The sequence below is a fragment of the Myotis nattereri genome, assembly GCF_964212035.1.
Source record: "Myotis nattereri genome assembly, chromosome: 1".
NCBI lineage: Eukaryota > Metazoa > Chordata > Mammalia > Chiroptera > Vespertilionidae > Myotis > Myotis nattereri.
The window spans coordinates 1,519,395-1,586,045 of NC_138075.1; the positions used below are offsets into that span (position 1 = coordinate 1,519,395).

At 68.0% G+C, this 66,651-nt stretch overlaps 2 protein-coding genes across 3 annotated transcripts; both read left to right on the plus strand.

The window, feature by feature from the left end:
* Positions 1-9,695: 9,695 nt before the first annotated feature.
* On the plus strand, positions 9,696-15,831 carry NUDT14 (nudix hydrolase 14). The gene is made up of 5 exons (XM_081097645.1): positions 9,696-9,855; positions 11,980-12,023; positions 12,515-12,579; positions 12,915-13,152; positions 15,519-15,831. Exons 1-5 carry the CDS (start codon positions 9,775-9,777, stop codon positions 15,757-15,759), a joined length of 669 nt encoding a protein of 222 aa, XP_080953771.1. The 5' UTR covers positions 9,696-9,774; the 3' UTR covers positions 15,760-15,831.
* Positions 15,832-20,604: 4,773 nt separating this feature from the next.
* JAG2 (jagged canonical Notch ligand 2) lies at positions 20,605-44,171 on the plus strand (the record flags this gene model as incomplete). Of its 2 annotated transcripts, XM_081097649.1 has the most annotated exons (26): positions 20,605-20,670; positions 20,854-21,210; positions 29,502-29,559; positions 30,767-31,018; positions 31,152-31,212; positions 34,570-34,700; positions 34,841-34,960; positions 35,149-35,262; positions 35,456-35,569; positions 35,729-35,842; positions 35,918-35,964; positions 36,044-36,214; positions 37,016-37,166; positions 37,262-37,408; positions 37,491-37,604; positions 37,799-37,912; positions 37,991-38,104; positions 38,263-38,379; positions 38,834-38,861; positions 38,942-39,027; positions 40,106-40,219; positions 40,326-40,441; positions 40,899-41,147; positions 41,793-41,924; positions 42,481-42,637; positions 42,908-44,171. In XM_081097649.1, 26 exons carry the CDS (start codon positions 20,605-20,607, stop codon positions 43,381-43,383), a joined length of 3,720 nt encoding a protein of 1,239 aa, XP_080953775.1. In that variant the 3' UTR covers positions 43,384-44,171. The 2 variants fall into 2 exon arrangements, with proteins under 2 accessions (XP_080953775.1, XP_080953776.1); XM_081097650.1 differs by lacking the exon at positions 35,729-35,842.
* Between the last annotated feature and the right edge of the window lie 22,480 nt (positions 44,172-66,651).

Here is a 66,651-nt window from a genome sequence, read left to right on the forward strand (position 1 = left end):
TTCTCCCCGACTCGGCCTTATGCCTGGGATGCTCGCTCCTCCCCTGAGAAACCTAACAGTGTCACCTCCTCCAAGAAGCCTTCCTTGCCCACTAGCGCTCCCTGGCCGGTCAGCCCTCCCTGTACCATCTGTCCGGGGGGAGGCGCCCACCAGGCCAGGGGCTTGTTGAGGGCACGGCCTGCTGGCTGGTGCCAGGGGTCCCGTCTGTCGTGTCGCGCTGAGCCCCCCCTTCCCGTGCAGCGAGCCCGACTCCCCGACTGTGCGCGCCGGGCAGGCCTGGGGGCGGGGCCAGATGGAGGGGCGGGGCGGCCGCCCGGCGAGCTCCCGGATTGGTCCCCTCGGCCGCCTCCTGGGGGCGGGGCCGCAGCCTCCAGCGGCGGGTCCGGGCGCAGCGCGCGGGGTCTTATCTGCGCGGGCAGCTGGCGGCCCGTCCGTGCGCGAGCGCCCCGGCCCAATTCAATGGCCATTGTCCGCCGGCCCCTTTGTTCGGGAGGCGGCCACTTCCTGCGGGGCCGGGCGGGCCGGGCGGGCGGAAACGCTCCGAGCCGAGGCCGCCCCGGCCTAGGGTCAGAGGCAGCGGCACCTCCCGGGGCGCCCTGGGCCGGGGCCGGGCGGGGCGCGAAGCTGGGCCAGCGCAGCCGCTCCTCTGGTCAGTCTGCCATCCGGAGCGGGCGCCCGGGCCGTGCCCTCCTGGGGAACCCGGGTGGGCATCCCCCCTGGAGCCCGAGGGCCCCTCCCAGCCTGCCCGCTGCCCCCGGCCCCCGGCAGAGTGACGGCAGCATCGGCGGGGCTCCGCCCCGGGATGGACACACCGGCTGCCTCCGCACAGGACGGGGAGCCCACTCGGATCCCGCTGGGACGCAGGGCTGGGGCAGGGTGGGCGTGAGGGCACAGCCCCAGGTGCTCCCCCCTGGCCGGCCTCCGGTCCCTCCCTCCCCGCTGGGCACGGCCTGGCAGTGCTGCCCTCCATGGCGTCCCTGTCCCTCGTCCCCTCTGCGCGTGCGTCACCTCAGCGCAGCGCTGTGGACAGGCCTCAGCCACGTGCTCATTCACAGGCGCGGTGCGTGGGGAATGGGATCCACGCACCGTGGCTCGCCGAACCCGCGGGCTCCCTGCCCACGGCGCCCCGGCCCTTCCCTGTGCCCGCCTCTCCGGCGGCTCCCACCCCGCAAAGCCCTCCCGCCTCAATCCAACCTGATCAGAAACACCACCGGGGGCAGCAAGTGGCGGGGCTTCATCCGGGCGTTGGCAACAAAGGGCTGGGGAAGACTGGGGGCCCCTGAGGAGAGCTGGGCACCCCAGGAATTAAATGCTGCCAAGGCGCCGCCTGAGGTCCAGGAGCACGGGGAGAGCCGTGCCCGGACCCCGGGCTGTGTGCCCGCAGGTGGGGGCTGCTGGCGTGGCTGTCACTAGAAGGGTTTGTGAGACAAAACGAGGTGGGGGGGGGGCACCAGCACAGCACGGAGCGCAGCAGGCCCTTTGCCAAGGGCAGCGAGTGTTGAAGGGCCGGGCACCTGGGGGCGAGGGAGCCACGCCATCCTGGCACCTTGGCCTGAGGGTCTGAAGGCCAGAAGGCCCAGGAGAGGTGGGGCCTGAACCTGAACTAATCTGCGAGGCCAAGCGGGGACTCGATGTAGAAGAGATTCGGGGGAAACACCTGTGAAGAATCAAAGGGGAGCCCCAGTCCCCTTCCGGGGTACCTGCCCTGGGAAAGCGGGGGGGGGGGGGGGAAAGGGGGGGGGAGAGGCAGGAGGCTGGGGGGAAGGGGCCGAGCGAGGTGCACCCCTCCTGCTCCGGCGCAGCTGGCACTGAGGCCTTGGCGGTCCGCGGGCAGCAGCTGGCCTCCGTCGGGCGGCTGTGGCAGCCCGTGTCCAGCAGAGCCTCACGCTGGTGTCAGGGACGCCCCAGGAGAGGGGCACGTTTCCCCAAAGCAGGTAGTTGGCACCATCATCTCCATGGCACGCGGCCCCCACAAGGGCAGGGGTGGGGCGGGCGATGCAGGGCTGAGACCCTGAGCTGCAGGGCAGGGGTGGTCTGGCCATGGTGAGGTTTTGGTGTGGGGGTGACAGAAGTCGCGGGAGTAGGCAGGAGGGTGGTCAGCCGGGGGCCTCACCCAGGAGAGACCAGGGTCCGTGGCAGAAGGGAGGGGCGGTGGCCGTCTCCTCCTGGGTCACGTGAGCCCCTCCCCAGGTTGACGACAGATGAGATGGGAGTCTGGCTGACAGGCTGAGTCCTGAGGGTCTCGGGAGAGGTTCTGGGGAGTGTGTGGAGGTAGAAAGCGATGGGGCGGTCAGCATCCTGGTCATCTCCCCGAAGGGAGCTCAGGGTGAGCCTGGCCCTGCAGCTGCCCCTCCAGGCCCCACAGTGGGGATCAGGGGTCAGGGCTCCTCCACTGAGGCCCCGCCCTCACACCTCTGGGTCAGCGGGAAAGGCCGGAGGGGTGCCCTCAGGGTCCCCCTGCTACCACCGGGCAAGTGCACACCCCTGGCAGGTCACATGTCCCCTGGCGCTGGGTCTGACCACCTGGGCCACCAGGACCTGCTAGTGGGCACCTAGCACCTTCTGACCGGACTCCTGCGTGGTGGCCCTCGTAGGCCGCACTGTTCCGCCTCCCCATCCCCAGGGAACGCCCCCCGCGACTCCCTGCTCGCGTGCGGAAGGAGACCCAGGGAGTGCGTCTACCTGCAAGGCCCCGTGGCCTGCCCGCAGCACAGCCCCTGGTCCGAGCCCCAAGGGTGCCCTCACCTCGGGGAGCAGAGGTCACTGGCCACTTTGACCCCAGACCCCCGGCTCTAGAGAAGCTCTCCTTCTCCCCGCACCCTCCCCCACCCTCAGCCCTCGGCTGGGAGCCCACAGGCCCCCTCCCAGCCCGGGCCCCTCTGCAGGTGCTGAAGTGGGAGGAGGTCAGTGGCCGAGGCTGGGGCTGGGGCGGACCTGCCCGCCCTGGGGCCCGCCCTGGCGGACTTGGCCGGCAGCTCCTCTTTGTGGGAGGTCTCGGCGTGATTCACTCCTCAGGCCCCGCACAAACGCAGGAAACCGCCATTCTGTGAAACGCTATTTTCTCCCACCGAGGGGAAGGCTGTCACACGCAGGGCATTGTTCCCGGCCGCTTTCCGGGAGGGCCGGGCCTGTGATGGGCTGTGCGCTCCTGGGGCTCCTGGCTGAGCTGTTTCCCTTCGAGACCCAGGGGCGCCTGGAGGTTGGGAACTGGGACCTGGGTCGAGCCACCAGCCCCAGGGTGACCGGGCAGCCACGCCCACCGGCACGCGTCTCAGGAGCCGGCCTCTGCCTTGTGTTGGGGCCCGAGTGAGGCCGCAGCTGGCCTCAGCAGCCACTCGCAGCTCTCTGGCTGCCCCGGACCTGGAGGGGCTGTCCTGCACCCCACTCTCCCCCCTCCCTCCCCAGGAGGGTCACCCTAACCCACTCTGCACTCCCTCCGACCTGGCCAGGGGACTCCCAGCAATGGGCCTGCTGCTGCCCTGCTGCCCCAGCTCAGCCTGGCTCTGGCCTGCGTGTGCCCATCTGTCCCGGGGGCACCCTGCCCCGGGGGGGAGACAGGGCTAGGCTGGGCAGGAAGTCTAGCCTATGTTGGGCCTGGCAGCAATGGACGCAAACCAGTACTCCGCTGTCACAACACAAGCTTACAACAGTCGGACACGCAGTGCTGACAATAAAAGATGGAGAACTGTTAGCCAAAGGAAAGCTGGGTAGTCATTTTGCTAAACAAGAAAGATTTAAAAATAATAGCATCACGTCTAGCCGGTTCGGCTCAGTGGACAGAGCGTTGGCCTGTGGCCTGAAGGGTCCTCGGTTTGATTCCAGTTAAGGGCACATGCCCAGGTTACGTGCGGCTTGATCCCCAGTAGGGGGCATGCAGGGGGCAACCAATCGATGATTCTCATCATTGGTGTTTCTTTCTCTCTCCCTCTCTCTGAAATCAATAAAAACATATTTAAAGAAATAACAGCATCATGACGAACAAAGAGGGGCACCAGTACTTTGACATGAACAGCAGATGACAAATGTAACATACACGCAACAAAACACAGCCTCAGGGGACAGCATGGTGACAGCCGCCAGCCGACCCCCAGACACCAAGAGCTCAGACGGGGACAGGCCGTCTGGATGAGGCAACAGACGGACAGACCAGACGCGTCCTTTTCTCCAAATAGGACGTTCTCCAGATCAATGCTGGGGGACCCCAAAGAGGCCTCCCCATGGCCTGCGATGGAGGCAGCCACACGGGGGGTGGGGGGGAGGGGGTAGGGAGGGCGGAGCAGACAACAAAGCAATGCCTACCACCAGCTGGGGGAACGTGCTGTGACTGCCAACCAGGAATTCCAGCCCTGGCTGGTTTGGTTCAGTAGATAGCGCGTCGGCCTGCGGACCGAAGGGTCCCGGATTGGGTTCCAGTCAAGGGCCCGGGCACAGGCCCCAGCAGGGGCCGTGCAGGAGGCAGCCCATCAGTGATTCTCGCTCATCATTGATGTTCTCTCTCTCTCCCCCACTCCCTTCCTCTCTGAAATAAAAAATATATTTTAAAACAAAACAACATGTTTCTAGAAAGAAAGAAAGAAAGAAAGAAAGAAAGAAAGAAAGAAAGAAAGAAAGAAAGAAAAAGAAAGAAAGAAGAATCCTACACCCAGCCCAGCAGCCTTCATGTGTGAGGGTGGAGCAAAGACCTGCCCAGCCAGGCCAGGTGTTACAGGGTACCTCCCAGGCACATGGCCTCCAGCGTGCGACGTCTGACGCAGGGGCCAGGGGAGGGGAGGCGGCTGCAGGGCAGCTCTGCCTCTGGGGGCCAGCATCCCGATTAGACCGTGTGGCACAGCGATGGCACCTCCGGAGCAGCCGAGAGGCGGCTTCCCTGGGCGTGTCTGCTGTGACCGGCTCCTGACCGGTGGTTAGAAGCAGAAACGCAGAACGCTGCCAGGTGCCCGGACGGGGGGGGGGGGGGGGGGGGGGCTTGGATGTCCCTCCCCACGACGGCCACAGAACGGCCCCTGGGAACCCCGAGGGAGGCTGAGGCCGGCCCTCGGCCCTGGGATCTCTCAGCCCCCCTTCTCCTGGAGCTCAGCTGAGCAGTTTGTCAAAACTAAAGGGGATGTCGCTGGGGTACCCCGAGTATGAAAAAGAACAGAGGGTCCAGGAGATGGTTCTCGGCGCCTGGAGGGAGCGCCCTCGGGGGGAGCAGCCCTGTCCCCCCCCCCCGCTCCCTGCATCCCCCCAGGGCCCCAGAAATGTGCTGCATCATGACCTGGCTCCCGAGCATCTGCTTTACTGATCTCACAGAATATCTGTGTGTGTGTGTGTGTGTGTGTGTGACTGATGTCAGGGAGGGAGGGAGAGGGGGAGAGACACATCAATCATGAGAGAGAATCATGGATCGGCTGCCTCCTCACGCCTCCCTGGGGATGGAGCCCACAGCCCAGGCCTGTGCCCTGTCCGGGAACCGAACCCTGACCTCCTGGCTCACAGGTCGAGGCTCAGCCCGAGCCCCGCGGCCGGGCCGTTATGCTTTACGCCCCAGGCTCCTCCGCACGGAAAACACGTCTCACATTTAAGCGGCTGAGAACCTGGGGCTCCTCCACCCTGGCAGCGGCTCGGCGGGACCCGAGGGGCGTCGGACAGCATCGCCACAGCAGCAGAACAGCACACATGTACACGCGTGCACACACCCACCTGGGCACACACATGCACACGTCCTCGCCCCTCCCAGGGTGTGCACCCAGGACCTCAGCCACGCCGGCGGGCGCTTTCTGTGAGCACGCACACTTTGCAGCAGGTTAAGTGCGTTCTGGCCTGGCTGGTGTGGCTCAGTGGGTGAGCGTCGGCCTATGAACCAGGTCACGGTTCCATTCCTGGCTGGGGCACACGCCTGGGTTTCGGGCTCCATCCTGTGTGGGGCGGGCAGGAGGCAGCCGATCCATAATTCTCTCGAAGCGCGTTCTACTCACACTTCCTTTTGCGTGGTTTTAACCATCACTTTTTTCTCCTTTCCTTCTGTGGTGGATGATTTTATGTCAGCCAGGATGGGCGAGGCCCAGGTGCCCTGATATCTGGGGGGGGGGCACAATTCTGGGGGTGCCTGAGGACATTCTGGATGAGGCTAGCCTGTTCTCTGCCTGATGTCCCAGCTCCCCGAGGGCAGACATGGGGCCACTCGGCCGCCACGGCCACGTGAGTCGGAGCAGGAACTGGCACAGGGCGCTGGGGCCGGAGAGGAAGCCTGAGAGCTGCCCCCTGGCCCCTGCTGGTCTGGGGTCCTCAGCGAGACCGGAGCGTGGAGCAGGGTCAGTGGACACGCCGTCCGTGCGGCCAGGCAGAGGCACTGACGGGCCCCGATGCTGGGCGCAGCGGCCGCAGTGGCCTCCGTTTCCCCGCCTGTCACGTCAGAAACTCCCTGACCTGCAGCCTCACCTGTGGACCGCCTGTCGCCCCGTCGGGGGAATGGCCGAGCGCTGGAGGCGGCCAATGGCCACCTGCCCAGGCTGCTGCCACCCTCCCCTCCCACCGCGTCCTCACCCCTTACACAGAAAAGGGCGGTGGCAGCCAGCGGGAGCCTCCTGGGTGCCCTGCCAGCACCTGCCCCCTCCTGTGGGGTGTCCTCCCAGCGCCCCTGTGTCCCTGACCCGCCCGAGGCCCCCACTCGCCTGGACCCTCTGACATGAATCTGTCAGCTGCTCCTGGGTTTACACCCTGATCCCCGGAACCTTCGGCGTCGACGTGACCAAGTACAGGCCCTGCGGGGGGGGGGTGCTGGGGGGCAGCCCTGTGGCCTCCTCGTCAGGCCTCCGCCTGGCGGCCTCCACAGCCCCCACGGTGCCAGGTCAGGGGTGGCTTTTCGAGGCCCCGTGGCCCCTCGGCCCCTGGCCCCAGTTCCAACCCGCCCGGATGCACTGGACACTCAAGAAAAACGGTGAGACTCACGTCTCGCTGGAGGAACTCACCCACCCCCACCCCGAGGTCCGCAGCAGCCCGGCCTGGCCCGGCGCTGGCGGGTGGGGACGCCGTGGGCGGCCACAGGCAGCATGGAGGCTCCTGAACAGCCTCACGGGGCCACTGTCATTTTTTAAAAAATTGAACTGACGTCCACAGAACACGAACCCTTTACCGTGTACAGTGGCATTTAGCACACGCCTAACGGTGTGTAACCACCACGACGTAGTTCCAGAACATTCTTTCACCCGAAAGGAAGCCCTGCCCTCACCGAGCAGCCCCTGCCCTCCTCCCACCCCGCCCCTGGCACCTCTGACCGGCGCGGTCTGCCCATCCTGCAATTCACATGCGTGCCCGCCGCTTCCCGGCAGCCACGGCGTTCACCCATGTTGTGGCGAGTGCGGTGTCACTCCTCGCAGGTGCCGCACGTCCCGTGTGTGACCGGCCAGTGTGCCATCACCTGCCGACGGACACGCGGTTTCGGCTGCTGTGAAAGGGCTGCGGGTGCAGCCTCGGTTCTGAGTCTGTCTCCCAGTCGGTGGGGTTCCGTGGGGCATCTGAGGGCCTGCTTCCCGCGGGGGGTGGGGGGGCACCTTGCTGGCAGGTCGCAGGCACGTAAATCCCGCAACCCACACTGCCAGCCCTCGGCTTGTGTTACTATGACAACGCTACTTCCCCGCACGTGACGAAAGCGAGGCTCCCTGGAGCGGCTTCCTGGGGCCCGGCCACCGTGGCTCCGTGGGTGAGCGCCGACCTGTGAACCAGGAGGTCACGGTTCCATTCCTGGTCGGGGCACATGCCTGGGTTACGGGCTCCATCCCCAGTGGGGGGCGTGCAGGAGGCAGCCGATCCATGATTCTCTCTCATTGATGTTTCTCTCTCTCCCTTCCTCTCTGAAACCAATAAAATATCAGTATGTATAAAAGCCCAAGCGACCAACCAACTGTTCGACCGCTCGCCTGGTAGCCATGACGTGCAATGACCACCAGGGGGCAGACGCTCAACCAGCAGAGGAGGGAGCGCAATTCCTCGTGGAATCGGCTGTGGGTTAGGTTGCTGCTGGGGCACGGTCGCCCCGATCTGCTTCACCCGCACTCCAGACCCAGGGAGGAGGGAGCCGGTGGGTGTCCAGGTCCCGGAGGCTGGGCCTGCAGGAGGGGTCTCGCAATCTGGTACCCTCGGGGGATGTCCAAGAGCCGGTTTTGGCCCAATCCTCCCAGGCCAGGCCGAGGGACCCCACGGGTGCATGAATCCATGTACCAGGCCTCAGTGTATACAGACACACCTACATATATCTACACACACAAGCGAGGTGCCCTGGGGCGGCCCAGCAGGCAGGAGCACCCGGCCCTGTGCAGGAGGAAGAGGCGAGCGGGCTCTCTCTCCAGACCCCAGGACACCAGGGCGAGGCTGGGAGCAGGGAGTCCGACAACCCCCAGCACCACGCCTCCCAGTGCCCGGCCTTGTGAAGTCCCCTCCCCCGGACCCTGGGTGGCCAGGGCTTTCTGCGACTCACAGGACACAGGGGGACAGGACACTGCTTGCCTTCCCAGGCCGGGCTACGGGCTGGCCCAAGGCCGTGTGCTGAGACCGCCATGCTGTGGGGCAGCCCACGCCAGCCACACGGGAGAGGCCACACAGCGACACGCCCAGCCAGCCGGCTGCCAGCCACGAAGCGGAGGCCCCGACCCGGGCGAAGAGGCCAAGCTGCCGTGCATCCCACGGAGCCTGCGGAATACTCCAGCCCCAGCTGCCCTGACCCCCCCTCCCCGCTGCAGAGGAAGGCGAGAGCTGCGGCCGGGCCAGGGCCCCACTCCGGACCGGAGAGGGCCGTCAATGGCGCTCCGAGCCGCGGGATTCTGGGCGGCAATAGTAACATGGGGACAGCTTTCAAGGCCCCATGGCCAGCCCCACCTGGGCGTCCCTCCTGGGGCCATAGGTCCCCACCGCACCCCTGGCAGCAGCGCCTGGGGGGGCGAGGCCACACTTGGAGGGGGTCCTTGGGATGCACGTGCGGAAGGGGGGGCCCTGCAGCCCAGAGGGCTTCTGGGGGCGGGGATGGCCGCTGGGAGGAGGGACAAGCCCAGGGCCGGCGCCGCTGCAGCACCTGCCACCAGGGCGGGTGGCCCGCGGCCCAGGCCAGGGACCCGGAGGGGAGGCCGAGCTCTCCCTTCCCTCCTCCCCGAGCCTGCGCTTTTCAATGTTTCTTATTGGTTCGGAGAGGAAGGGAGGGAGAGAGACTTCGACCGTGAGAATCATGGGGGGCCGGCTGCCTCCAGCACGCCCCCCACTGGGGGGTCTGGTGGGCACCCCAGGCGCGTGCCCGACCCGCAATCCAACGTGACCTCCGGCTCCAACCCCGGAGCCACGCCGGCCGGGCACGGCCTTCTCGCCTCCCGGCCACGAGGTTCCCAGGAGGTGTCCACGCGCCGCCCCGCGGCGACCCCCGCGCTCTCCCTCCCGCAGGTCCGCCACTGCCCCCTTCAGGGCCCGTCGGTGCCTCCCGGGGCTGCCCCCTCCACCACCCCCGGCCCCCGGACGACCCATCACGGGACGGCGGCCGGCCCTCGGGGGAGGCACCGCTCGGCTCCTCCCGGCAGAACCGCGCGCGGCGCCGCTCTCCCCGCCCCGTCCCGGGCCCCGAGCGTCCGCGATCGCTCCTCGGGCGCGTCCTCTCCGGCCCGCCCCGCCCGCACCCTCCGCGCGCCACTCGCCGAGCGCACCCCGCCCCGCGCCAACTGCGCATGCCCAGAGCGGCGTCACGCGCCCGCCGGTCCGCCCGCTCCTGCCCCGCGCGCACCCGCTGCGGCCGCCGCGCCCCGGCTCCCCGCGGCCATGGAGCGTATCGAGGGGGCGGCCGTGGCCCGGTGCGCAGCCTCGCCCTACCTGCAGCCGTTCACGCTGCACTACCGCCAGGTGAGCCGCCCGCCGCCGCTCCCGCCCGTCCCTTCCGCGGCGCGGAGCCCCGCCCACTCCCCGCGCGAGCCCCGCCCACTCCCCGCGCGAGCCCCGCCCACCGCGCGGAGCCCCGCCCCCCGGCCTCGCGGTTGGCTCCGGCTCCCGGGCCGCGTGCGTGCCGGGCCAGGGCGGGCCCCGCAGGGCACCTCCGGCCCCCTTTGCGGCGGGACTGCGGGCTCCTCCGAGATCACCGAGCGCTTCCCGGAGACGGTGGTTCCCCGGGAGGAGGAGCCGGGAGGAGGGAGCGGAGGCGGGGCGGGTGGCGAGCCTCGTGGGCTTCCTCCCGCGCACGCCCCCGAGTCTCACCCGCGGGGCCCACGCCGCCTCCTGGGCAGGTGGAAACAGGTCACCAGGAAACCTGTCGGGAGCGCGGGCCGCCGCCCCCTCTCCTTGTCCAGCGGGTGGCCGCCTCCGGCCGTCTCTCAGGACCTGCTCTGTCCGCTCGGGCCCCCACCCTTTCCTTGCAGCTCCACCTGCCCCGGGGGGCTGCCCGCTGCAGGCCCTTCACATGGAGACGGCCCTGCCCCCCGCCCTCTCAGCACAGTGACCCCGGAACCCCCCACCAAACCCCCTGGAGCCCAGCCTGAGAGAGGCCCCTGCACCCCACTTTCCCTGGGGCCCCAGGATACACCCTCGTTGGCAGCCCTAGCCTGGGGCAGGCGGGCAAGGCAGTCGAGGGGCAGTGTGGGAACGTGGAGGTCGCTGCCCCCTCTGACGTCTGCTGGGCAGGGGCCTGATGGCTGCTCAGCCCCTGGGCTGGGGCTCTGCGTGTCGGGCACATGCCTGCTGGGCCGTGGCTGCAGCCCCTCCCACCTCCCGTGAAGGGGGACAGCTCGGTGGGCACCTGCTGCGACATCCCCCTGGTGGGTGCTGGCGACCAGACTGACCTGAGGCACCGCTGAGCTGGGCACAGGCTGGGGGCCAGGGCCATCGGGCGGGCAGCGCATGACACCCAGAGCTCCTGTAGCCTTTGGTGGTTAGCTACCCTGGCCAGGGAGTGCTGTGGACAGACAGACGGACCAGAGACGGGGCACCCCTGGGGTCCGACGGGGAGAGGATTGTGTCTGGGCCTCAGAAGAGGAGCCAGGTTGGGGCAGCCTCAGACCCTCCCCTGCACCCCCCCCCCCCCGGCTGGACCTGAAGGTCTGGCAGACGTTTTGATCCTGAGCCGAGGGTCTCAGACTTGCACGGGACACGCACGGCGGGAGCAGTGGGCACAGCAGGCACAGGCACAGGGCAGGCCCTCCCTGGAGCCGGCGTGGGTGGCTGGCTGGCTCCAAGTGGCGGGTGGCAGGCAGGCCCGGGCTTGCTCCTGGGGGCAGTGCCCGAGGACGGCCTCCCGGGCAGCCGGCCGCACACAGGGCCCCGGGCCTCCCTGCCCTTTGGGAACCGAGGCTGCCACCACCCTCCCAGGGCACCTCTGCCTCCCGCCAGCACAGACCCAGGCCCGACACTGCTGGGACCACCTGTGGCCCTGCCTGTGAGCCCCCCTCTGCCTGTGAGGACCCCCTGCCTGTGAGGCCCCCTCTGCCTGTGAGGACCCCCTGCCTGTGAGGCCCCCGTGCTTGGAATGCCCTTTCCTCATCTCGGTGTGGCGTCACCTCCTCCAGGAATTTCTCAGGAAACTGTCCCTTGGCGCCCTGCCCCAGGACGGGCACTCACTGTGTTTCTCGTGTCAGGACCATGTCCATGTCGTGGCTGGACAGACCCCGGGGTGGGGCCAGCAGTTCACTGGGGCCTCTGGGCTGACCCAGTGACTGGGGGGCTGGTGATGGGCAGTCACAGGGCAGGGCCCCGAGTGCCCAGGTCCAGCCTCATCCACAGGGATGCCATGGGGAGGTGCTGGGCCAGGTGAATGTCCATTTCACCTGCTGGTGTCCAGCTGGCAGGATTCTGGATGCCTTCTTCCCTCCGCCTGCTAGAACCCCATAGTGCCTGTTCTGCCTGCTCCCAGCAGGCTCAGCCCAGACCCTGCCCACACTGCCTCCTGCTTCAGGGTGCTTCCCAGGGTCCTGGCAGCCCTTGGGGCAGGGTGCCCAGGTTTGGGGGGGGGCACCCTCATCGCCACCCTGCCTCTTTCAGAATGGCACCCAGAAGTCGTGGGACTTCATGAAGACGCACGACAGGTGAGGGCCCAGCCCAGGCTCCTCTGACGCCCGGGGGCACCCTGCCTCTGCATCTGTGTGTCCCCCACGCACATCCCCACTCCCCCTGCTCTGCAGGTCACCCCAGGGGGACGGGGAGAAGCTGTCTGGGTGGCTGGCCCCTGACCCCTGGGGTGTGGGCTCCACAGTGACCTGGCCACAGGAGTGTGGTCAGCAGGCAGCCGGCCAGCACGGACCACATGTCCTGTCAGTCACCCGGCTCCCAACTTCCAAACATGCCTTCCCCACCCCACTGCCCCTCCTGCCAGAGCTCCTAGCCTGACTTTGACCCTAGCAGCTCTGGCCCTGCCTGGGCCTCGCTCTCCCCATCTGAGCAAGGGCCCCATTTTCCCAGGCTGCCGGGGAGAGGAGGGCGGCTGGGAATGCTGGGAACAGGGCCCCCAGGGCGGTGAGATGAGGAGTGCTTCTGTGCTGAGCTCGATCCCCCCCCCCCCCCCCCCCCCCGCCCGCAGTGTGACCATTCTCCTGTTCAACTCTTCCCGGAGGAGCCTGGTGCTGGTGAAGCAGTTTCGGCCGGGTGAGGGCGGCCCGTGAGGCCGGGGCGGCCCGTGAGGCCGGGTGAGGGCGGCCCGTGAGGCCGGGGCGGCCCGTGAGGCCGGGTGAGGGCGGCCCGTGAGGCCGGGGCGGCCCGTGAGGCCGGGTGAGGGCGGCCCGTGAGGCCGGGTGAGGGCGGCCCGTGAGGTGGGGTGAGGGCGGCCCGTGAGGTGGGGTGAGGCCCCGGGGCGGGGAGCGGGCCCCTGTGCTCCGAGGGTTAGAACGCAGATGTGGGGAGGGGTCCAGGGGAAACGGATACCTGGTGAGGCAGCCAGCCGCCCTGTGGCCGTGACCATGGTCTGCCCTCCCCCCCGCCAGCCGTGTACATGAGCGAGGTGGAGCGCCGCTTCCCAGGGTCCCTGGCGGCTGTGGACGCCGACAGGCCGCGGGTGCTGCCGGAGGCACTGCCGGGCTCGGCGGGCGTGATGTACGAGCTGTGCGCCGGCATCGTGGACCAGCCGGGGCTGTCGCTGGAGGAGGTGGCCTGCAAGGAGGCCTGGGAGGAGTGTGGCTACCGCCTGGCCCCGGCCGACCTGCGCCGCGTCGCCACCTACAAGTGAGTGGGCCGGCCGGACCCGCAGGGCCAGCGAGGGGTGCCGGCTGCAGCCCTGCCCCGGGGAGGGCGCCGGCCGCCTTGGGCAGTGAGCGCCCCGTCCTCGGGGGTATGCAAGCGGGGCAGCGCCTCCTCCTTGTTTTCACCGTGGGGCTGGGGAAGGTTGGAGGGAACCCACCCAGGTCGTGATCCAGGCCGGAACCTGGGGTCTGGGAGCTGGTTCTGGGGCAGGCTGGGCCCATGCGCCTGCCCTGCGGCCCCCAGCCCTGTGGGGCGGGCTGTGGCAGCTGCTGCGGACAGATGCCTCCACTTCCTGTGGGATTAAGAATGGGGCCCTGGGGGTGGGGGTGAGTCACAGATCTGCTCTGACAGGGGCTCAGGGATGAGGGAAAGGCTGTGTCCTGGGCAGGGGGACGAGGTGTGGCCTGGACGCTGGACTTCAGGGCCAGCCCCGCCAACGTCCAGATGCCCCCCCATCGCCCACATCCCATGAGGCCCACCGCTGGGGCCATCTTTGCAGGAAAGGATGTTGGGGGGATGCCCACCCCTGCCCGGGGCCCACTGCGACGGTCCGGACCTCAGGGGAGTCTAGGGCAGGAGCGCCTCAGTGCCCTGCACCCACTGAGCTGGGCGCCTTCTCCGGAGGCAGGGGCTGCACCCCTAGGGCCCTGTCTCCCAGCCCAGCCCGGGGCACACAGTGGTGGGCTGGGCCCCCCGACCCAGCTTCAGCGGCCCCCAGGCCTCCTTGGGGTAGGAGGTGAGCCACAGGGTCCTTCCTTGTTCAATGGGTTGAGGCTTTCCACGCCGAGGGCTGGACATCTGGGTGTGAGGGGCCTCTGACCATGCTCTGCAGTGTCCTCCGTGGGGCCCGCCCGCAGCTACGTGTCCCCTGAGCCTGCTGGGGACCGGGAGACGCCAAGGGCCTGCCCTGGGGTAGGGGCTGGTTTGGGAGGTGGGCAAGGAGGAAGGCAGGTGGGGGTCCTGGCAGAAGGGCTTCACATGCGGGGCCTCTGGGCTATGCCCGATCCCCAGGGTGCTGGGGAGCCATGGAAGGTTGTGGACAGTGAGCAGCCTGCTCAGACTTGCATTTTGGAGCCGAGGGGGGCTGTGGGGAGCAGGATTGCGGTGGGGCTGGAGTGCAGGTCAGGCCGTTGTCCCTGTGGGCCTCGCGGGGCAGAACAGACAGCAGGGCCCGGTGTGGAGCTGGGCCACTTGCCTGCAGTCCCAGGTGACAAGTCCCAGGCCTTCGCCTGAGGTCAGGGGCTGCGGAATGAGTGAGGGAGGGCGGAGGCGGTGCCCGGCCTGGCTGGGCATGTTCAGAGGCCACGCCCGTCTCTTCAGCGCCGGAGGAAGCAGACTGGAAACCCCACAGACGGGCTTCCATCAAAGGCAGCCCGTGCCGCCGGCGGAAACAGGCCGTCAGGAAGGGTCTGAGGGAGATAAGGGGATGGAGGGCAGAGGAAGCAGCTGGGCGAGGTCAGTGAGGGGCCCTCCTGGAGGTGGGGCGTGAAGGCCGCAGTCCCGCTCCCTCCCCGTGTGCCGGGCGTCTCCCAGGGCAGCCGCCGCCGACCTGGGTCCCCCTGACTCCCCAGGCATCCCCCCTTGGTTCCCTTCTCCCCCTGCTTGCCATTATGGGCTTGCGATCCAGACTGGCCCGTGCACCGCCCTGTCCTCGCAGCCAGCAGTCCCTACGCTGCCCACTCCTGCTCCCCACCAGCCGGTCAGGCCACTGCCCTCGGCGCTGGTCTCCCTCCGGGGGACCGTACCCCCTTCTGACCGCCACCCATTGCGAATGGAGCCCTCATGCTCTCAGGTCGAGGGCCCTTGGGCATGGGATTGGGCTGCCTCTGCACCTGCTGCCCCCAGCGTGGTGTCCTGCAGGTGACGGTGGGAAGCCCCCCAGCCCACGCCCCGCGGGCAGCTGGTGTGGCCCTGCTGGCAGCCAACCGGCATCCCTGGGGGGAGGCGTCAGCAGCCTGGGCGGGGCGCTGGGGGTTACGTCCACCGGGAAGGAGGCCCTGGCTGAGGGCCCGGTGTGAACAGGCAGGGAGGGCGGTGCCCCCGACAGTGAGTAGCTGCAGCCCCCTCATCTCACGTCTGCGCCCCTCAGAGCCTCGGCTGCTGTGGTCGGGTGGCCAGTCTCCTGTCTACCCCGGGGCTCAGACCCCCTTCCCAGCTCACGGCTGCGGCGTGTGACCCGGACCCTGTTGGCCTGGACCAGGGCCAGCTCCTCGGGTGGCGCAGGTCCTGGCCGCGTGGCCCTCACAGCTCGGTGGCTTGCTGTCTTCCTTCCACCAGGGCCGGGCGGGTGCGGAGCGGAGAGGGCCGGGGCTGCTCTGTGGCTCAGCCTGCTCTGTCTCGACCCACAGGGCTGGCGTGGGACTGACCGGCTCCAGCCAGACCATGTTCTATGCGGAGGTGACAGACGCCCAGAGGGGTGGCCCGGGTGGGGGCCTGGCCGAGGAAGGTGAGCTCATTGAGGTCGTGCACCTGCCCCTGGGGGGCGCCCAGGCCTTCTCGGACAACCCGGACGTCCCCAAGACCCTCGGCGTCATCTTTGGGATCTCCTGGTTCCTGCATTGTGTGGGCCCCGGCCTGGGTCTCCTGTGACCCCCGAGGGGGTCTGGAGCCAGGCCGGTCCTGGCCCCCACCTGCAGCCCAATAAAGGCTCCTGTGGCTCCAGCTGTGTCCACTGGCTCCGAGCTGTGACCGGGGGAGGCCCGGAGACGGGGGGCTCTCCAGAAGCCTGGGCTGCGGCTATGCCAAAGGGCAGGCCAGGCCGGGTGGGAGGTGGGTACACACGCAGGGAGGGCAGCTCAGTGGGCCTGGGGATGGGCCCCCTGGGCACCAGGCCAGGGAGTGAGCTGGGACCTCCGGGGTGGTGGCTGAGCCGGCCTCAGTCAGGAGGGGGGCAGAACTGTGGGTTGTGCATTCCAGGGGGCACACACTCCCTATTCCTGGAGAAGTGAGGTCCCCCACCCCATGGCCTGGGCTGGCACCCCCAGAGCCCGTGTCCCCTGGGCCACAGGAGTATGGCGCCATCTCCCTCCACCTGCAGCCTATGTGTGTGGCCTCGAGCACTGGGGGTCACAGGTGGGCTCGCTGCCCACTTACCAGCACCCAGGAGCCCGCTGTGGGCATGTGTGCTGGTCACCATGGTCACAGGCATCAGCCGGGGATGGGGCCCCACCTGAGGGTGGTGACCTGGTCTGGCCCTTCCCTAGAGCCCCCACACCCTCTGGTCAGCCCCTGGGGTGTTGCCCTGGGGACAGGTCGGGACAGCCGGCGTCATGAGCCCCTGACCTGGGAAAGGCAAGGAATCCAGGGGTGCTGTCCCCACAGGAGGGCGGGTCTGGGGACCAGGGTGGCCAGGAGCGTTGCCATAGGCCCCAGTGTTTCCGGGCTGGGCCCTGGGCTGCAGCTGGGTGATGTGGGGGCGGGACATGCTGCCTTGGGCTCCTGCTGGGCCCACCTGCCCTTGTGTGCTTGCCCTGCCCCTCCCAGGCCGACTCCAGGCAGGCGGTGTGGGGGTGCATGTCACGGAGCCTAGCAGAGCAGCACAGCCCAGGCCTGCATTTGAGGCCCAATCGACCCACCCCAGCAGCACACCTATATGCAAATGCCGGCCACGACCCAGGTGGGGCCTCCTGGGAGCCCAGCCAGGTGAGTGCCAAGCTGCTAGGGAGGGGCCTGAGGGTGTGTGGTGTGTCCAAGGGGCCAGCAGGGCTGGGCAACTGTGGGGTCCAGGGCGCTGCAGCTCCAGTCTGTCCAGAGGAGACCCCAGTGGGCTGCCCTAGGCCTCGCTCATCTAAGAACTGTCCCAGGGCAGGAGCTGTGCCCTGCCCCGCCTGCCTGATGCCCACCCGACTGCTCACGGCTCTGGGCCGCCTGCCGCACTGTCTGGGAGGGGCGTCCGGCAGGGTCTGGGCTCTCAGGGCCCTGGGGCATGTGCTGAGCCCCCGACTGCAGGGTGGGGTAGAGGGCAGGGTCTCTGGACTGGAGTGCAGCCCCGCCCCTCGCTGCAGCCTGGGGCCGGTCAGCCGGCTCTCCACGGAGCCTAATGGAACTGGCATCGATTTCCCGGCACTGGGTGGGGGGGGGCTGTAACCGGAAACCCCCCTCCCTGGCGCTATATTTAGCACCGCAAAGCGGGCGGAAGCACAGCTCACTCCTGAACGCAGCAGGCTCTGTCCAAATCCTGGGCAGTCCGCACCCCGGCCGGGCCGGAAGCCCCCTGGCCAGGCTGAGTGGCCCCCAGACTATCCGTGCCGTGTCCAGCACAAGCGGAGCACTTGCCCAGGGCACACCCGGGAGAACCCCTGGGGCTGGGGCTGGAGCTCAGAGCGGGAGCCCCAGGCTAGGGGGCCAGTGGAACTAGGATCTGAGGGGTGCTGTGGCTCAGTGGACCCCAGGACAATCATGGTGGCCTTTCTGGAAGAGGCAAGGCAGCCTGGCCCGGCAAGGGTGGAGGCAGGCGCCCTCACCACCCCTAGATGTGCAGCCCTCTGGCCCAAGGCTGCAGCAATCCCTGCAGGGACCCCTCAGAGGAAGGGTTCTTGTCTCCTAGCAACCGCCAGTGTGGGGGTGTGTCCCCTTGCCCCGGGGAGAGGCCACCTTCCCTGACTTGAACCTCTTGAGCACCATTAGGTCTGGGCCGTGGCTCCTAGGAGGCAGGAGGGGCTTCTGGGCCCCTAGGATGGGACCCAGGGCAGGGAGGCAGGTGTCCAGGGTCTGCCGTCCCCAGCTGCCCTGGCCACAGGGACCTCGGTCAGGCTCCCAAAGGGTGTGGAGGGAGGCCCTGGGCCAGGCCACTGTCTACGTCGCTTTGCAGGGCGGGCAGGGGCTCCCGGACCCCGAGGGAGGCGGCGTCTCCTGACGGGTTGAGCTTGGATCCTGAGATGCAGGGTGCGGCCACCCCTGGTGCCTCTGGCTGAGACAGCAGCTTCCAGTTTTTAAAAATATATTTTTATTGATTTCAGAGAGGAAGGGAGAGAGCGCAATGATGAGAGAGAATCACTGATCGGCTGCCTCCTGCCAGCCCCACAACCCGGGCATGTGCCCTGACTGGGAATTGAATTGTGACCTCCTGGGTCACAGGTCAATGCTCAACCACTGAGCCATGCTGGCTGGGCTTTAAAAAAATTTTTTTTTCTTTTTTTTTTCTTTAGAGACAGGAGCTTCTGGATGGGGGTGCAGCCGAGGCCGCCTTCCCTCCCCCAGCTGGCCTGAGCAGCCCCAGGTGCGTGAGGGAGGCGCACGCTGGAATTCCCCGGTCCTCAGTCCCTCCAGCTCCAGGCCCCGCCTGGCCACTGGCCACCTTCCCCTCTCACTTGCCCTGTGACAGTGGCCACCTATGGCCCCCCTGCCGGACCTCACCCCTGCCACCCCTCCCCCGCAGCCAGGGATCCTTGTGAAAATGTAAGTCACAGCGTGGAGCCCAACCCAGCTCAGCTGCCTTCTGTGACTTCCCGTTGGTCTTAGCAGGAAGACCGCAGTCCGAGAGGCCCAGCTCAGCCTGGCGCCCACCCCCTCCCCAGCCTCCCCTGCGCCGCTCACCCCTCTGCCTCGGCCGTTGGCTCTCACAGGCCCTCACTGGCCCCAGGGCCACTGCACGGACCATCCCGGCTGCTCACCCGGCTGACCCCCTGTCGTCTTGGGCTCCTCCCTGGGTTGCCCGCCTTAAGTCTACCCCTGCCCGGAGACCCTGAGGGTGGGCAGGGACTGTCTGCCTTGTTCAGTGCGTGACAGTGTGGGCAGAGGTGCCCAGGGCCTCGGTGGGTAGCGGGCCAGTGGCATGAGCAGGATGGAGCCTCGGAACCCTGGAAGTGGGGTCTCCTCTCCCCTCCAGGCCAGAGCGGAGTCAGACCTCCACAGGGAACCCCCACCCCTGCAGGGAGAAAGGGGTGCCCTGAACACGGTGTGGAGGCTCTTGTGAGGAGGGGTCTTTGTGTGTGGAGGTGCCTGGCTGTGTCCTGCCCCTTCCAGCCGGCAGAGGGGCTCAGGTTAGGGATGGCCACATGCACCTGAGGCCTGGGCTCTGGACAGGGCTGCTCAATGGGCAGCGAGACGGGTAGGGCGGCATTCATCCCCGAGGCACAGGGCCATTGGGTTAGTGCCTGTCCCCCGAGTTCCTCCTGCCAGCCCGGCCCTGAACCAGTTCCTGCAGAGCCCTCTTCCTCCAGGGCCTTCCAAGCCCCTCACTGTGCCAATGGCTAGCTCCCGGCAGCGGCCGCACCCCCGGCACCCAGCCCAGGGCCGGGGCAGATCTGCTGGAGGGTCCGTTACTGTGGGAGTCAGGCCGGAAGACCCCTGTGGAACATGTCGTGACCCCCGACAGCCACCCCCGGCAGCCGGACGATCGCCAGTCCTGGGGGGCCCTGCTGGGTGGAGGGGAGGCGGTGCCTGGAGACCAGGAGCTCTTGGTGATGGCTCCCTGGAGGTGTGGCAGCAGGTGGGGCGAGGGCTGGCGACCAGGACGGCAGGAGGAGCCTCTGGGGGGGGCCCTAGCCTGGTCCAAGCTCGGCCCGGCCCCGGCCCTCCCCAAATGTGTGGTGGCGACCCGTGTGCCGGCGCGAGCGGCACACGCAGCCTCCGGCTGGGAGCGCTGGTTGCCTGGCTGCCCCACCCGCGAGTCGGGGGGCGGGGAGGGCCCGGGCGTCGGCGGGGAGCAGCGCCCCCTGCGGCCGGCACGGAGCGGTGGGAGCGGCTCCGAGAGGGGACCCTCCCTGCGAAGGGGGAGCGCAGTCGGTGGGGCCCGGCTCCGGCCCCAGGCCGCGCCCGCCGCGCGTGGGGGCCTCGCCCTGGTTTGTGCCGGAGGTGGCCTCTCCCCGGGGATTCGGAGGAGCGCGCGGCGGCGCATGATGGGAGGGGACCGGGCGGCGACCTCAGGGGGCGCCCGGCACTCGGCAGGGCGCGGGCGGGCAGAGGGCGCCGGGCGGCGCGGGTCCCCGCTCGCCGGGATCGGCCGCCGAAGCGTCGGCGACGAAACCCCCGCGGCCTCGGCTTCCCGGGAGGCGCGCGCCGGACCGGGCGCTGGCAGGAGGCGCCCTCCGCCGCCTTTAAAGCTCCGGCGCCCCCGGCCCCCCGGCCCCACCCCGCGGCGCGGCCCCGCCCCCTCATGCATATGCAGGTGCGCGGGTGACGAATGGGCGAGCGAGCTGTCAGTCTCGTCCCGAACTTGTTGGCTGCGGGCGCTCGGAGCCGAGGCCGGGACCCGCTGCCGCCGCCGCCGCCGCCGCCGGGAGGGAGCCGGGCCGGGTGGAGCGCCGCCGCCTGCGAGCCCGAGCCCGCCGCTCCTGCGCGCTCGCCGCCGCCCGGGCCCGCGCGGCGCCGCCTCGACCCCGCCCGCCGCCGCCGCCGCCGCCGCTGCCGCTCGGAGGGCGCGCGGGCGCTGGGAGGCCGAGCTGGGCCGGACGCGCAGGGGTGGCGGCGGCGGCGCGCGGGGTCGAGGCGGCGATGCGGGAGCGGGGCCGGGGGCGCCTGCCCCGGCGGCTGCTGCTGCTGCTGGCGCTCTGCGTGCAGGTGAGCCGTGGGGTGCGGACGGGGCGCACCGGACGGTCCCTCGGGGCCGGGCGGCACCGCCTGTGGGCGCCGCGGCTCGGAAGCCCCGGGGCTGCGCGCGGCGGGGCTCGCTGCGGGTGGGGGCGGGGCGCCGCCCGCCGACCCCGGCCCGCGCCTCGCGCGCTCGCTCTGCCTTATTTTTAGGCGGCGCGGCCCATGGGCTATTTCGAGCTGCGGGTGAGCGCGCTGCGGAACGCGAACGGGGAGCTGCTGAGCGGCGCCTGCTGCGACGGCGACGGCCGCGGCCGGACCGCGCGCGCGGGGGGCTGCGGCCACGACGAGTGCGACACGTACGTGCGCGTGTGCCTCAAGGAGTACCAGGCCAAGGTGACGCCCACGGGACCCTGCAGCTACGGCCACGGAGCCACGCCCGTGCTGGGAGGCAACTCCTTCTACCTGCCGCCGGCGGGTGCCACGGGGGACCGGGTGCGTGCGCGAGCGCGGGCCGGCGGCGACCAGGACCCGGCCCTCGTCGTCATCCCCTTCCAGTTCGCCTGGCCGGTACGTGCGCCCCCACCCTGGGCCCCAACTCTCTCCTGCCGGCCCCCACCCTGCCCGCCGATCCTCCCGCACCTGCGGCCCCGGCCCCGCGTGCGGCCGCGCGCACCCAGACGGGGCGCGCCGGGCAGGGGGCGCCAGACGGCGGGCAGATCCCCGGCGCGTGCTCCGTGGGGCCGGGTCCGCGCCCCACCACGTGGGCGCGCGGGGGTCTCGGCGAGGGTGGGGTGGCGGCGGCCCGCGTGCTCGGCGGCCCGCGGCGTGTGCCTGCGTCGTCCTGCGCGTGTCTGTCTGGGTGGGGAAGCGCCGCGAGGCGCCCTGGGGCCCGGCAGGCCGCGGAGGCATGTGCACCGCGCGTGCTGGGGCTGGTCTGGGGCAGGCCCCGGCGGAGCCGCCCTGGGCCCGCAGCCAGTCTGCGCTCGCCCTGCTGTTTCCTGGATGCCCCGGGATGGGGTGGGGATGGGGGTTGGGGGCTGGGCTCAGGAGGGCTTGATTCGTGTGTGTAGGCTGCAGCCCCTGCTGCTGGCCCAGGGCCCCCCCCCCCACCACCACCTTCACCCCAGGGGAAGAAGTAGGGGCCCTGGAGCCGTGACTCTGTGGCCCCGTCTGTGGTGGCTTCTTGTTTTCGTTCTCTGGGTGGGGGCATGGAGGTTGGGCTGGAGCCCTGGACCTGGGTGCGCCAGGAGGGATGTGGGCTGCCCCCGGCCGTGGTGCACGAGGGCTGGGACAGATGGACGGGGGCTCTCTGACGGGGTGTGGGTGGCCAGGCCAGGCCTCCAGGTGGCTGATGTGTTCTGTTTCAGAACCAAGGCCTGGGCTGGCACCCAAGGGTCCCTGTGCTGCAGTGCTGGACCTGGGTGGGGCAGGATCCCAGTGCGCAGGGTCAGCAGCCGCTGGGGTGGGCCTGGGAGTGGGGAGTCGCTGGAGCGGGGCTCCAGGCTGTGATCGAGGGGCCCAGCCTTCTGACCCAGGACTTCCCACTGGACCAGCTGTCTGGAAGTACCAGGAATGTGCCCACCTGGTGCCCCAGTGGGCGCTGGGAGTCGAGGCCAGGCCCGTCGAGGTTGGGCTCGTAGGCTGCCCCCCAAGAGTCCTGTGCTGGCATTTTCCTCCAACCTCCGGCCAGGCAGCCTCCCCCTCTGGCCGCCCACCTGGTAGGGAGGCTGTCCCTGGCCCCCCCGCCACAGTCCTGCCCCGTTGAGCCCGGCTGATTCTGGGTTCGCCTTTGACCCCAGCGCCTCAGGAGAATGCGCCCCTGAGATGGATAGCTGGGGCAGGCCGGGCGGGCCCTGGAGGGCCCCGGAGGGCCCGGGGCAGTTCCGATAAGCCCGCCCTCTCGCCCCCACATCGGCGCAGCAGGCAGGTCTGAGCAGGGCCGCAGCCTGTCATCTGCACTTGGGGCCCAGCCAGGGCGGCTTCGGATCGCTACCTGAGGATGTGTTTTCTGCCTGAGTTGGCAGCCGTGGCGCGGGGGCAGGGAGGCCTCAGAGGAATGCGGCGGGCCAGCACGTGTCCCTCGTGGCTTTTGGGCCCACCGGCCGGCCAGGCCTGGGATGGGACGGGCAGGCCCTCGGCTCCCAGGGAGCCCTGGGTGCTGGGCTCTGGGTCTCAGGCAGGTCCCCTCTTCCCGCTTGCAGCTAGTCCCCCCCCCCCCATGTCCCAGGAGGGGCCGAGTGGCCGGCCCCAGTGGGGGAGCAGGGCCATGGGGCAGTGCGCGTTGGGGCCCTCCTGCCTCCCCTCCCAGCACAGTGTGGCTGCCACCCCTGGCGTGGAGCGGGTGGTGATGCCAGCGCCCCGGTATTTCCGCTCCGCGGCCACGGGGCCTCAGCTCGCGGCGGGTCCCGCTCTGTCCTGTGAGCTGGGGCACGTCTGGCACCCAGGGCACCCCCGGGGGCGCGTTGCTGTGACTGCAGGAAGCGGAGGATGTGCCTGGGCCCAGCCTCGGGGGCTTTGGCTGGAGCCAGCGTGGACTTTCGGGGTCCCTGGGGTAGGAACATGAGGAGGGCCTTGGATGGCTGGAGGTGGAACGTGGGCCCCCAAGGAATCCGGGGAGCCGCCCCCAGGGCCCCGGCCAGTCCCCCAGGCCAGTCCGGTGGCTGGGTGTCTGCTGGCTGCACCGTGGTTCCAGGTGGGCCTCAGGCTCAGCTTCCGAGAGGCTGGGCCGGGGCCGGGATGTGGGAGGTGGAGGCAGCCTAGGTGTGAGGACGCCCCTGCTCTCCTGACCACACCCCACAGGTGCCCCTCCTGCACTGGCCTCCCAGAGGTCGGGGCCACCCGTTGCCCAGAGCTGGGCTGTGGCTGGCAGGTGGAGGCGGTGTGTGCCCATGTGTGTGCATGTGTGTGCCCATGTGTGTGTGCATGTGTGTGCACAGGCTCCCCGGGGCTGGCAGGGCCGATGGGTGGTGGACTCAGAGGCGTTGGCTGATGGAGGTACAAGGTGGCAGCCAGGCCCCACCGAGTGGGAGTGAGGGGGCTGTCTGCTGCCTGGCTGGAGGCTGTGCCCGCCCACCTGGGCACAGCTGCGGGTCGCTTGTGGCAGGCAAAACTGAGAGGTAGGGACTGCGGAGGTGGGCATAGGCCCCCTGCGTGTTATGGGGGGCCTGGGGCTGACCCTGTTTCTGACAGCGCAGCCAACCTGAGGCCCTCAGACACGGCAGCTTCGGGGACCCCCAGCCCCGCTCCCCGCCTGTCTTGTCTCTTCTCTCCCCTTCAGGCTGCCCAGCAAGAGGCCGGAGTCCCTAGGGGGCCATCTCGTGCTCAGGGGTGTGTGTGTGGGGGGGGGTGGCCTGTCAAAGCCACGTGTCCCAGATGGGAGGTCTGGGGGGATGAGGCCCAGGGTCCGGCCACATGGCATCCAGTTATCCAGGGGCTTGGCAGCTGCACGAGCCCCCAGCCCACTGGCCAGGCCGAGGCCTGCGCCTCGCACCTGTGCTGCCCTCGGTGGAGACAGCATCCTCCTCCCTGTGCTCCCTGCCCCCCAGGGAGCTGGGGGCTGGGGCTGGTGGAGCCCTGGCTCCCTCCTCACCCCACTCCGCCCCACTCCCCTCCTGGGGCCTGTGTGTACCCCGGGCCCCTGCTTCCCTCCGACGCCTTCCCACCAGGAGTCCTGCTTGGGTGGGGCTTGGCCAAGTGGGGCCACTGGGTGGGCTTGGAAACGGCCGGGGCTTTGTCTCTTGCCCTGAGGGTTGGGGAGCCAGGCTGCAGCGGACAGGGCAGAGGTCCCTGCAGTGTTGAGGCCGGGGCTTCGTGGAAGAGACTGTGGCTCTCAGGGACCGTCTCAGGCTCTGGGGGGCAGATTGGGTCAATAAGAGGGTTCTTGGGGAGCCAGGTCAGGGCCTGAGGTGGAAGATGGTGATGGGGAGACAAGTATCTCTAATCTCCAGGCCCAAGCCAGGGTCCTCACCCCCAGACTTCTCCATCTCTAAGGTCCCAGGTGAGCCAGGGTCCCCATCTCTCAGATCCTAGGTGAGCAGGGTATCCATCCTGAAAACTCAGGTGAGCCGGGTCCCCATCCTCCTCCCCAGGTGAGCTGGGTGTGACTAGGATCAGCCAGTCTTGGCGGCAGCCGTCTCACAAGGCCTGTCGGCAGAGGTCCTGGGGGACCTGGGCTGCTGGCCCTCTTCACACAGGGCCCTGAGGGTGGGGTGGGTGGGACCCCGGCTGGTCTCTGGTGTGGAGTGTGGGCCTGTGGTCCATCCCTCCTGCCATCTCTCAGGTCCCACGCCTTGTGGGAGGCGCCCCTCCTCCCCCCTCCCCCTCCCCCTCCTCCTCTCCCCTCTTCCCCCTCCCCCTCCCCCTCCCCCTCGGTGACAATGGCGGCAGAGGCCCAGGCCTCTCCAAGCTCGGGTTTCAGGAAATGTATCTGTGCTTGGAGCTCCTGGCACCGCAGACACCAGCTCCGCTTTGTGGGGGGCCGGATGGCCGATGGGGACGGTGCAGGAACTAAGCCAGGCTGGGGCGTGGGCCTGGGCAGTGGGCTGACGGCTGTGCTTGTGCTGGGCCTTCCCCGTGTGGGATGCCTTGGCCTGTGGGGTGGGGCACAGGTATGGGGAGTCCTGAGCCCTGGGGTGGGGTGTGTGCACCTGGTCCTGTGTCTGGTGCCATTTCCACGTCTTTGACCTGCTGCCCCGTCATTGTCTGATGGTCAGATGAAGGGTTTGGACCTGGCCTTGGGGGTCAGGGTCGGGAGGAGGCGATGGACGGTGGGGTGAGGGTCTGCCCGTGCAGTGCGGGCGGGTCCTGGCGGGCTTGCTGTAGGAGGAGCTGTAGCCCAGCCTTTGGGGACTAAGGCCAGGGCCCCCCAAACCTGGGGGGAGCACCAGGGTCCCTCCGCCTGCTTGCTAGGCCGCCCGCCCCACCCAGCCCGTCCTGGGGCAACGGGCCCCCTCGAGCCCTGCCCAGGCCCGTGGACTCTGTGGGCTGACAGCCCTGCCCCTGCGGCCGGAGGCAGAAGCGCAGGGATGACAGGCCGCCGCCGCCGAGGGGAAACTGAGTCCTGGGAGCCGCCGGGGGAGGAGCGGGCCCAGCACGGCGGGCGGCTCAGATTCTCGGGGTGGCTTCCTGCTGTGCAGGTGCAGGAGCCCAGCTGGCGAGCGGCGGCCCTGAGGGCGGGCGGGCGCACGTCCCTGCGGGAGCAGGTAACCGGAGCCCGGGCTCCAAGAAGGTGGCGGTAACCCTACCTGAGTGGGTGGCGTGGGGTTTCCTGGGAGCCGGGAGGAGCTCCCTGCCCGCCGGTGCCCAGGTGGGGAGGCGGCAGCTGCTCTGAGGGCGGGCGGTCCGGCCCGGCCTCCTGCTCTGCGGTGGGCTGGCCGGTAGTGGCCACAGGCCCCCTGGCCCGGCCTCCTGCTCCCAGCAGTGCCCACCCTGGTGGTCTCAGGCCCCCGCAGCCGCTCACTCTGCTCTGTGTTGGCACCAACGTTGGCTCTGGCATGGCAGTCTGGCCCCGTGTCCCTGCTGCGCTCCCTCGCCCTCTGCAGCCCTGGGCCCAGCGGAAACTGTGGGCCCTGCCCTGACACCCCCCCTGGAGCCCCACTGGCTCATCTGTCCACCGGGGCAGAGGCTGTGGTCCCCGTGCAGAGCGAGTCTTCTGCAGGCTCCATGTGGGAAGGAGGGGAGGGAGGGAGAGAGGAGGAACAAGTGGGTGAGTGAGTGAGTAAAGGAAGAAACGAATGAGCAATGAATGAATGAGTGAGTGAACGAATGAATGAACGAATACGTGAAACCAGCGAAGCTTGGAAGAAGCTGGGCTCCAGCTGCCACCAGGAGTGGGATGGCCGGGGAGGCGGCCTGCGGGTGGCATCTGTGCCAGGGAGGGCTCTGTGTGTGCACAGGGCTGTGGACGGACCTGCTGGGCTGGCTGTGAGGAGGGCAGGAGCTGGGGGAGCCCCGAGAGGGCTCCCCATATGAGGAGGTGCGGACAGAGCGGGTCTATGGGTGCCTGGGGATGGGGGTGTGCGGGCCCTTGTGCTGAGGCGGCCCTTGGAGGAGGTGGGCAGGCTGGGCCCGGCTTCCTCTGGAGGAGGGTGGGGGCAGGGAATGGTTCTAACGGAGATTCAAGAGGTGGGACGCATCTGGGGACTTCCATGTGGCCGCGGCGGCAGGAAGTGGCCTAGAGGGCAGACGAGGGCTCCCAGTTTCAGCCCATGCTTTCTGGGTGGGTGCGGGCCCCAGGGGCAGCCGGTGGGTGTGAGGTCCTGGGGATCATCGGGGGTCCCGGGGCAGCGCTGGTGGTGATGGGACTCACGGCAGGAGCAGGGGTGCGAATGAGGGAAGGAGGGCAGCGTCTTGTGGGGGGAGGAGAGGGTCCCCAAGGGCCAGCCTTGGGCGTCCAGAGGCAGTGGGTGTGGTTGGTTGTGGCAGATGCCCATGGCAGGGAGGGGGACCAGGTGGGGTGGTGCTGGGCCTGGGGGTCTGCAGGAGGCTGCTGAATGGTGGGAGCAGCCTGGGAGTTGGTGAGAGCGGCCTGGGAGGTGGGAGCAGCCTGGGTGGTGGGAACGGCCTGGGAGGTGGTGGGAGCGGCCTGGGAGGTGGGAACGGCCTGGGTGGTGGGAACGGCCTGGGAGGTGGGAACGGCCTGGGTGGTGGGAACGGCCTGGGTGGTGGGAGCGGCCTGGGAGGTGAGAGCGGCCTGGGTGGTGGGAACGGCCTGGGAGGTGGGAACGGCCTGGGAGGTGGTGGGAATGGCCTGGGAGGTGGTGGGAACGGCCTGGGAGGTGGGAATGGCTTGGGAGGTGGTGGGAGCGGCCTGGGAGGTGGGAAGGGCCTGGGAGGTGGTGGGAACGGCCTGGGAGGTGGTGGGAGCGGCCTGGGAGGTGGTGGGAACGGCTTGGGAGGTGGTGGGAGCGGCCTGGGAGGTGGGAACGGCTTGGGAGGTGGTGGGAGCGGCCTGGGAGGTGGGAATGGCCTGGGAGGTGGGAGCGGCCTGGGAGGTGGGAACGGCCTGGGAGGTGGTGGGAACGGCTTGGGAGGTGGTGGGAGCGGCCTGGGAGGTGGGAACAGCCTGGGAGGTGGTGGGAGCAGCCTGGGAGGTGGGAGCAGCCTGGGAGGTGGAGCAGCCTGGGAGGTGGGAACAGCCTGGGAGGTGGGAACAGCCTGGATGGTGGGAGCAGCCTGGGAGGTGGGAGCAGCCTGGGAGGTGGAACAGCCTGGGAGGTGGGAACAGCCTGGATGGTGGGAGCAGCCTGGGAGGTGGGAGCAGCCTGGGAGGTGGGAACGGCCTGGGAGGTGGTGGGAGCAGCCTGGGAGGTGGGAGCAGCCTGGGAGGTGGAGCAGCCTGGGAGGTGGGAACAGCCTGGGAGGTGGGAACAGCCTGGATGGTGGGAGCAGCCTGGGAGGTGGGAGCAGCCTGGGAGGTGGAACAGCCTGGGAGGTGGGAGCAGCCTGGGAGGTGGGAGCAGCCTGGGAGGTGGAGCAGCCTGGGAGGTGGGAACAGCCTGGATGGTGGGAGCAGCCTGGGAGGTGGAGCAGCCTGGGAGGTGGGAACAGCCTGGATGGTGGGAGCAGCCTGGGAGGTGGGAGCAGCCTGGGAGGTGGAGCAGCCTGGGAGGTGGGAACAGCCTGGATGGTGGGAACAGCCTGGATGGTGGGAGCAGCCTGGGAGGTGGGAGCATCCTGGGAGGTGGGAACAGCCTGGACGGTAGGAGCAGCCTGGGAGGTGGGAACAGCCTGGGAGGTGGGAACAGCCTGGATGGTGGGAGCAGCCTGGGAGGTGGGAGCAGCCTGGATGGTGGGAGCAGCCTGGGAGGTGGGAGCATCCTGGGAGGTGGGAGCAGCCTGGGAGGTGGGAGCATCCTGGGAGGTGGGAACAGCCTGGATGGTAGGAGCAGCCTGGGAGGTGGGAGCAGCCTGGGTGGTGGTAGCGGCCTGGGTGGGCCTGGGTCCTTGGCGGTGGGTGGGTCCCCAGCACAGCCAGACTGCAGGGTGGGGGACGGGAGGAGTCTGGCCTCTGCACTGCAGGGTCCCCTTGGGTGGCCTGTGGCCCCCCAGCCTGGGTGGCTCCAGGGTCTGGTGGGGCCAAGTGATATGGATGGGGAACCACAGAGGTACCCCAGGGGAGGCCAAGTCCCGCCCCTCCTGGGAGGCTTGTGCCTGTGAGTGACAAGGCTCTGGTTACCGCTGCAGAGGGGTGGGTCCAGGGGTGACGCAGTGCTGTCACCCCATCACATAGCCGGGGGCGTGAGGACCAGATGGTCCTGGGAGTGGGTGGGGCGGTGACCATGGCTGAGCCGCACCAGGGCTCCCTGGGCCGCCTTCTCCCGCCGGTGCAGCCCCGGCCCTCGCTGCCTGGTCGTCTTGGTGAGGCCGCGGCGGCAGTGGGCTGCTCACTGCACCTGCCGTGGCCTGGGAGGGGCGGCCCGGAGCTGGGGCCCCGCGTCCTGGCCAGGGCCCCCGGGGACCCCTCGGGTGGGCTGGCGGCAGGACCTCAGCTTCCTCCTGAGCAGTGCTCGGCCCCTCCCATCCCAGGCCCTGGTGGGGGTGGGGGCCCTGTTTCCGCTGCTCCAGCCCCTGCTCCCTGCTGCCCGGCCGAGGGAGCCAGGACCCTAGGCCCCCTGAGCCTGCGTCTGGGAGCAGCCGCCCTCCTGCCCGCGGTGGCCTGTGGTCGGCTGAGATGTGGGGGGGTTGGTGGGGGGTTCCAGCAAGGGCGCTGGGCGGGGGTTCTCGGTCGGTGGGAAGCCCTGACAGACCCCGAGGGCGGAGTTGGGGCTCAGGCGAGGGGGTGGCAGGGCAGGTCCGTGTTCGCACAGCGCAGGCCGCGCGCGGGGCTGGGTCCCTGACTGCCCCTCCTGTGTCCGTAGCGCTCCTTCACCCTCATCGTGGAGGCCTGGGACTGGGACAACCAGACCACCCCGGATGGTGAGTTCCCGCCGCCAGGCCGGGGCAGGGGTGGCAGGGTGGGAGGTGGCGGCGCCAACCGCAGGGGCGACCTCCCAGCTGCAGAGGTGGGTGTGGCCAGGCCCTCGCCCTCCGTGGCGGGGAGGAGGCCCCGGTGCCAGGAGGCGCTCCTGCCCGCGGACTCGGAGCCCTGTGTCCCTTTTCACCCGGCTGCCAGGAGCCCTGCCGCGTGGTGACCGCAGACATGTGCACGCACTGCCCCCTCCCCCCTCGGCGTCACCGGTGTTCTCCTGGTGGGTGGTGTTCTGGGGGCCGTGTCAGTGGCATAGAGGAGGGGGGCGCCCCGGGAGGCTCTCTAGCTCTGTGGCCCCCTCTCTGCCTATCTGACCTGGAACAGGGGGCCCGGTGGCCCTCTCCCCGAGATGCCCCGAGCGGGCTGGCCTGTGCTTGTCCTGCGGGGCCCTGTGTGCAGGGCAGAGCGGTTTCTCCCAGGCAGATGGGAAGCACCACGGGCAGCAGCAGCAGCTGCACATGCAAAGGCCCTGGGGCCAGCGGGAGCGGATGTGTTCAGGGAGCAGCCCCAGCCCTGCCTGGCAGAGGGGAGGCGGTGAGGTCACGGGGCCGGAGGCAGGTCATGGAGGCGTTGAGCCCCATCCCAAGCCAATCAGAAGCGTAGGGGAGGGTCCCACGGTCCCTGTGCCCGTGGTTGCCGCTCATGCCCCCCCCCCCCCGGCCCCCTATGCAGTGGTTGTTTGAGGCGAGGCCTGGCTGTCCGGTGCTGGGTCGGAAAGAAGGTGCTTTCAGATGGGCAGTAGATGCCTGGCCAGCGTGGCTCAGTGCTTGAGCGTCGACCTACGAATCAGGAGGTCACAGTTCAATTCCCACTCAGGGCACAGGCCCAGGTTGTGGGCTTGATCCCCAGTGTGGGGTGTGCAGGAGGCAGCCAATCAATGATTTCTTTAATCGTTGTCCCTCTCTCCCTCTCCCTTCCTCTCTGAAATCAATAAAAATGCATTTTAGAAAAAGATGGGCGGCAGGGTGTGCCTGCAGTGGGGCTGAGCCCCAGCGATCGCAGGGGCCAGGGGTGGACCCCTGCTGGGTCGGGGCACTGGCATAGGAGGGGCCGTCAGCGTGGGCACCGGTGGGGGCGCCCCCACCTTCCTGCCCCGTCTGCATTGGGGGTGGAGCAGGAGCCGGTGTGGCCCCACTGACTCTGCGCCCCCCCAAGAGGAGCTGCTGATCGAGCGGGTGTCGCACGCGGGGATGGTCAACCCCGAGGACCGTTGGGAGAGCCTGCGCTTCAGCGGCCACGTGGTGCAGCTGGAGCTGCAGGTGCGCGTGCGCTGCGCCGAGCACTACTACAGCCCCACCTGCAACAAGTTCTGCCGGCCCCGCAACGACTTCTTCGGCCACCACACCTGCGACCAGTACGGCAACAAGGCCTGCATGGACGGCTGGATGGGCCCCGAGTGCAAGGAAGGTGCGGGCGCCGCGGAGGGGTGGGGGGGCAGGGCCAGGGGGTGCCGGGAGGGGAGGGGAGGGGCGGGGGGGGGGCTGGCGGTGGCCCGGCAGGCACTGCCGCTGCCACAGGCTCTCTGCCCTTTCTGTTGCAGCCGTGTGTAAACAAGGCTGCAACCTGCTCCACGGGGGCTGCTCCGTGCCCGGGGAGTGCAGGTGAGTGCCGACCTGCCCCTTCACCCCGTCTGGATTCGCACTCCTGCCTCAGCAGAGGGTGGGGGCGCCTACTGTGCGCAGGGCCGTGCTGGGCATCGGGATGTGGGCCCTGCCCCTGGGCAGCTGACAGTGCAGGGGAGACGCTGTCAGAGCCTGGGGTGTGGAGGGCCTGCAGGGACAGCGTGGCAGGGACAGTGTGGCAGGGGCGGGAGGGTGGCAGGGCCATTCCATGTAGCGTGGCCAGGGCAGTCCTGTCCGAGGGCGCAGGCCTGGAGACCGGAGCCACCTGAGGATGGGGGTCCCCAGCACAGGAGAAGCGGGGGGCCTGGGGTTGGAGCTCCTGGGTGGGGGCCGGGGCCGGGGCAGCAACCACAGGCAGGACCCACGGGAAGAGCGGTCGCTGGAGGCTCAGAGCTGGGCCAGGGGCAGGGAAGGACCCGGCCGTTGCAGGAAGAGCCGGTGGGAGGCCGCTGCAGGGCCGGGGCCGGGGCCGGGGTGACCCAGCAGAAGGGCGAGGGGGGCGGCTCCTGCAGATATGGCGGGTGGATTTGATGTTGGGGTGAGAGGAGAAGTGGGAGGTCAAGGAGGACCCCCACTTCCCAGCCTTGGCAGAGCGTTGGAGCTGCCACGAATGAGGCGGGAGGAGCCGGGCGCGGGAGCGGGGAGACAGATCTGGTCGGAGGGTAGCATCTGCCTGCCCAGGGCATGTCTCCAAAGCAGCCCCTCAGGTTTCCGTCGTGGGGTGGCTCATGGGGGGCAGTCCTGGCCCGCGACACGCATGGCGCTGCGGCAGGCGGTGGGATGCCCTGGGTGGGACACGCATGGGCGCTGTGCAGGCCGTGGGAAGCCCTGGGTGGGACACGCATGGGCGCTGTGCAGGCCGTGGGAAGCCCTGGGCGGGACACGCGTGGGCGCTGTGCAGGCGGTGGGAAGCCCTGGGCGGGACACGCATGGGCGCTGTGCAGGCGGTGGGAAGCCCTGGGCGGGACACGCATGGGCGCTGTGCAGGCGGTGGGAAGCCCTGGGCGGGACACGCATGGGCGCTGTGCAGGCGGTGGGAAGCCCTGGGCGGGACACGCATGGGCGCTGTGCAGGCGGTGGGCAGCCCTGGGCGGGGGCGGATGGCAAGGAGGCAGAGCGCCCGGGCCTCCTGCGGAAGGTGTGCCGCGGGGAGAAGCCACGGCCAGGGCGGCCAGGTGTGGACATGGGGGTCCTGAAGGGGCGGGGGATGGTGGGAGAGACCCTAGTGGGGGGCGGGGAGCAGTGGGGGCAGTTTGTGGGGCGGAGAAGCAGGAGGGGGCGGCGCGAGGGCCCGGCCAGGGTGTGAGCAGCGAGGAGGCCGGTGGCCTGGGAGCCGGCGGGCCAGGCGGGGCTGTCGCCCTCGGGAGGGGCTGCGGGGGCAGGGGTGCTCGGCCCGGCCCGGAATCCCCCGCGTCCCCAGCCCTCCCTGCGGGTGGGCTTGCCTCCCTGTGTGTTTTTCAGACGAGAGCACTGAGCCGTTAAGTCACTTCCCCAGCGTCACACAGGAATGAGTGTGGACAGGAGGGCAGGTGTGGGAGCCAGGAAGGGGGTGACCCCGCTGCTTGTCGTGTGGTGGCTCTGGCCCCGGGGAAGGGCAGGGCAGGGCTTCCCCCAGCCGGCCCCTCACTGCAGGATTTCAGACACGTCCCGTGGGCCTCAAGGTGCGGGGACACTGCAGGGGCGAGAGGGCACCCGGTGGGGGCCTGGCCCAGGCGGGTCCGTGTCTCAGGCGGGAGGGGGTGAGGCCGTCCGGCTGTCCAGGGCGAGGCCTGCCTGCTGACTGTGGTGGCCAGGAGCCTGGGTTCTCTGGGTCCCAGCCTGCACACCCTGCTTAGCCCCGCCCTGTCCGTGCACAGCCTCGATGCCCAGCGCTGTGGCCTGGGTGGCTGGCCGTGACTGAGGGGCGAGCGGGGAGGAAGGTGGGAGGGAGCTGGTCTGCCCCACCCTCCCTGCTGACGTGGGCTGTGCAGGAAGCTGCGGGGCGGGACTCCTGGGGACAGGGGCCTGAAGGGCCGCATGGGGGTAGGTGAGCCCCCACCCACCCCACAGCCTGTGGGTGAGGCCCAGCTGCCGGTGGCTCAGGTTTCATCGAGGACACCCCCACCGGATGCTGCGGAGATGGCCCTGCCTTCCTGCCGCCTCCTCCCTGGCCCCTGGAGCCCTGGGCAGGGAAGCTGGGCGGGGGGGGGGGGGGGGTGGCCTGTGGAGGCCGCCCCACCCAGGGCTCCGCACGCCCGGGGACCCGCCCAAGCTCGGGCACCTGGAGGGTCCGGGTGGGGGTCCACGGCCCACACCACATGACCCCTCTGGGCACCCGGTCTGGGTGGTGGCGCCCCTCTCACCGGCCTCAGCCTCCCTGTCCCTGTGCCCCCGGGGCGGGCAGTGTCCCCTCTGGATGGCCGCGGGCTGGGGGCAGCCCAGGAAGGGCCGTGGCTCCTTCCTTGTCCAAAAATAAATTCACGTGGCGGTGCCGGCATGGGAGTGACACGGCTGATGTCACTCCTGCCCGCAGGCCCTTAGGTTCTGGGAAGGGGCCCCGGGGTCCTGGTCAGGGCCTGGAGGGCCTCGGGGCGTCTGACGGCTGTGTCCCGGTCAGACCAGTGCTGGGCCCGGGGCGGGGCGGGGCGGCCTGGTGAGGCTACACGCTGGCCGGTCCCTCCCGCGTGCTGGCTGCCTGCCCTCCGCCTGCACCTTCCCAGAGGGGATGCCGCCCACAGCAGGGCAGGGCCGGGCCTGGGGTCGTGGCCTTGGAGCCAGAGGTCCCTCCGTGACGTCGGCCAGGGAGCAGGTGGCTTCCTGGGTCAGGCCTGAGTCTGGCCCCTGGACGGCCAGGGGGCCTGGCACCCCCTGTGAGCTGGACCCTCCGTGGGGCTCTGTTGGGAGAGAAATGACTGCCCTTGGGTTCCAGGCGAGGTCGCGAGCTGTGCCCCGAGCACACAGCTGGGGCCGGCAGGAGCCCTGGTCCTCACCCGCTGGCCCGCGAGGCCGGGTGCCCTGTGGGGTGCGGCTGAGTCGGCGCTCGTTCCCGGGGTCCCGGCCGGGCTTCCCTTCCCGGCGCCTGCTCTTGGGGCCCCGCTCAGGGGTAGGTCCCAGAATAGCTCGGGCAGGAGTGACTGGACAGCTGCGCCCACTGTCCTGGCCAGCGGCCGGGAGCGCCTGGGACGGGGCTGCTGGCGGCTGTCACCCCCGCTGGCCCCGGGCCTGCTCCAGATCAGAGGCCGGATGCCAGCCCTGGCGGCGGCCCCTGTGACCACCTGGGTCCCTGCGCCACCCACAGCAGCCACCGCTCCTGGGCCACCCCACCCACCGGGCCCCGGGCCCCTTGGACTCCCCCAGGTGCAGCTACGGCTGGCAGGGGCGGTTCTGCGATGAGTGCGTCCCGTACCCCGGCTGCGTGCACGGCAGCTGCGTGGAGCCCTGGCAGTGCAACTGCGAGACCAACTGGGGCGGCCTGCTCTGCAACAAAGGTGGCGGCGGGTGGGTGGTGGGTGGGCAGGGTGGCGGGCAGGGCAGTGGGCGGTGGGCGGTGGGCAGGCCTGGGGTTCGCCGTGGCCGGGAGGGTGCAGAGCCAGGGGCGCCTGCTCTGAGCGCCCGCCCTGCTCCCCAGACCTGAACTACTGCGGCAGCCACCACCCGTGCACCAACGGGGGCACGTGCATCAACGCGGAGCCGGACCAGTACCACTGCGTCTGCCCTGCCGGCTACTCGGGCAAGAACTGCGAGCGGGGTAGGTGGGCTCGGCCTGGCCCGGCTGGAGTTCCGGAGCCCGTGAGGCCCAGCGCTCCGGCCTCCTCCTGCCCTGGACACACCTGTACCCCGCCCTGGAGCCTGGGGGTTCGAGGGGAGCCCTGTGGAAAGGTGGGGCCCTGGGCCGTCACGCCCACCGCCCACCGCCGCCTCCGGTTCCCAATGCAGCTGAGCACGCCTGCGCCTCCAACCCCTGTGCCAACGGGGGCTCCTGCCACGAGGTGCCCTCTGGCTTCGAGTGCCGCTGCCCGTCCGGCTGGAGTGGACCCACCTGCGCGCTGGGTGAGCGCCCGCGGGAGGCTGCAGGGGACTGCAGCCGGCGCCTGAGGGGTGTGGAGGGGGCACTCAGGGGAGGGGCTGCGGCTGCCACGTCCACCCATGTGGCTGTGGGCTTTGCGGCCAGGGGAGCAGGACAGGAAGCCCCGGGCCTGCCTCCCGCGCCGCCCACACGCCTGCCCGCCCCGTCCCTCCACAGACATCGACGAGTGTGCCTCCAACCCGTGCGCGGCGGGTGGCACCTGCGTGGACCAGGTGGACGGCTTCGAGTGCCTCTGCCCCCAGCAGTGGGTGGGGGCCACCTGCCGGCTGGGTAAGGCCGCGGGGCACGTGTGTGCATGGACCGCGGGCTGTGCGTTCGGCTGCTGGTGCTGCTGGGGCTGCTGTGGCTGCTGTGGCTGCTGTGGCTGCGGGGGGCAGGCTCGGGGGCGGCGGGGCCAGGCCCCATGGCGCCCTCTTGTCTCGTCCGCAGACGCCAATGAGTGTGAAGGGAAGCCGTGCCTTAACGCTTTTTCTTGCAAAAACCTGATTGGTGGCTATTACTGTGATTGCATCCCGGGCTGGAAGGGGAGCGACTGCCACATCAGTCAGTACGGGTGGCAGGGGCGGCGGGGCGGGCAGGCGGCTCCCGGGCCCCTGTGACCGCTCCTCTGTCCCCCAGACATCGACGACTGCCGAGGGCAGTGTCAGCACGGCGGCACCTGCAAGGTAAGGGGTGGCCGCGGCCCTGCCCCCGGGGAGGCGTGGGGGGCGGTGCCCGCGGGAGCTCACCCTGCCGCCCGGTCAGGACCTGGTGAACGGCTACCAGTGCGTGTGCCCGCGGGGCTTCGGCGGCCGGCACTGCGAGCTCGCGCTGGACGAGTGCGCCAGCAGCCCCTGCCGCAGCGGCTTCTGCGAGGACCTGGTGGACGGCTTCCGCTGCCACTGCCCCCCCGGCTTCTCGGGGCTGCTCTGCGAGGTGCGTGTGGGGGACGCCTGCCCTTCCGGCCCCGTGCTGCCCTGCCCGCCCCCCGGGGTCCGGACAGGCTGCTGTGAGGACCGGCCCCACAGTGTCCGGGGCTCAGTCCTAGACGGAGCCCCAGGCCCCACAGTCCGGGTTGCCTGGCAGGGCGGAGCGGGGAGGCGGGGGGGGGGGCGGGAGGGCGAAGGGTCCCTGCTGGTCATGCCAAGCCCTGGCACACGCCCTGTGCGCCCTGCACTGCCTGGCAGGTGAGTGGCTGTGACGAGGTGGAGCATGTGGGCTGCCTGAGAGAGGGGGGCCCTGGGATGGGGTGCAGGTGCCCGAGTGGGAGGGGCTGCAGGTGCCGTGCGCGGTCCTGGGGGGGGCGGGATGCTCTCCAGATGGTGGCTTGTGCCCACCCCCCTCTGACCTGCCCCGGCCTTGGGGCTGCAGGTGCACAGGGCAGGGCTCCTGGCCAGCAGGCCTCCTGGGCCCGTGGTAGGGGCCCCCCCGGGGCTCCGTGTGGCGAGGACCCACAGACCGGCTCCAGGCGGCAGGCCTGTGGAAGGTCAGGAGCAGCCTTCCTGCCGGCAGGAGGGGCGAAGCCCGGATGCCGCCCGAGGCAGAGGAAGCGGCTGCCGCGAGCGCGGTGACGGGAGGGGCCTGGCCGCCCAGGTGTTTCCGTCCAGCGAGTGGCCTGGCCGTCTCGGGTGGGAGGCCCTGAGGCTCTGGCTGTGGAGGCCAGGTGTCCAGGCCGAGTGGACGCCACACCGGCGTCTCGTACCAGGGGCTGCGCCCTCACGCTGCCCCTCCCCGCAGGTGGATGTCGACTTCTGCGACCCGAGCCCCTGCCAGAACGGCGCCCGCTGCTACAGCCTGGAGGGCGACTACTACTGCGCCTGCCCTGACGACATGGGCGGCAAGAACTGCTCTGTGCCCAGGGAGCCCTGCCCTAGCGGGGCCTGCAGAGGTGGGGCGGGGCCTGCAGAGGCGGGGGGCGGGGCCTGCAGAGGCGGGGCGGGGCCTGCAGGGCTGGCTCTGCTGACCTCTTCCCCTTTGCTGCAGTGATTGACAGCTGCGGGTTCGAGGCAGGAGTGGCCGGCGGGGCCCCCACCAGCGTGTGCGGCCCCCATGGGCACTGCGTCAGCCAACCCGGGGGCAACTTCTCCTGCGTCTGCGACAGTGGCTTCACGGGCACCTACTGCCATGAGAGTGAGTGGCCGTGGCGGGGGCCGGGGGCCGGGGGCCGGGCGGGGGCGGCCAGCCCGGCCCTGCTCACGCCTGCCTCCCGCAGACATCGACGACTGCCTGGGCCAGCCCTGCCGCAACGGGGGCACGTGCATCGACGAGGTGGCCGCCTTCCGCTGCTTCTGCCCCAGCGGCTGGGAGGGCGAGCTCTGTGACACCAGTGAGTGGGCCTCCGGGCTCCCCCGCGCCCCCCCCCCCGCCCCCACACACCCACACCGGGGCCCACCAGGAGCTCAGGCCTGGGCCTGGCATCCGTTCCCCCCCTCTGTCTGTCCCGCCCGCTCCTGGGCCTCTGTCCCAGGCAGCTCTCCCTGAGTGCCGGTGACCCCTGTTGACCGGCGTCCTCGCCCCCAGATCCCAACGACTGCCTCCCCGATCCCTGCCACAGCCGCGGCCGCTGCTACGACCTGGTCAATGACTTCTACTGCGCGTGCGACGACGGCTGGAAGGGCAAGACCTGCCACTCGCGTGAGTGCCTGCCCGGCCCCCGCCCTGCGGGCCCTGCTCGCTGCGAGGCGTGCCCGCTGAGCAGCCCTGTGCCCGCAGGCGAGTTCCAGTGCGACGCCTACACCTGCAGCAACGGCGGCACCTGCTACGACAGCGGCGACACCTTCCGCTGCGCCTGCCCTCCCGGCTGGAAGGGCAGCACCTGCAACCTCGGTGAGGGGCCTGGGCGCCGGGGCTGGGCACGGGCTGCCCTGCGATGGGCAGGCGGGCGGCCCCGTTCCCAGCTCGCTCTGCCCCCGGCTGGGTGGGGGCGGTGTGGACCTCTGTCAGCCCAGGGCTGGATGGAGAGGACCCCCCTCTGTGCCCCTCAGCCAGGAACAACAGCTGCCTGCCCAACCCCTGCCTGAACGGGGGCACCTGCGTGGGCAGTGGGGACTCCTTCTCCTGCATCTGCCGCGACGGCTGGGAGGGCCGCACCTGCACACACAGTGAGCTGGGGTCAGGGCGTCGGGGGAGGCATGGGGGTGGGGCCTATGTGGGGGGCTCCCTGGGCCTGCCCCCTCCTGCCCCTGCCCATGCACGTGCCCACTGCACTGTCCACCAAAGCACAGTCGTACCCCAAGACCTGCTGCGCTCCCCTGACCCCCAGCTCTGCAGCCTCATTCCCCTCCCTGGGCGTCCTGGCCTCCATGGACCTGCCAACCCCTCAGCCTGCAGCCAGGCTCCTGCCCATGCCACCCGCCCACTCCCGCTGCAGGCACCGCCTAGGCCCAGCCCCCCTGCGGCTGTTCAGGTCGCCTTCCGAGGCCACCGCTGCCCCTCACCCCCAGCCACCCGCGCACGTGGTCAGCGTGGACTGTGGTGCCCGGGCCGCCACGCCCAGCAAGAGGGGCTCTGGTGGCGGATGCCACACCCACCTCCTTTCTCTTTTCTCGAATGCAGATACCAACGATTGCAACCCTCTGCCCTGGTGAGTGGCAGCCCTGGGGGCCGGCGGACCCGGTGCTGGTCCTGCCCGGGGGCTCCCTGAGACCTGCCCTCTCTCCGCAGCTACAACGGCGGAGTCTGTGTCGATGGCGTCAACTGGTTCCGCTGCGAGTGCGCTCCCGGCTTCGCGGGCCCCGACTGCCGCATCAGTGAGGCGCCGAGCGGGCGGGCGGGCGGGCGGGGCTCGGGTTCGGGTGTCTGGAGTCGGGGGTCCCCAGAGTCCACACACCCTGAGGACAGTGTGGACACAGCCCCCTCCTGCCTTGCACCAGGCCTCACTGTCCCCACTGGTCCGTGCCCTGCCGACACCCCCCTTTGCTCTGGGGCTGCCTGGGGAGGGGCTCGACCAGTGGTTGCCAACCTTTTTGTGGCCACGCCCCACCTAAGCACCTCTAAAATCCTGGTGCCCTCCCCCGTGACACAGAATTCTTATTATTCAAAGAGTGAACTGGTCACGTGGAGAAGCCTGAAAGGCCAGGAACTTGGTCTGAACAAGCGTCCACAGAGCACGGCAGCCACGAAAGAGAGAGAAAAGGGCGAGAGGACAGTTCAATCCCGAGGCAGAAACCACTAAGAAACCGTTAAAAATAATACGCAGTGATGTGAAAAAATAGCAATAAAGCTTCAGAACATAATAGAAAACTGAAATGCATAAATATGTCACAACGTGTGTTTACATGCTGCCGATGAGGCCCCTAGAACCGTGGTCGGCAAACCGCGGCTCCTGAGCCACACGCGGCTCTTTGGCCCCTTGAGTGTGGCTCTTCCACAAAATACCACGTGTGGTCGCGCACGTACAGTGTGATTGAAACTTCGTGGCCCATGTGCAGACGTCAGCATTTTCTGGAAGAGCCACACTCAGGGGGCCAAAGAGCCGCGTGTGGCTTGCGAGCCGCGGTTTGCCGACCACGGCCCTAGAACCACAAGAAACGCAGAAGGTTCACTGTTAACAGCTCGTTCTCGAATGGCCCCCCCTTAGAATCACAGTGCCCCCCTCTGGGGCGTGTGCCCCGTTGGGACCCGCTGGCTGGCTGAGGGGCTGGTCTCCTGGCTCCGGGAGTGGAGGGAGCGGAGGGGCCGGTGCCCATGAGGCCTTGGGCTGTGACGGTGACAGTGCAGGCCCAGCTCAGAGACCCCTGGGCACCTGGAGGCCGTGCTGACCTGGGACTGCTCCCCGGGCTGGCACGGGCGCCGTCCTCCTGTCTCTGAGCGGCCGCTTCTCCGCAGACATTGACGAGTGCCAGTCCTCGCCCTGCGCCTACGGGGCCACATGTGTGGACGAGATCAACGGCTACCGCTGCAGCTGCCCACCCGGCCGCGCTGGCCCGCGGTGCCAGGAGGGTAGGTGGGGAGCATGGAGGGGGTGGGGGCTGTGCCAAGCAGGAGCCAGGGCAGGACCTGGTCTCCGGGGTCAGTGCCACCGCCGACCCGCCTCCTCTCCCCGCAGTGATCGTGTTGGGCAGGTCCTGCTGGTCCCAGGGGGTGCCCTTCCCGCACGGGAGCTCCTGGGTGGAGGACTGCAACAGCTGCCGCTGCGTGGATGGCCGCCGGGACTGCAGCAAGGTGCCAGGGGCCCCTGCCCCCTGAGCGAGCCTCCCTGCCCTGCCCGGGTCTGACGTCCTGGTGCCCAAGGGGCTCCGTCCTTTGTCCGTGACCCCGATCCGCTGGGAGACCCAGGAGCTGCTGCCGGGGGGTGGGGGAGGACGAACCAAATCCACCCCCCCGCTGGACGTCCAGGAAGGAGGGCCCCCTGGCACCACCAGGCCCCTTTCCTCGCTGTGCCGTTGGAGAAACTGAGCCCAGGGCTGCTCAGGCTCCAGCAGCCCCAGGCCTGCATGCTGCTGGCCCCTCCCACGGGGCCTCCCTGCCTGGCGGGGTCCTTGCTGGAGCTGGGCTCAGCCCCGGAGCCCTGGGTGGTGGGTGGGCACGGCCCTGGGACTTGCTGACCCTGAGCCTGTCTGTCTGTCTGTCTGTCTCCCGATGTGGCTTCTGTGGTCCTCGTCTGCTGTGCCCGGCCCAGGTGTGGTGCGGACGGAAGCCTTGCCTGCTGGCCAGCCGGCCCAACACGCTGAGCGCCCAGTGCCCCCCGGGCCAGCAGTGTGGGGAGAGGGCCCCGGGACAGTGCCTGCAGCCGCCCTGCGCGGCCTGGGGGGAGTGTGGCCCCGAGGAGCCCCTGCTGCCCAGCACCCCCTGCGTGCCGCGCTCCGGGCACCTGGACAACAACTGCGCCCGCCTCACGCTGCGCTTCGACCGCGACCAGGTGCCCCAGGTGAGCTGTCCTGGCAGCACCCCCCCGACCCCGAGTGTTTGCAGGCCCCGGACACGTCTGCTTCTCGGAGTGGACACTCGGACGGCAGGGACCGCTCCCGGCTGTCCTCCACGCTGCCCGTGGCTCCGCCCCTGTGGGGCCAGTGGGGCTGGTTGCTTCTGTGGCTGCTCAGGGAGCCTGGCCTCATGGGATCGGATGAGGGAGGGCGTGGAGCCCTGTGTGCCCTGTGGGGGACAGGGAGCAAGGAACGACCCAGCCAGGTGCCTGCCGATCCGTCGTCCCAGGGGCCTGGACTCCGGGGGGCCGGGGGCCGTCGATCTGGGCCCCTCAGCCTCCCGGGGGGCCAGGGCCAGCCTGCAGCTGGCAGGCAGTCCGGTGGCTGGGTGCTCAGAGCCCATGAGGAGGGGCTCAGAGTGGGGAGGCCCCGCCCCTCAGGCCTGCAGGTGCTGCTTCCGCCAGGATGGACCCTGGGGGTGGGTGGGGGCTGTGTCCTGGGTGGGACTCGGGTCTGGTGCAGGAAACAGCTCCCCACTGACCCCCTGTGTCCCCACTGGCCCCAGCCGGGCTGCGGGGCGTGTCCTGCCAGGTGCCTTCGTGGCGGCTGGGGGATGCGCGGGCTGCTCACGTGCTGCCGTCTCTGCCCAGGGCACCACGGTGGGCGCCATCTGCTCGGGGATTCGCGCCCTGCCGGCCACGCGGGCAGTGGCCCGGGACCGCCTCCTTGTGCTGCTGTGTGACCGGCCGTCCACGGAGTCCAGCGCCGTGGAGGTGGCCATGGTGAGTGTGGGCGGGCAGGCAGGCGGCCACCCTCTTCGGGTCCTGCTCTGGACGGGCTCCTGGGAGGGGCTGGGGTGCAGGGCCCAGGCCGGGCCGGTCCCCAGGTAGTTGAAGACAGAGTGACTGACCCAGAGGTGGGAGTCCACCCCACTGCAGTGGATGGAGCTGGGGTGCTCTGCCCGCGGCTGGGGGAGCCCGGGCCTGGGGAGAGGGGTGTTGGCGTGCCCGGGTGAGAGGAGCGGGAGGGGAGCAAGGCCGGGAGTCGGGCCCGTTCACTGGGCAGTGCATTCAGCCAGGCCAGAGGCTAGGCCAGGCAGAGGTGGGGCCCGGGGGCAGGTGTGCAGATCCGAGAGGGCAGAGAGGCCCAGGGAGATGGTGATGGCTGCGGGGCCCGTGGAAGGGCGGTCAGCCAGACCCACCTGGTGCAGGCAGCGCCCGCGTGAGCACCGCGGCCGGAGGGCTGTGCGCTGGGCCGGAGCCTCGGCCTTCCTCCGTCCCCGCGCCGGGGTGGGGCCGGCCTCCAGGCGGCAGGTCCCTCAGCGTGTCTCTGCCGCAGTCCTTCAGCCCCGCCTGGGACCTGCCCGACAGCAGCCTGATCCAGAGCACCGCACACGCCATCGTGGCCGCCATCACGCAGCGCGGGAACAGCTCGCTGCTGCTGGCCGTCACCGAGGTCAAGGTGGAGACCGTGGTCATGGGCGGCTCCTCCACAGGTGAGCGGGTGGGGCCGGGGAGCTGTGGGCCAGGCTGGGCCAGGGCCGGGATGGGGAAGGGCTGGAGCTGGGCTGGGCCTGGAGCTGGGGTTGTGGTTGGGTCTGGGGTTGGGCTGGGCCTGGAGCTGGGACTGCGGTTGGGGTTGGGGCTAGAGCTGGGACTGCGGTTGGGTCTGGGGTTGGGGCTGGGGCTGGGGTTGCGGTTGGGGCTGGGGTTGCGGTTGGGGCTGGGCTGAGCCCCGGCCGGAAACCCCCACCGCCCGCCCGCAGGGGTGCTGGTGCCCGTGCTGTGCGGCGTGTTCAGCGTGCTGTGTCTGGCCTGCGTGGCCGTCTGCGTGTGGTGGACCCGCAAGCGAAGGAAAGAGCGGGAGCGGAGCCGGCTGCCGCGGGAGGAGAGCGCCAACAACCAGTGGGCCCCGCTCAACCCCATCCGCAACCCCATCGAGCGGCCGGGCGGCCACAAGGACGTGCTGTACCAGTGCAAGAACTTCACGCCCCCGCCGCGCAGGGCGGCCGAGGCGCTGCCGGGGCCCGCGGGCCGGGGTGGCAGCGGGGAGGACGAGGACGAGGAGGAGCCAGGCCGCAGCGAGGAGGACTCCCTGGAGGCGGAGAAGTTCCTCCCCCACAAACTCACCAAAGAGCCCAGGCGCTCGCCCGGGAGGCCGGCCCTCTGGGCCCCGGGCCCCAAGGTGGACAACCGGGCGGCCAGGAGCGTCAACGAGGCCCGCCGAGCCGGCCAGGACTAGGCGCCGCCGCGGCCGGACCAGGACCCAGCCCCGTGCCGGGCGCCACCCACCACCGACCAGGAGGCTGAGGCTGTGTGCATAGTTTCTTTATTTTGTGTAAAAAAAACACCAAAAACCAAAAACAAATGTTTATTTTCTACGTTCCTTTGACCTTGTATAAATTATTCAGTGACTGGCAGGTGGAAAACAAGGGTGTCTTCTCGGATAGTGGCTATTTTTGTACGTTTCCGCATGTCGCGTCCGCAGTGTGGCAGGAGAGGGTGTCGTGTTCTCCCCAAACTTTGTCCCCAGAGGTGGTGCCCCGTTTACAGGATCTTCCCTTTTATTCCTCACGTGGGGGTCTCCATGGCTCCAGGCCACAGCGCCGGCGGGACCCGTGGCCCATGGTGTTCAGGGGACCCATGGCTGTTGGTGGGACCACCCGTGGCTGACCGCGTGGCCGTGGCTGACGACATGGCCGTGGCTGTCGGTGGCGATGGCGTGGCCCGAGGCCACGGCAGCCCCTCCAGGCTCACAGCCATTCCCTCTGCCCCCGTCCTCACTCGCTCCTGCCGGAACACGCCCTAGAGGTCTCCACTGTGCGTTCTGAAGTGCCCTTCCTGACGGCCCTTCTCCAGGGACGGGCAGTATTGAACTTGTGACAAGTGCCTTCACACCCCCTCGCCGCTGTCCACGCTGCTGTGGGCACAGGACGCCGCCCGCCAGCCCCGCCCCCCCCCCCCCGTGAAAGTGCATTTTTGTAAATATGTACATATTAAACGAATCACTCTGTATATTTGATTTAATAACTTAAACGTTCTGGCCTCCCGTGTTCTTCGGGGCTGCTCCTGTTACCTGGAGCTGGGCGGGGCGGTCTCCGCGCGACCGGCCAGGAGCAGGAGGCCGGGTGTGGGCAGCACGTTGGGCCCGTGGCCGCGGTGGCTGTGAGGTGTGGCTGGTCCTGCTGACCCAGGGCCTCAGCATATTGGTGCCTCGCAGGAGCGTTCCCGGGACCGGGAGGGAGGTGCACCCACGCCCTGCTAACAACTTTGTAAAGTAGTCTCTTAGCCACGAAGAGCTGCCACGGCTTAAGGAATTATGAGGTCGAACTTGAGAGAATGAAGTCGCGAGGCCATAGGCCCCATCTTGCCGGTTGGCAGACTGGACGCGGCATGGTGGCCTCGGCCGGCGGTCACAGGCTCAAGCCACTTTCGTCTGTGGGCTCTCTAGGTGCCCTGCGAGCTGTGGTGCGCAGGCCAGGTGCACATTCAGGATCAGGTGCAGAGTCAGGCGTCAGGCACACAGTCAGGCATCAGGCGCGCAGTCAGGTGTCAGGTGCACAGTCAGGCGCACAGTCAGGCATCAGGTGCAGAGTCAGGATCAGGCACATAGGCGTCAGGCACAGGTGTCAGGCGTGCAGTCAGGTGTCCGGTGCACAGTCAGGCGTCAGATGCAGTCAGGCGTCAGGTGCACAGTCAGGTGCACAGGCATCAGGTGCAGTCAGGCGTCAGGTGCACAGTCAGGCGTCAGGTGCAGTCAGGCATCAGGTGCACAGTTAGGCGTCAGGTGCACAGTCAGGCATCAGGCACACAGGATCAGGCACACAGGCGTCAGGCACACAGGATCAGGCACACAGTCAGGTGTCAGGCGCACAGTCAGGTGTCAGGTTCACAGTCAGGAGTCAGGTGCACAGTCAAGAGTCAGGTGCACAGTCAGGCACACAGTCAGGCATCAGGTGCACAGTCAGGCATCAGGTGCAGTCAGGAGTGAGGTGCGGTCGTGCAGGCCCGCCAGCTCCTTCATGAGGCCGGCTCTGCCAGAGGCCCGTCAGATCCCGGGTGGCTCCATGCGAGGGCGGAGCCAGCGCCCTGCACGGGCCTGGAGGCACCTGCCCTCCCTCCTGCGTCCTCCCCTCCTGGTTAGAGCAGCCCCCTCCCTGCCTTGGTGCTTTGGCCGACCCAGCGTCCTGGCCGGGGCCTCCTGCGCTGAGCAGTGGCTGGGATCCTGCCTCCCTCCTGCACCTCCGCCCGCAGTTCTGTGTCGGGCCCTGGGGACTGAGCCGCTGCCTGGGCTGGAGAGGCTGCCAGTCTCCGAAGAAACAGCCCCAGGGAGCAGGTCCCAGGCGACCAGGCCCATTAACCCCTCCGGGCTGGCCACGGGGTGTTCGACGGGTGGGAGAGACACGGGGGGTGGGGGGGGCCTGCCAAGAGCCCCCTGCACGGGGCCTGCCCCTCATCGGCGGCACTTGAGGGAATAACATGCGGCCAGTGGCAGGGCCATCCTCACCTTCCTGCGCCTCCCGGCCCCGTGGGCGCTCGCCCTCACCCCCTCCCCCCCAGGTAGGGCTGCTGGGGCTTCCACCCCAGCGTGGGTCCCTGCGCCTCCCGGCCCCGTGGGCTCTCGCCCTCCCCCCCTCCCCCCCAGGTAGGGCTGCTGGGGCTTCCACTCCAGCGTGGGTCCCTGCGCCTCCCGGCCCCGTGGGCTCTCGCCCTCACCCCCTCCCCCCCAGGTAGGGCTGCTGGGGCTTCCACTCCAGCGTGGGTCCCTGCGCACCCCGGCGGCACCGTCTCCGCTTTACTCAGTGCAGAGAGCTGCGCGCTTTCGTTTGTGCCCACTCTGCCCGTCTGTCCCTGCGTCTCCCCGGCTGCTTGTTGTCCGTGCGTCCTGTCCCCAAGCCTCTACCCCACACACTCCCCTCCTGACCTTCGAGCCATGAACTGGGAGTCGCTGCCGATGGTTTGGCTCCAGGGGGGCTGAGGGGCGTCAGGGCACCAACTCCGGGAGGGCCAGGAGCAGACGCACGCCTTCCTTCCCCGGGAGGCGCTCCTGTGCTGAGTGGGCACCAGGCTGGTCTCCCGCCAGGACTGTGGTTGTGCGACTCCACCGCGCAGGCCCTGTGGCCCCTCCCGCACCCCTGCGCCTGAGGCCGCCTGGGGAGTCTGTCCGTGTGCACAGCCCACCGGCCTGCACGCGACTGCAGAGGGCAGGCCTTCAGGGGGCCATTTGGGGGCGTTGGACGGTGGGACAGGCGAGCCCACGGCCACGGCGGTGGAACGCGCTGGAAGGACGCGTGCTCACCTGGATGAGGTGCCCGCGGAGGGTTTGGTTCGGGTGCTGAGCAGCATGGGGGCTGGGGGAGCTGGGGGGGCTTTGGGGGGGCTCGGGGGGCTGGCTGCTCTGAGCCGCACTGGACTCTAAGGGCATTCAGGGAGCTCACCCGCAGTCTGCATGCGGCTCGGGGCCTGGCTGTGCCTCTCCCGGCACCAGGGAATCTCGGCTCTTTAAGCTGTTTGGTTGCCCTGCTCCAGATGAGGCAGCATCCCAGTGGGCGGCTGACTTCCCAGAGCCTGTGCGACCCCCTCTCGGGGCCTGACTGGGGCAGAGTTGTCCCTCGGAGTCCGGAGGGGATGTGGGGGGCCAGAGGCAGCCAGAACCCCAGGGTCTTGCTGCTCCCCCGCCCCCCGCCCCCACGGTCCGATCCTGCCCGGTTTGAAGACCTTGCCATGACCTCACCTGGTGGGCTGCTTTGCAAGCAGGTGCGATGCTATCCAGCGCCCCTCCCCCTGCCCTCCCCCGCCAGGCCTGCCATTAGCCTCAGATGCCGGCAGGTGGGGGAGGGGGAGGGGGTGGGACAGACGTAATTTGGAAAAGGAGGCTTATGCGTCACACGTTTTGCAAGAGCCATCCTTTGCACTGTCAGGCGCTGGGGGGCGGTCTGGGAGTTGGATGGGGGGGGCGTGGCTGTGCTGTGGATGGGGGGGAGTCTGTGGGGATGGCGCAGCGACCGGAGATGCAGAATTCGATCTTTTCAGCTGGAGGAGCTGGAAGTGGCCCTCGCTGCACCCTGAGCTCACCAATCCCCGCCCTGGGCAGGGCTGAGATGCCTCCAGAGGCCCTGCCCTGCGCGGTGCAGACGGGCCCTGAGTGCAGAGGGAAGGAGGGCTCCCGCACCCCACCCCGCTCCCAGGAGGACCCCAGGAGGCGGCCCTGGCCCCGGGCCCCGGGCAGTTCCCAGGCGTCCTCTCCAGGTGACCACAGGAGGTAGATGGGCAACAACAGAGACAAAGGCCAATGGGTTTGGAAAGCAGAGGGTGCTTAGAGCTCATCAGTGATTCCAAGAGCTAATTCTTTACTTTTAAACAGTAGCTTCGTTATTTATTTATGCATTTATTTATTTGTATTTATTTCAAAGAGGAAGGGAGAGGGAGAGAGAGGGAAAGATCCATGATGAGAGAGAATCACGAATCAGCTGCCTCCTGCACGCCCCACACTGGGGACGGAGCCTGCAACCCGGGCCTGTGCCCTGACCCGGGATAGAACCGTGACCTGGTTCCTAGGTCGACACGCAGCCACGGAGCCATGCCGGCCGGGCTGCATCTGGCTGTTGATTCAGACCCTTTCAGGACCTTCGTGGAGCGCGGCAGAGCGTCGCCGGGTTTCCTGAGCCCTGGACTCGGGTAGCAAACTGACCGCCCTCGAGGGGGGTCATGGCAGCCTCAGACGTACAGGTGCCCCCTGGGCCTGGATGGTGCCTTGGGAGGTGGTCTCCTGGATGCCCGGCTGGTGTGGGAGCATTGCCTGGTGTGGGGGACCCCAACCCCCGCATGGGAGTCACTGGCCAATCCCGTCCCCGCCTGCGGGCCCTCGGTGCCTCTGTGTCACTCCTACTGCCCGCCTGCCGCTCCTCCCTCTCCCGGGGGCAGGGAGCCGAGCTGGGAACCAGCAGGCGTGGGCTCCCCCGGGTCTGTCCCTCTCGGGGGGTCACAGACCTGCTCCGTCCATCCAGGTCCTTCCAGGACCTGCCTCAGCCGTGGGCCCCTGTTATAGCCCGGCAGGAGGACGCATGACCAGTCACAGGTCACGGGAAAAACCACGCGTTCAAAATTCCTTCTTTTTAATCCTGGCCTGAGGATATGCTTTGTTCGTTTGTTGTTTTTAGAGCGAGAGGAAGGGGAGAGACACTTCAGTGAGAGAGAAACTTCGATCCGTGGCCTCCTGACCGGGATGGAGCCTGTGGCCTCGCATGTCTCTGCCCGGACACCCAACCCTCGGCCTTTGGTGCACGGACGCGCTCCCACCACGGAGCCACGCGGCCGGCCACCCTCGTGCTCGCTCACATGTCCGCAATGCGACACCATCCCTCCACGTACGTCCAGGCCGCCCGGGCAGACGGCAGGTCACGGGAGGCGGCCCAGGGAGGGCCCACGCAGGGCGCGTGCATCACTAGGTGGCAACGGAGACGAGAAGAACATGAGCCATAAGGTGGCGACGGAGCAGATTTGCAGATCGGATGACAAAATCCCCGGGTCACCCAGAAAGATCGGTTTCCTTTCTGTCACAGACGGAGCCCAGCACTGGGCCTGGGACCGGGGTCACGCGCCTCAGCCGGGCTGAGAGCCGGGGTAACGGGAGGAGTTCCTGAAGAGCGGAAGGGGGACACCAGGGCGTGAGGCCCGAGCGGAGGAAGGAGGAGGGGCAGGCGGAACGAACACGCCCCCAGGGCCAGCGGGAGGCGGGAAGGAAGGGCAGCCGCGAGTTTATCCCACGGTGCGATCTCACGTGTGGAGAGGGCTCTTCCGTCCGCATCGTCTGTAATAGCCAAAGCCTGACCCCTTCTCAGGAGGCCGGGGTGCTTACAGAGAGCGTGGTGTGCGGGGCGGGTGCCACCAGGGACACGGAGGTGGACGGCCGCTGCCTAGGCTCTGATGAGGGAGAGGCTCTGAGATCAGTGGTTCTGTGGAAAAAACCAGGGTGCTGATCACATCAGCTGTGAAACGTGTGTGTGTGTGTGTGTGTATGTCTGTGTGTCTGTGTGTCTGTGTCTCTGTGTATGTGTCTGTGTGTGTCTGTGTGTCTGTGTGTATGTGTCTGTGTGTGTATCTGTGTGTGTCTGTGTGTCTGTGTGTGTATCTCTGTGTGTGTCTGTGTGTCTCTGTGTGTGTCTGTGTCTGTGTCTGTGTCTCTGTGTGTCTGTGTGTCTGTGTGTGTCTGTGTGTCTGTGTGTGTGTCTGTGTGTGTCTGTGTGTCTGTGTGTGTGTCTGTGTGTGTCTGTGTGTCTGTGTGTGTCTGTGTGTGTCTCTGTGTGTATCTGTGTGTGTCTGTGTGTGTCTGTGTGTGTCTGTCTGTGTCTCTGTGTGTCTGTGTGTCTGTGTCTCTGTGTATGTGTCTGTCTGTGTGTCTGTGTGTGTCTGTGTCTCTGTGTCTCTGTGTGTGTGTCTGTGTGTGTGTCTGTGTGTGGCTGTGTGGCTGTGTCTGTGTCTCTGTGTGTCTGTGTGTCTGTGTCTCTGTGTCTCTGTGTGCCTGTGTTTCTGTGTCTCTGTGTGTGTCTGTGTGTGTGAGTCTGTGTGTCTCTGTGTGTGTCTGTGTGTGTCTCTCTGTGTGTGTCTGTGTGTCTGTGTGTGTCTGTGTGTCTGTGTGTGTCTGTGTGTCTGTGTGTGTCTGTGTGTCTGTGTGTCTGTGTGTGTGTCTGTGTGTGTCTGTGTGTGTCTGTGTGTCTGTGTGTGTGTCTGTGTGTCTGTGTGTCTGTGTGTGTGTCTGTGTGTGTCTGTGTGTCTGTGTGTGTGTCTGTGTGTGTCTGTGTGTCTGTGTGTGTGTGTGTGTGTCTGTGTGTCTGTGTGTCTGTGTGTGTCTGTGTGTCTGTGTGTGTGTCTCTGTGTGTGTCTCTGTGTGTGTGTCTGTGTGTCTGTCTGTGTCTCTGTGTGTCTGTGTGTGTGTCTGTGTGTGTCTGTGTGTCTGTGTGTGTCGGTGTGTGTGTCTGTGTGTCTGTGTGTGTCGGTGTGTGTGTCTGTGTGTGTCTGTGTGTGTCTGTGTGTGTCGGTGTGTGTGTCTGTGTGTGTCTGTGTGTGTCTGTGTGTGTCTGTGTGTGTGTCTCTGTGTGTGTGTCTGTGTGTCTGTGTCTCTGTGTGTCTGTGTGTGTCTGTGTGTGTCTGTGTGTCTGTGTGTGTGTCTGTGTGTGTCTGTGTGTCTGTGTGTCTGTGTGTCTGTGTGTGTCTGTGTGTGTGTCTGTGTGTCTGTGTGTGTGTCTGTGTGTCTGTGTGTCTGTGTGTGTCTCTGTGTGTGTGTCTCTGTGTGTCTGTGTGTGTGTCTGTGTGTCTGTGTGTCTGTGTGTCTGTGTGTTTCTGTGTGTCTGTGTGTGTGTCTGTGTGTGTCTGTGTGTGTCTGTGTTTGTCTGTGTGTCTGTGTGTGTCTGTGTGTGTCTGTGTGTGTCTGTGTGTCTGTGTGTGTGTCTGTGTGTGTCTGTGTGTCTGTGTGTGTCTGTGTGTCTGTGTGTGTGTCTGTGTGTGTCTGTGTGTGTGTCTCTGTGTGTGTGTCTCTGTGTGTGTGTCTGTGTGTGTCTGTGTGTGTGTCTCTGTGTGTGTGTCTCTGTGTGTGTGTCTGTGTGTGTCTGTGTGTGTCTGTGTGTGTGTCTGTGTGTCTGTTGCCTGCTAGCAATGGTTTGGCTCTCAGTAAAAGAAAAACGAGCTCGGACAGGGGTTGAGCGCTGACCTAGGAACCAGGAGGTCACGGTTCGATTCCCGCCAGGGCCCAGGCCCAGGCTGCGGGCTCGGTCCCGTGTGGGAGGTACAAGAGGCAGCCGATCGATGATTCTCTCTCATCAGTGCTGCTTCTCTCTCTCCCTCTCCCTTCCTCTCTGAAATCAATAAAAATATGAAGAAAAAAAGGAAGAAAACGGGACTGCGCATGAGGCACACAAATAGAGTTTATTTTCCTCCCGGAGGAAGCAGCCAGGCCAGAGGACCAGACCGCTGCTGAGGCCGGAGAGAGCCTGCGGGCCGGCCCCCCGCTGTGGCTCCCCGTGGCCTGGAGGTGCTGGCGGCGCAGAGAGAGGACGGGAGCCGCCACGTAGGCCGCGCGCTGAACGCCCGCCTGAGCCGCAGGCGGCCTGTGAGGGCCCGTCGGGGTTCGCCGTGGCCGCGGCACCGAGGTCCTCAGGGAAGGAAACAGCAGGAGCGGTGCTGTTTTCCAGGACAGAGTTAACGCATTCTGAGCTCATCTGGGAACCCACCGTCCCTTATGGTGGGGGGGACCCTGCCATGTCGCCCCAGGCCGTAGCGAAGACTGGAACCCAGGACATCTTCCTCCCCCTCGCGAGGGCGGGGCCGGTGGGGAGGGCGACGCCGCTCACGGGGCCTGCTGCTGCCTGGCCGCACTTGCCAGTTTCGGTGCCCAGATTCCTGTGGGTGCGGAGCCCGGCTGGAGGCTGTGCGCTGTGAGGCGGGATCTGGGGCCGCACGGAGTGCCCCGACCCCGGCCCCAGCACCCCTGGGCTGGGCCCGCCCCACCATCTGTGGCGCCTGGGCCTGGCCTCGCTCAGGGCCGCCCCTCCGGTGCTGGGCTTTGTGGCTCCGGGACAGCACACCTGGCCCCTCTCCCCGACAGTCGGTCACGGGTCAGCGGGCCTGTGGCTGCTCCCTGCTCAGCCCTCCGCGGCCGGCGTTCCTGGGAGAGAGTGGGTGGTGACCGGGCCTGCCTGGGTTCTTCCCGGCCCGTTCGGCCCGGAATGCCAGGGCGTGCTGCAGCGTGCCTGTCTGCGGCCTGGCTCGGCAAGCTCGTGCGTGTGTGTGTGTGTGTGCGTGCCTCTCTGCGTGTGTGTGCACGTGTGTGTGTGCGTGCGCGTGTGCGTGCCTGTGGGGGGGGGTGGGGGGGCAGGGCTGGGGCTGGGCCCTGCAGGAGACCTGGAAGACCTTAGCTCTTCCCTGAGCCTGGAGACAGGGCTGGGAGCCTGAACTGGCTGGACCTGGAGGGGGCGTGGGGCTGCTCCCCTCTGCTCAGCCCCTGGACCCCCGCTCCCCGTGTGGCACCAAGTCAGTCACCACACCTCCCTGGGACGCTGTGTCCCAGCCACGCGCCCTGACCTTGGCCAGGGTCCCACTCTGCAAACCCTCAGTGAGGCCCGGGGGACACTGAGTCTGGCCGGGGCTCGGAGAGGGGAGTGAGGGTGCTGTGGCCCTGGGGGCCGAGAGGCAGGGCTTCTGGGTGATGCCAGGCAGCCTGGGCCGCGGCAGCCGCTGACTGTCCCAGGCCGGGGAGGAGGTGGGGGCAGCCAGGGCTGGGTGAGCCCAGAGGGAGGGGAGGAGGGGCAGTGCAGGGAAGGGTTTGCTGAAGTGGCCGTACTCGAGTGCCAGGGAAAGGGGTGGGCACATTGGGGGGGGGGGGACGGTGTCTGTAAACAGCTGTGCAGGGGCGGGGTGGGCGGCAGGTCCCCCCGGAGAGCTTGGGTTTGATCCTGTGGGCAATGGGGAGCTATGGCGGGCTTTAGAGCAGGGGCGGGGCCGGCCAGATGTGACTTGAGATATCTCTTGGCAGCCAGGAGGAAGGGGAGCGGGGAGCTGCAATAGGATAAGGAGGGGGCAGGTGAGGAGGGGCAGCACTCGGGTGGGCTGAGGTTTAAGGGGTTGGGCCAGTGGGGGAGGCAGAGGAAGGGGTGTCTCCCACCGGGTCAGCCTGAGCAGCAGGGGAGGAGCCGTGCCCGGGCTCTCCTGCTGGCGGGTCGCCGGGCACAGTTCTGCAGCCATAGTTGATGACCAGGGGTCTGGTCTACCGGGTTCTAGAAATCTGTCTAAATGACTCAAAATGCAAACAACGTGGACAGTGACTTTCTCTCTTAAGTTCTTTATTGTTGAGATATTACCCGTGTCTCCTTTCCCCACTGACCGCGCCCCAGCCGCTCCCACCGCAGCGGGCAGGGTTTTCTTTTTCTTTTTCTTTTTTTAAAATATATTTTATTGATTTTTTACAGAGAGGAAGGGAGAGGGATAGAGAGTTAGAAACATCGATGAGAGAGAAACATCGATCAGCTGCCTCCTGCACACCCCCTACTGGGGATGTGCCCGCAACCCAGGTACATGCCCTCGACCGGAATCGAACCTGGGACCCTTCAGTCTGCAGGCCGACGTTCTATCCACTGAGCCACACCGGTCAGGGCAGGGACAGTGTTTTCATTGCAGGACTCTGTCTCCCCAGGAAGCTGGACGCGGCTAATACCCAGGATGGGCATGTGATGGAGTGGACGCTGGTCCCGGGACGATGGGTCATTCTGCAGCCGATCCCGGGCTTTCGTGGCGACCCCAGGGCGAGCTTTCTAAAACGCACACCTGACCGTGTGGCTCTCCAGCTCAAACACCCCCCGGGGCTCCCACCGCGCTCAGGGCCTGAGCCAGCCCCCTCCATCGCCGTCCGTCCTCCACGCTGATGGGCTTCTCCCTGGTCTGCCTTGGCCCCTTGGGGCTCCTTCCTGCTCTTTAAGACTCCCCGCCCCCCAGCACTGCCTGCCTCTCCCCTCTGTCCCCGGCCCCCTCCCGCCCTCCTGTCATCCATCAGCCCCTCCAGGGAGAAGGGCGTGTCCAGCGCCCACCTGACCTGGGCTGTCAGTGCAGGGAGCTGGAAGCTGCTTGAGGGACCCAGAGCGCAGGAGAGGGCAGCCTCCAGCCCGGCGGGGGCTGCGGGGGGTGCGGGGGCCGGGGCGGAGGGGGTACCCTGCCCTTCCCACCAGGCCCCACCGACCTGGGCCCAGAGTCCACGCCCCTCGCGGGAGGGCGAGCACCTCCTTGGCCCCCGTGCGGAGGACCCTGACACCAGGAGGTCCTGTGAAATGAATGAATGGAGACAGAGCCACGGGCCACGCGGCTTCGCCCGCCTCCCGCCCAGCCCCGCAGCTGCCCAGCGCGAACTCGTCGCGGACACACCGGCCGGCCGCCGCCGCCCAGGCCCCCGCCCGTTCCTCCGTCACCCGCCCGGGGCCAGAGGTCACCCCCAGCCAGCGGGCCCGGGGTGCAGCCTGCGGCGGGAGGTGTGCACGGCCTGGTCGCCCCGCGAAGGGCTCCGGGGGGGCCGGCTCCTTCCCGGGGGTGGGGGTCCTCCGCCCGCAGCGCCCGCCTCCGCAGGGAAGCGCGCGGCCCGGGGCGGGCGCTGGAGCGGGATGGGCCGGGCCGGGGCCGGGGGACACCATGCGGTGCGGGCAGGCGGAGGGGCGTGGGCGCTCCCGCCCGGTTCTCCCACCCCGTCCCTCTCCGCCCGGCCCCCCCCCCCCCGCCCCATCCCGCTCCGGCCCCGTGAGGCCAGCGCGCAGGAATCCGCCGCCCCGCCTGCCCGGCCGCCGGGGGTCGGGGTGCGGACCCCCGTGGGCCCAGCCGCACTCGATCCCCCGCGGCACCTGGCTCTGCTCCGGACCTGTGCCCGCCCCTCAGGGGCCACCCGGCCCGCCCTCTCCCTGTCCCCGAAGGAGGCGCCCCCTTGGGGTCCGGCAGGGGTTGGGGTACAGGCTGCCCGGGTAGGGACGGTGTCCTTTGGTCACGTGGGCAGGAGAGCCACCCTGACAGCCCGGGTTCCCCAGGTTAGGGGTCCGCAGGCGGGGCCGAGCCCCTTCCTGGCCGCGGGGTGTAGGGTGGCGCCGCCCGGAGGCCAGTCCCCTCCTGTTTGGGGGTTTGAGCCTGGGCCCCACACGCAGGCGTGGAGCTGGCCCGGTCCGGTAGGGTGGTCAGGGTGCTGGGCACGGCTGGGTGCCTGTCACTGAGCCGGGAACTCACTGGCTGGGGCAATGGGGCGGGAAGCAAGCACATTTGGGGGTGAGGGTTGCAGCCAGCGCTGGGGCTTCTGCAGTCAGGGTGAGGCCCAGGACACTCGGGGTCCCCCCAATTCCAGGTGGCCCATCGCCCTGACCAGCACCAGCTGGTCTCAGGGCAGGTTGGCGGGGGTGAAGGGATGCTGGAGGCGGGGAACAGGGTAAGGCCCCCCAGGCAGAGAAGAGTGGGGGGTCTGGACCCCAGGGTGGGTGGGGGATGAGTGTGTGGCTGGTGCTGCAGTCACAGGCTGAGTGAAAGAGGGGGCAGGTCTAGGTCCCCAGGTGAGGGCAGGAGGGGGGTCTGGTCAGTTGCTCCTGGGGCGCCCGGGAGCAGAGCGAGGGCCTGGGAGCTGGGGTTTGGGCCTGGGGAGCAGGGCGAGGGCCTGGGAGCTGGGGTTCGGGCTGGGGAGCAGAGCGAGCCCTGCCCAGCCGGGGCCTCGCCCCCAGCCCGCCCTGTGGCCCAGCTGGCGAGGCCTGGGCAGCCGCCCCGGAGCTGGCAGGGATCAAAGGGCGGGCAGCATCCTCCGCCCTCGCCCACGGAGACAGGAATCCGCGGCCCCGGGGGATGGAGTCCGCAGCCACATTCCAGGTGCCCCGGTCGCCGCGGGGCAAGGGTGGGGTGGGCTCCGGTGCCAGGACCTGCACCTCGGAGCGTGGGAACGCGCCGGTGCCAGCACCAGGCCGACCGCACCCGCTGCCTGGCCTCCGCTGCCCTCCGCCGAGCGGCTGGGTGGAGCCAAAAGGGGGTCTATGTTGCCAGGAGGCGGAGCCTCTGAGAAGGGTGGGGCCGGGGCCCTGGCACTCACCTCCGGGCCTGTTGCCCTCACCTCAGTGCGGGGAGGGGAAGATGCAGCCGCAATGCCCTCCCCCGGCCTCCTGTGCCCCCGGCAGGTCCAGAGGGAGAGGGTGCGGGTGGGCTGTCCTGGTGGGTGCTACCGAGGAGGGCGCAGAGCGACAGGATCCAGACACACAGACGGTGCGGACGCGCGCGCGCACAGCCGGCGGGTGGCAACCTGTGCGCTGGCTCAGCCCCAGGCGCTCCCCTGAGGTCTGTCCCCTGCTGGCCCCACCGGCCTGCAGACTCCAGCCCCACGGACACCAGGCCACCGGCTGCCGAGAGGGCAGCCGTCAGGGGCCCCTCCTGCTGGGTGGGGCCAAACCTACGGCGAAGTCCCCTCCTGCCCCCGACCCCTCTGCACCCAGACCCACAGCCCGGCCGGACACGGCAGGAGCCAGGGACCCGCGCTGTCCAGCACTTGGTCCTGCCCAGCCCCGCTTCACAGGTGGGGAACCTGAGGCCCAGAGAGGTCAGGCGACTTTCCAAAAGCCACACAGCCAGGTGGAGGCAGAGTCCAGGCGGACCTGGAGAACCCGTGGCGGCCCGGACCGCACACCCGAGAGCCAGGGCGGGCGCCACCCCTTCTCTGGCCTCAGCTTCCTCGCCTGGGAGGTGGGCTCACCTAGGAGGTGGGCACAGTTCCCGGGAAGCCCAGCGGTGCCAACCGAAGGCCAGTCTGGTCTTCCCCAGCCCCCCACCCACGCCCAGCTCCCAGCTCAGGGGTGCGGATGCACCCTAACTCAGCACCCAGAGCACGGCGCCCCCTGGTGGCCATCGGTAGTGCGAAGCCACCTGTGCGCTCTCCGGGCTGGAGCAGGTGGGTGAGCAAGGCCCTGAAGGGGGCAGGGAGAGGGCAGGCCTGGCGTGGGGGGCGGGGGCGCGGAGCAGAGGGCTGCTGGCTGGAGCGGAGTCCGGGAGACCCACACACAGCGGGCCCGGGAGGCGCTGGAGCGCGGAGCAGGCGGGGAGCTCTCCCCGGAGGCCAGCGGCGGGGGAGCAGGTCCCAGCATGAGGCGGCGCTTCAATTCCTGCTGGGCACCTGCCCAGGCTGCGGGCTCCATCCCCGGTGGGGGGCGTGCAGGAGGCAGCTGGTCCGTGAGTCTCTCTCATCATAGGTGTTTCTATCTCCCTCTCCTTTCCTCTCTGAAATGAATTAAAAAATAATAATAAAGAAAGAAACGATGACTCTCGGGGCCAAGCAAGGAGCAGCTCAGCCTCCGCCGCCCACCCGGACTTGCCGACCAGACCGCAGCCTCCCAACTGCCCCCCCCCACGCCCTCCGCGCCCAGCACCGCTTGGCTGGGCCTCTTTGCAGGTCCAGCAGCGGCCAGTGTCCCCCCCCCCCCCCCGTGGTGTGCGTGGCGGGGCAGATGGAGGGAAGGAGCAGGTGTTCCGAATGCTAAGTCCCAGGCTGAAAGCCCTGCTCCTAGGGGCTCATCGGCCCGGCTCGCAAGAGGGCCCGGTCCTGGGCTGGAGTCTGTTACATCAGCAGCGGCGCCAGGTGGAAAGGACGTGGCTCCCGCCCAGGGTCCCACCAGGTGCGGGAAGGAGGGTGCTATCGAGGGGCTAGGCCGGGCGGCGCCGGGGGTGGGGGGGCGCGGGAGGCGGGACTGCGCTGGGGCGGGTGGTGGGGGGTGGGGGGACGCGGGAGGCGGGGCGTGGGGGGGGCGGGAGGCGGGACGGCGCTGGGGGCGCGGAGCAGAGGGAAGGTTTGCGCCCTGGCGGGGCGGGGGCGAGTCTGGAAAGTTCCCGTGTCTCTGGGAAGCGAGCTGGGGCGCGGTGGCACCTGGCCGGTCTCTTGTGGAGAGTCGCGGAAATGGCCTCGGGGGAGTCAGGGCGAAGTTCGGACGGACAAGTGCAGTGAGAGCAGCGTGCGTGTCCGCGGCTGTGAGCACGGGGTCCGCGATGGGGGGGGCCGCGCCCGCTGGGACCCGCAACATCCACCCAGCAGCTCTCGGCGGCGGCCCTGCGCGAGGCGGGCGGGCGCAGTGCGCGCAGCGGCCGCCAGGCGGCGGGGCGGGAGCTGAGCGCACGGGCCTGGGCATGCCCCCTGCCCTCCCGAGTGGGGCCGCTGGCCCCCCTGCTGCCGGATGGCTGATTGGGGAACTTCAGTCCCTGCCGGGAAAGCGACCGGGAGGCTCATCCGCCGGCGGCCGCTCGCGGGGAATTCTTTGAACCACGAAGTTTCCAGAGGGGCGCGTGCGTGCGTCATCCGCCGTCGGGAGCAGAGGGCGGGGGTGGGGAGGGGGAGCCCAGCCTGAGGCAGCGCCCGACCCCGCGCCAAAGCTCACACAGGCACCGGCAGGAAGGCACTGTGCCCCAAGCGGGCTGGCCTCCAGGGGCGCTGCCAGCCTCCAGCCCAGGGACCCTTTCCCAGGCGCCCGCCTTCCCAGGTCCCCCTGGACCCCCCTCTTCCAGCCGCCGCGTGGCCGGAGTCCTGCCCCGCGGAGAGGAGCACCAGCAGGTTAGCCGGTTTGCAGCGGGAGCAGGATGAGGAGGGTGTGGGGAGGGGAAGGCCAGGGTCCCAGTCACGGACTCAGGTCAGGGCCGGCCCCTCCTGGCCTCTCCAGCTGGTTGGTACCCAGGGCCAGGTGAGGACTGGGGGTGGGGAGGGTGGGAAATGGGACCCAGGGCATGGCAGGTCTAGCAGCTGTGGGGGTGTTGGATAGATAGTGGGAGGGAGGGAAAGAGGGATGGATGGTGGATGGATGGTGGATGGTGGATGGAGGATCGATAGTGGGTGGATGGTGGATGGTGGATAGATGGTGGATGGTGGATGGTGGATAGATGGTGGATGGTGGATGGTGGATAGATGGTGGATGGTGGGTGGATGGATGGAGGATCGATAGTGGGTGGATGGTGGATGGTGGATAGATGGTGGATGGTGGATGGTGGATAGATGGTGGATGGTGGATGGATGGTGGATGGTGGGTAGATGGATGGATGGGTGGGTGAATGGATTCATTTGTGAAAGAGAAAGTACAGTAAGTTGTTAACTGTGGAATGTAAGTGGTGGGTACCTGGGTTTCACTGTACAATTCTTTTAACTGTGCTGTTTGAAGATATACAACTAGGGACCCAGTCCATGAATTTGTGCACCTTGAAAGGAACTGTGGGTTGCAAGGCTCAGTGGGCACAGGGGCGGGTCTCAGACCATCCTCCACGGCCCCACCTGGCCCCTCCCACTGCAGCCCCTGGGTCCCCTGTCTGCCAGCAGCTCCGCTCCCACTGCCACTCTGACATGCTGAAGCATCACCCTGGTCGCATCCCCTGATCCGCTGACGGCGGGGAGCAATTGGGACTGGCACCAGCAGCAGGTGAGAGCGGGGCCGGCGCAGTCAGTGGGTGTAAGCAGCAGCTACTGCCCCGATCACCCCTCAGGAGCAGGGGGAGGTGGAGAAGCCCTCGGGGCGACCAGCCCGCAGCCGCTGCTCGCGATCGACCGACTGGGACCAGTGCTGGGCGCCGGCAGTGGGTGTGAGCACTGGGCGGGACCATGGCACACGGGAGCAAAGAATTTTCAGTAACCACCAGAGTCTGGTCCCGATGACAGCAACTGGCACCCCGCCTTGGTCTGGCGCCCCCCCCTCACCTGCTCCACCATCCAGCCACGGCGGCTGCCCGCCATGTTCCGCACCATGTTCGGTCTATTTGCATATTAGGGTTTTATGTATGAGAGTGTGATGTTGTAACACACTCTCTCTCTGCTCAGTAACTAATGAACTGAAAAAAGAGATCATAATAGAAGTGCTTCTCTTAAATACAAGCAGTTTTGAAATACGTTTTTATTGATTTTAGAGAGAGAGGAAGGGAGAGGGAGAAACATCAATGGGCTGCCTCCTGCACGCCCCCTCCTGGGGATGAGCCCATACTGGGGCATGAGCCCTGACCGGAGTCGAAGCAGTGACCTCTCGGTGCAGGGGATGACGCCCAACCAACCGAGCCACACCCGCCGGGGCCATAACTGACGTCTTAAACACCGGGGACCAATGGGTGAAAACGCTGCATCCAGACGTGCGGGGCGCACAGTGGTGCTTCCCGAAGCGTCAGCCTGCAGGAAGGAGGCGCAGGCTCAGACGCCGCCGTGTCCCCCGGGAGGTCGGGGCTGGCCGGGGGCGACTGCAGGGGGCCCAGGGGAACTGGGGTGACGACAGTATTTTAGACTCGGTTGCGCTGGCAGTTACACAACGGGGTGCATTTGTGAAAAGCCAGAACTGCGCCCCGAAAGGAGATGAACTGCGCCACATGTAAACTGTCCCTGACTTCGTAACAAATAGAGAAAGAAGTTGGGGGAAGAAAGCGCGCACACAGAAAAGCCCGAAGAAAGTTGGAAAGTAGGTGAAAGGTAACACCGGGAGTCGGCGAAGCAAAGGTCAACGGAGACGGACGTCAGTTCCCGGAACAAGGCGACCAACGAAACAGACCAACTTCTGGGACTAATGATCCAAACCAAAAGGAAAGGAGAGACACCACTCGAACCAGAAAGAGGAAGTGACAGGATTTAGGTGAGAGGAGGCCGTGCCTGGCAGAAAGCGCTTGCAAACCGCGCGTCAGGCGAAGTGTATGCGGAATATAGTGAACTCTCAGAACTCAGTAGTAAAGAAACGAAATCACCCTTTAAAATGGGTCACAGACCGGGCACGGCGGGGGGAGAGGGGGCGGCGGGGGAGGATGCGGACAGCCGAGGGGGGCTTCCGTCACCTGTCCTCAGGCGGCAAGGCCAACAAAACCACAGCGCGACACCCTGCACGCACCCTACACGGCGGAAACCATTAATCCACCAAGTGGCTGACGGGGACGCTTTCAAACGGCACCGAGCGGGGGGGGGGGGGGGGGTGCCCGATGGGGGACAAGGGGCCTTCCCACCCCGCGAGGGCCCAGCATTCACTCCAGAGAACGGAAAACGTGCGTTCGTTCGCACGAAAGCCAGTGGCGCCCGTAGGTGGCTTCACTGATGATCACCCAACGCGGCGACTCGCCAGGCGTTCTCGGAAAAGGGAGGCGCTATCCCCGCGCCCGACGTGGGTGAATCTCAAATGCGTGTCCCGTGGGGAAGACACTAGATTCAAAGGCTGTAATTCCGTTCCCGTGACGTTCTGGAAAAGGCGGAACTAGAGAGGGAGGTAGACCCAGGGGGCCGGGCCGGGCTGGGGTCTGGGGGGGAAGGAGGCCTGGGGAGGGGCGGCGGGGACTGGGGAGCAGAGGGGGTGGGCGTTCATGCCCGTCTGGTGCGCACGCACCTGCCTGCACCTGTCCCAGAACCGCCCGTCGCACGGCGAGCTTCACTGCGTGTAAATTAAATGCAGAAACAATCAGCTCCCCGGAAGGAAACAAGACAATGCGGTCATATTTCTGAAAACAGATGAATTAGACACACTCGGGTACGAGCTCGTCCAGGAGAGACGGAGGGCTTGGCTGGTCCCCTGGCTCCGGGTGGACTGACGCACATTTAAAAGTCCCGCCGTGGGGGGAGCCAGGGTGCCGGCGTCGGTGACCTCAGTGCCCGGCGCCTCCCACAGCCACGTCAGAACCAACCCAAGTACAGAACAGGCCTGTCAGGTCGCCGAAAGCTGGCTGAGCGGAAGTCCTGCCTCGAGAGAAGGAAGGATAGCACCTGGAGGGTGGCAGGAGGGGCGGGGGCACGGGATGGGCCGACCTGGCACCGTTTTGGAACCAGGGGGCTGTCTCGGCTGCGGAGGCCCCTGGGAGACGCAGGGGTCCCAGCCACACACCAGCCCCCAGCCCAGGCTGCAGAGCTGGGAAGAGAGGTTCCTCCGTGACTCTGGGCTGTAAAATCCAGGGGGGATTGTGGCCGAGTGGCTCCGAGGCTGCGGGAGACCCAGGCAGTTCCTCTTAAAGGGCCAGAGCACAGACTTACATACGAGTAGTCTCGCTTCCTCTGGGCTCCCGTGTTGGGGGAACCAGGGACGCAGGGGAGGAACTGGATTGCCTGGCATTGGGGCAGGAACTCGGGGCGGCTTTCCCCCAGACGGAGGTGCTGGCAGGGGTCATGGCGCCTGTGCTGGGGCCTCCCCCCTCTCCCCCTTCTCCCCCCAGAGCTGGCTGGCAGCCATATCTGAGTTTCTATCAGCCCCGATGATTCCCCAAGACCCTGCCCCCACCAACTTGCAGCCCCACCCAAGATGTGCCTCGGCCTCCCCTCCCCTCCCCTCCGGCTCTGACCTCACCCCTATACCTGGCAGAGCAGCCTGTGCCCCCGCCAGCCCCAGAGACCAGTTGCAAAGTTCTGGCCCCTCCCCTCCTGGGGGCTCTGAGGGATCCCACTCGCTGCCCCTCTGCCCCAGGGAGCCCTCTGGGCGGCAGCTGGCTGAGCTCGGGGCTCTGAGCTCACTCTGGGACTGTGGCCCCTGCGTGCCTGCCGGTGAGGCCCCTCCTGGGGCTGTGGGCCTCCTGGGGGGTGTGGAGGGCGCAGGGTCCCAGACCCCACTGGGCGCCCAGGGCTGGGTCCCGGCCATGCAGGCCCGCGGTCCAGCTGCCCAGGGCCGTGCACAGAGCCCGGCTCAGCAAGCGCTCCCCCAGCTGGGGGGGCAGGAAGCTGGGACTGAGGCGCTGCAGCCGGGCCCCTGCAGAGGAGGAAGCGGGCTGCTGCGGTGCGAGGGTGTGAGCTGGGAGCTGTGCGTGCGCTGGGCCAGCCCTCAGCCGCCAGCCAGCGGTGCTTTCCCGCGGGGCTGCCTCGTCCTGGGAAGGTGTCGTGGGGGCCGTGGGCGGGGGTCCCCATCCCTGGCGGTTCCCCTTCCAGGCGGCTTCTGCTTTCCATGTAGCCGCTTTGGGGGAGGGCTGGGTCCCGCCATGCAGGCCTGGGTCGGGCTGCCCCGGCCTGGCTGCTGGTGTGGTCAGGGCTTCCCCAGGGCAGGGGGGCGGGAGGGGGGCAGGGGCCTCCCAGGTGCAGCAGCAGGACTTCCTCCCACAGGACCCAGAGCAACTCCTAGAGGGGGGCCTGCCCCAAGGCCGGGGGCTGCCTACCCACATGGTGGAGGTGACCTTCGGGCTGCCCTGTGCATTATGGGAAGGTTAGCACTTTCCCCAACAAGGTTTCCAGAAAGGCTCAGTGTCCCTGGGGATGGAGCCCCTGGTGGGGGACCCCTGGGTGGGCTGCCGGGGGTGAGGGTGAGGTGGGGGGTGGGGGGTCCTCCAGAGGGGAGAGGAATCCAGGGGAGGATCTGCATTCATCCCAGCTGCTGACCTCTGACCTGTGAGAACTGGGGGGTCTGCTGACCTCTGACCTGTGAGAACTGGGGGCTCAGTCAGCTGAGGGAGGCGCTAGGGCCGGGGAACAGTGGTCTGGGAGCGCAGGGCCTGCGGGAGGCTGGGGGCCTTCCTGGGGGGTGGGGAGGACATGTACCCCTTTGGGCCGAGGCACACAGCGGGCGTTTAATGCCACAGCTGCATGTCCTCCCGTGGCCGTGGCCCGTGGCCCAGGAAAGAGGCTCTGCCTGGCTCCCCCCTGGGCGTCTTCCAGGGACGGAGGCTGGAGCTCGGGTGGCCTCAGTGGACACAAGAGGCCGGAGCTGGGCCGGAGCTGCTAGGCGGCCTGCGGGGGGGGGGGCAGAGCCGTGGGCTCAGCGAGGTGACCTGGGGCTTGGGGTGACGGCGCCCGGCCCCGCTGAACCAGGACACCGGCCACTTTGTGAAACCGCGGCGCCTGGGTGCCCGCTGACCCCCCCTGCCTCCCTGCCACCCCCACCCCCACCCCCCCTCTCTCCCAGGAACCGGCCTGAAAGCCCCTTCCCTGCGGCCAGGCCCAGGGAAACCCCTGGGAGCCCCCACCGGGCCCTGACCGGGCATCGCCGAGGCCGAGACTGGAAGGAGCGAACGATGGCCCTGGGCCCCAGCCGCCAGCTCGGCCGCCACGGACAGACTGACAGACTGACAGACGCAGGCTCGCGCCACCCACGGCGTCAGCCCCTCTGAGGAGGCGCGGTGCCAGCGTGCCCCACATCCGACAGTGTGAAGCCTCCAGTTCCCTCTGTGGTTGCAGAAGGGAAAATCCGCGTCCGCACCCCCACCTTCACTGCTGCGTTACCCACAGTGGCCAGCAGGTGGCAGCAGCCCAGGTGCCCCCCAGGGAGGCTGGACAGCAGGCGGCGCGTCCACCAGGGACCAGGGACCGGGATTCAGCCCTAACGAAGGCCGGCCGTGAGGAGGCAGACCCACAGAGGCGGCGGGCGGGCCCTGTGTGATGGGGCAGAGGCTGTCCGGGACGGTGAGAAAGTTCTGGAGGGGATGGGGGTGGCCGCACAGCAGTGAGGACGCGCTGAGTGCACTGAGCTGGGCAGTCAAAGTGGTTAACGGCGGACATTTCGTCCCGGCCGGTGTGGCTCAGTGGATAGAGCGTTGGCCAGTGGGCCAAAGGGTCCGGGTTCGATTCTGGTCAAGGGCACGCACCTCGGTGCAGGCTCCTCCCCACCCCGGGCCCTGGTCGGGTGCGTGCAGGAGGCACCCAATCGATGTTTTTTGCACATCGATATTTCTCCTGTCTTTCCCGCTCTCTCCCACTCTCTCTATAAATGAATGGAAAAATATCCTCGGGTGAGGATTTAAAAAAAAATTGAACATTTTATTTGTAAATATTTTTTGTTGATCTCAGAGAGGAAGGGAGAGGGAGAGAGATGGAAACATCAATGGTGAGAGTGAATCATGGATGGGCCGCCTCCTGCACGCCCCCCACTGGGGATAGAGCCCACAACCCGGGCCTGTGCCCTGACCGGGGATCAAGCCGTGACCTCCTGGTTCAGAGGTTGACGTTCAGCCACGCAGCCACGCTGGCCGGGCCCTCCTGCTTTTCTTCATAAAACCTTTAACCCGCCCCACCCAGGAGGGTGATCACGTGGCCCTCAATGGGCCAGGAGCAGGGCACACCACCCTCTGTGTCTTCTGAAATGTGGCTCTGGGCGCAGGTGACGGGTGTGAAGGGCACAGGTGACGGGTGTGAAGGGCACAGGTGACGGGCGTGAAGAGCACAGGTGACGGGCGCGAAGGGCACAGGTGACGGGCGAGAAGGGCGCAGGTGACGGGTGAGAAGGGCGCAGGTGACGGGCGCGAAGGGCACAGGTGACGGGCGAGAAGGGCGCAGGTGACGGGTGAGAAGGGCGACGGGCGTGAAGGGCACAGGTGACGGGCGTGAAGGGCACAGGTGACGGGCGTGAAGGGCACAGGTGACGGGTGTGAAGGGCGCAGGTGACGGGCGTGAAGGGCGCAGGTGACGGGCGAGAAGGGCGCAGGTGACGGGCGTGAAGGGCACAGGTGACGGGCGTGAAGGGCGCAGGTGACGGGCGTGAAGGGCGCAGGTGACGGGTGAGAAGAGCACAGGTGACCGGCGTGAAGGGCACAGGTGACGGGTGCCGGGAGCCGGTCCATCCTTGCTGTTTCAAGGGACCTGGCATATATGGCATACTGTTCTTAATATGTTTGCTCACCTTCTAGGCACTATGTGTTTTAACCAAGGTCTCCTCTCTGAGAAAGGTTGTTTCCCCAGGTAGGGATTTTCCCCTGAAGTTAGGGAGGGAATAAAACCTCTTAACTAAGTGCCAGGCGGGTAATTAATCACTTTAACTACGAACAATCATGCTTAAGCTACATAATCTTTACTCCCTGGAATGGAGATAAGAAACGCCCTAACCTTTGGAATAGAGATTGATAGGATTGGAATCAACTGGTATAAATACAGATGTAAGAAGACAGAACGAGGAGAGACAGAAATTGGCACAGAACCTACACAGAACGTTCTCTAGAGACAGAAGAACTTCGCTGGAGAGAACATGGCAAAAGATCCTGGACAGAAACTGGCCTCAGAACCTAGAGACAGAACCTAGCGAGAGAACATGGCAAAAGATCCTGGACTGAACCTGACTACAGAAATTGGCAAGAGAACCTGACTAGAACCTGGTGACTGAACCTGGCTGGAGAACCTGGAGAACCTGGACAGAACGTGGCTGGAGAACCTAGCGAGGGAACATGGCTACAGAACCTGGCTGGAGAACCTGGAGAACCTAGCAAGAGAACATGGACACAGAACCTGGCTGGAGATCCTAAGCAGAACCTCTCTGGAGATTCAGACCAGAGATCCTGGCTAGGCTGCTGATCAACTGAACGCTGTCTCCGTGTCATTCCTTCTTCGCCGACTCCGTCCACACCTTTGGGGACCCCTGGACCCGCTGGGGCTGGACCCCGGCAGACGGGCATGAAGGGCACAGGTGACGGGCATGAAGGGCGCACAGACGTCCCCGTGGGGAGATGATGTGGCAGGAGGACAAATGAGGAAGCACTCCAGGCCATGGCCCTGCCCGCGGAAGTCAGGGCCACGGAAGCCAGTGGCCCTCGGGGTGAGGTCACGGGAGGCTGCAGACCCCCCCCCCCCCGGGAGGTACTCAGCCCTCTTCTCCCCCTAAAACCCCCCTCACACCTCCTCCTGCCCAGTCAGGGATCTGTGCCCGGGCAGGGGGTAACCTGGGTCCTGGAGGTGGGGGTGCAGCTGCCACCCCAGCTGCCCCCTCAGCTCCCACCTCCCAGGCCCCCTGGGAACCCTGTGAGGACTTTGCTGCCGTGACGGAGGGTTGGATCTGTGCTTCCCACCTGGACCCGCCACTGGGGTGCAGGGAACCCCTATGTGGGGGTGCAGAGGGAGCAGGCCCTGCATGAGTGACAGCTGCCTGTCATTCTGGGGCGCTGAGCTTGGTGGTCGACCTCCCTCATCGGGGCCTCGAGGGGCCGAGGGTCAGGGCGCCCCCCGCCTCACTCCCCCGCTCGCTGGGAGGGGCTGCCCTGCGCTGGGCCGCTGGGAGGGGGACACTGTTGGGCGGTGGCCCGTGGGCACCGCAGGGCTCGGGCAGGCGCGTGGAGGCTGAGGGGAGCCGGCGGGACAGCACAGCGC

Bases quoted from the DNA above. Each gene is read 5' to 3' on its own strand.
- NUDT14 (XM_081097645.1), top strand. From the start codon at position 9,775: ATGGAGCGTATCGAGGGGGCGGCCGTGGCCCGGTGCGCAGCCTCGCCC. The intron at 12,024-12,514 runs GTGAGGGCCCAG...CCCCGCCCGCAG, and splicing joins TTCATGAAGACGCACGACAG to TGTGACCATTCTCCTGTTCA. The intron at 12,580-12,914 runs GTGAGGGCGGCC...CCCCCCCGCCAG, and splicing joins GGTGAAGCAGTTTCGGCCGG to CCGTGTACATGAGCGAGGTG.